Below are 72089 nucleotides of genomic sequence, written 5' to 3' on the forward strand. Positions count from 1 at the left end.
AGAACAACAATAGATGAAGAACACAAAAGATAAATCCCAAACCTAACAACCTAAGTTTAGAGAATCATAAAACCCCTTTTGAAACCCGAAACCCAACAGTAAAGCTACTCAGACATGGAAATCAAAGAACAACAAATCAATGATGAAGAAAACATAATTGAATTGCAAAGAGAAGTAAAAAGGGTTCAGAAATCTTCTCCAAAGAGATACAAAGGATTAGAGATCTTCTCCCAAGCTTACAAGTACTCAAAAGCTGCGTAGAATAAAGTTGTCTCTTTAGAGGTCGAGCCTCGGGCTTAAATAGTAAAATAAAACCATAAAAGTCGGTTTAAAACGAAAAAGGAAAAGTTGCTTCGGGTACGGGACTGGTCGATCCGAATGAGGATCAGCCGATCCAGGATGCGTTTTCTGCTATCACTCCATCTGCTTGCTAGCCGGATCAGTCTTCAACCAATTTAGCTCCAGATGCATATTTTCATCCCCAAAATGCTCAGATTCCTTCCAAAGTCACCTAGAACTTGTAAAGACTCTCACAAGACTAAAAAGACTCTAAAAGCACACTAGGACCTAACAAAAGACTCAAAACAAGTGTAATAACTATGGTTAAAATCCTATAAAATACAGACACATCATCTCCCAACTTCGTAACTTCAGCCTCAATGCTTGATTAAGCTCCAAATCTTCCTATTTAGCTCCATTAAGCTCTCATCCATGCTAAATCCTATAAAGACTCAAAAGACTCTAAAAATACCAAAAAACTCTATAAATAAGACTTATATCATGGCTAAAAATACCTAAAAACCATGATATATCAACAACATCTAGCCAATCATAGAATTATTCATCAAACAAGCTGTCCCTACACACCACAACAAAATGGTGTAGCTGAAAGGAAAAATAGACATCTCATGGAAGTTGCAAGGTCTATGATGTTTCACACCAATTTTCCAAAATGTTTTTGGGGAGATGTTGTACTGGCCGCATGCTATCTTATCAACAGAACTCCAACTAAGATTCTTCAAGACATCTCGCCATTTGAGGTATTAAACAAAGAAAAACCAAGTTTTGATCACTTATGAGTTTTTGGTTGTGTGTGCTATGTCTTGAGACCAGGTGAACAGCAAGACAAACTAGATGCAAAGAGCACCAAAAATATGTTTATCGACTACTCTACAACCCAAAAATGATACTAGTGCTGTGAACCTAAAATGAAGCGGGTTCTTGTTTCACGAGATGTTAAGTTTGTGGAATCCAAGGGATACTATGATGAGAAGAATTGGAACAACATCAAGGATCTGGCCACATCTACATCCGATCGAGCCAACAACCTCTGCATTATTCTTGAGAAGCTTGGTGTTGAGATTACTAGTGATTGACCAAGTCCACTAGAGCCGACACCACCTGAAACACCTAACCAAGACTGCGACAACACTCACCAAACACCTATAAAGGACAACAATCTACAAATCGAAAACACACACAAATACCAATCGATGACGAAGATGGTTTAAATTTGGTTCATGGTGATGAAAACTCCGATGAAGCTGAATTTGTGCCAACAGAAGATGACAATGAGGAGGGTGACGTTCAAGAAGCTATAGTCCCATTACGAAGAAGTGAACGTATCCAGAATAGGCGTAATACACGCGTTTACTACAACAATGTTGTCGTCGCTCATCCTATCCAAGCTGTTTGCACTCTTGCACACTTTCCCTTGGATCATCAGGCGTTTCTTGGTCAGGTTGATAAGCATTGGATACCACAAAGTTATGATGAAGCGAAAGATCATAAAGTATGGTGTGATGTTGTTAATGTTAAACGGTCTGCAATGGAGTCTAACCACACTTGGGATGAGGCTGATCTACCCAAGGGAAAGAAAGCCATGACATCACGCTGGATATTCACTATCAAGTACAAGAGTGATGGGGATATCGAACGCTATAAAGCGCGGCTTGTAGCGAGAGGATTTACACAAACGTACGGGAAGGACTATCTAGATACGTTTGCACCGGTTGCTAAACTCCATATTATTCGAGTGGTCCTCTCTTTGGCAACAAACCTCGATTGGGAACTTGGCAAATGGATGTCAAGAATGCATTCTTACAAGGGGAGCTAGAAAATGAAGTCTTCATGAGACCTCCACTGGGTTTAGAAGACACCATTGGCCCAGGAAAAGTATTCAAACTCAACAAGGCTATCTAAGGCTTAAAACAGTCACCGAGGGCGTGGTATCACAAACTAAGTACCACCTTGATTGAAAGAGGATTTCAGCGATCAGAAGCCGACCACACCCTCTTCACACTGCAAAGTAACAAAGGTATTGTAGTTATTCTCGTGTATGTTGATGATATCATCATATCCAGGAATGACAAGGTAGGGATCCAAGATACTAAATTCTTCCTCAAATCAGTTTTTGACATCAAATATCTTGGAGAGTTAAAACACTTTATTGGGGTAGAGGTATATAGGTCTAAGGAAGGATTGTTCTTATCACAAAGAAAATATGCACTTGATTTTTTAAGTGAAGCAGGAAAACTTGGATCAAAGGCAAGACCACTAGAAGAGGACTACAAAACAAGTCAAAAGGGGGAGCTTGATGATGTTCCATTTGAAGATATCACACGATATCTTTGTTTAGTAGGTAAACTTATATACCTCAATATTACACGGCCTGACATTTGTTTTGCAGTAAATCAGGTGAGCCAACAGATGAACAAACCAACAATGCGCCATTGGAACATGGTGAACCGGATTCTTAAATACATCAAGGGATCACCGGGACAAGGAATTTGGATGGGACGCAATGAGAGCACTGAACTTGTCAGATATTGTGATGCTGACTACGCTGAAGATCATGAAGACCGTCGCTCCACCACTGGTTATTGTACATTTCTAGGAGGAAATCTGGTCACATGGAAAAGCAAGAAACAGAAGGTGGTATCCCTATCAAGTGCTGCATCCGAGTATTGGGCCATGAGAAAACTCACTACCGAACTGATGTGGCTTAAAGCTCTTCTCAAAAACTTGGTGTTGAGTCATCAAAGCCAATAACAATGCATTTTGATAATCAAGCTGCCATTCATATTGCCTCTAACTCGGTGTTCCATGAAAGAACAAAGCACATTGAAGTCGATTGTCATAAGGTTCGAGAACAAATTCAAGTTGGCGTCAATCTCCGTTGCTACACCGAAAGCTCGGAACAGTTAGCTGATGTTCTCACCAAAGCAGCTAGTCCACAAGTTTGTGAGTATATTCACTCTAAACTTGGACTCATGGATCTCACTCGGCCATGAAATCTCTAGTCATGACACCTAAACTCTTTTTCCCTTGTGATTCCCATGTGGTTTTCTATACAAAGGTCTTAACGAGGTGGGTGTTCGTGACTCCAAGCATAATCAAAGATTCCAATCGATCAAGCTTGAGGGGGAGTATGAGAACTCACACCATCATCCGTACATCCATACAGGGAGCTAAGACAGGCCGTTCGTACAGCTCAGAGATCCAACAAGTTAAGCCCATGAAGAGAATCCTCACCAACGGTCACACACTATCTAGATCTTTCTTCTTGGAGCCGTTTCCGAGTTGATACAAGTGGGAACCAAAGTCAACTAAATATCACATGTTTATGTTAAGGAGATGTCACTTTTCCATGAGTAATTGTGCATAGAATTTTGTATAGGATATTCACTTTGTATACTGTCTATATTTAGCTTGTATCCATGAACTAAATGAAGTAAGAAAAGAGACTATCTCTTTCTCCATTACACTCAATAACTCACACACTTCTTTTACTCTGTTCTACCTGTTTTACTCTGTTCTAATCTCTGTACGTCTCTACACTACCTCACAATCTCTCCATATCCTACTAGTTACCTTTTTCTATCTTAAAACTTACAGTTTCTGATCCACATCATTGATCAATCTCAAACCGCTGATTCCACCATCTCGTCATCAACTCCTTGAGATTGAGGGGGCATATAGAAAGATCTAGAATATGTATAATATTCTTGAGTATATTTGTTAATAAATACATGGTTTATACTTATAGAAAGTAGGTTAATTAGGTTATCATTCTATTCTCTATATAAACATATGTAATTCCTATTGTATATTTCATGAGAGTCAATATACTATTTACTAAACATTAAACTGATTAAAGGTGTTCATCTCTCATCAACCTTTCTACAGTAATCACTTCACAAAAAAATTGAAAGAATGATCAACTTAAAAAAAAAACCCCTTACAAATTAGTTTTACAGCTGAACCACCAATTTTTAGGCAACTTCATCCTCTTAACCTTATCTTTTTATTACTTCTACATGTGTTATTACCTCTTCAATGCTATTCTTTATTACTTATTTTTTTGGGAGAAAAACTAGATTGACTCAAATTAAGAGGTTAATTACTAAAGTAACTCATAAAATGTGAGGGTTAGATGAGTTATTTTTTTGCCTAAAATACCATTTTTTGTTTTTTTAGGAAAAAAATAAAGTCAAATTTACCCTCCCAGAATTTTTTTAAGAAAATCAAAATATTTTCAAAAATCTGTCGAACTAGTTGTGACAGATTTATTTGTGTATGACAGATTTGTTTTTGCACAACCAATTTATTTTTGTATGACAGACTTATTTTGGACGACATATTTTTTAGCTACAGTTATAACATATTTATAATTGATGACAGATTTATTTTTTACGACATACTTATTTATATAGACACTACAAACTTTCATAATATATGACAGATTTAATATAATATCTGGCACATTTACTTTCCACAATTATTTCAGATTTATTTTCTTGATTAAAAATCTGTCGTAATATGACAGATCTTTTTACAGAGAAATAATTACTCGGTTGACCTCTAGTGACGACAGATTTTTTTTAAGTTACAACAGATTTTTAATTTAACCAAAAATAGATCGTTTGATAATATATTTATAACGTTTTTAAAAAATTACTAAAATGACCTATGTGTACACCATACGTTATGATAGTGTTTTTGTTTGCTTCCAAAAATCTGGTGTTTGATAACAGATTTATTAGATGTAAAATGTAAATATAGTGACAACATTTTTGTTTTAAGTTATATTTTTTTCAGTCATATTTTTACTAATTATATTTTTTATAAATCATATTATGAATCATATTTTTAAACTCATATATTTAAAACATATTTTATATATTTTAATTTTCCTGTATCATATTAAAAAGTTTAGTATCATATTTTAAAATCATATTTTTATATATTATATTATACTTTCATAAATCTTATTTTAATATTTTCTATATACATTATTTTTTAGTTATAATTTCATACATTATATTTTTTATAAAACTTATTTAAACTATTGTATAATCTTAAACTTCATATTTTGAAATCATATCTTTATACATAATATTTTTATAGACAATTTTTGAATATTATTTTAATACATTATATTTTAAATCATACTTTATTTTTAATTATATTAAAATAAAAATCATATATTTTTAATCATATTATATTTTTCATTAATTTGTATTTTTAAATCAAAATATTAAATACTATAATTTTTGAGATTTTTTTTGTTTTCCATTTTTTCAAAATTTTTTTTTTTATATAAAAAATTTCTGGGATTTTAGTATTTTTACATAAAATTTGTGTCATTTTAGTTATTGGATAGTATGAAGTGTTAATCTAGCAATTAATTGCCAAATTTGTGTCAAACTGGTATATTTTCACTATTTTTTTTACTGTTTTTAGTCTTAAACAAGGGAAGCTATGTATTTCGTCATACATGAGGTTATCGTTTTCCAACATGCAAATTTCAAAAAATGAAAGAAATAAACGGTTTAAGAAAAAACAGATTTCATGTAACACCCGCAACCTGGATTTCCGGTTCGTGCATCGATTGACGCCAAGAAAGGACATCGATCGATGCTAGTGGTTGGTTCACATGCGAGTTAACTCTAATTTTCCAGTTTAGCACTGTTTAACGGGATAACTCTAGGATTCATATATATGAATGAAGTCGACCCCTTAGAGCTGGGGTTAGCCGTTTTGTCGTTCTAAACACTTAAGAAGAAGAGTTTTCTCTCTAAAAGTTTCTATGTGCATTCCTCAGGAGTTCTAAGCCGTTTCTGGGTAGATATGTTCCTGGAGTGGAGATATGTGGCTAAGGACATGGTGGAAAGCTTGTTATGATGTGATTCTCGTCTTTTTGGTTCAAAATATTCATGTTTAAAAGGTGAGTGCATGACCATGGCTTATCTAAGCTATTAGATGTGTGTTTTATGTGATCTTGTTTGTTTGATTGCTTGTGTGCTTGTATGTGAGTATTTGTCGTGGTGTTCATGGCATGTGGAGGGCGGATTTGGCATCATGGACGTAATGGCGATATTGGAGCCGAGAGGAGTCGGGAGAGATCGTGATCGGCGATGCTTCACGAGACTGCATTGATCGACACAATGAGCGCATTGATCGACGTAGCTAGGGATTTGGTGGAGACGCTAGGTTGCAATGTTTGATGCAAGAAGTGCATCGGTCAACGCATCTAGAGATTTGGTGGAGGTGTGAGGTTGTATCGATCGACGCAAGGAGTGCGCCGGTCGATGCAAGGAGTGCGTTAGTCAACGCAAGGGCGCAGTGTCGACCGTGACGACGAGGACTATCGTTCGACGCATGTGTTCAGGTTTGCTTGTTTTCCTGTATTGTTTGTGTTTGTCTTTTCGATTGTGTTTATAGCCTAGTAGATGGGAGGATTGCCTCACATAGTATTGTGATAATACTCATTTATCTCAATTGTTGTTTGGGGTGCAGGTAAAATCAAAGTGTGATCGTGGAATGTAGGCGATGAAGAAATAGATGTTCTAGTGGCTCGTTTATATAAAGTCTGGTTTCTATTAGGTTGCTAGAGATGGATCATTAAGATATTGTTAGGATGTTGGTTTACTGTTCTTGACAATGCTGATGTTTGGTTATTGGTTTATTAAATATTAGATTAATTGGAGTATTACTGCTTTAATGTTGTTATTTATTTATGATGTTTATATTGATTGGGATAGCCGGGTAGGATGTTAGTGAGTATGAAATCACTAGTTTAATATTTTATTAAAAACAAAAAAATGGACCGGTTGTTTCATTTCACAACATCTTTCCAAAGAAAGAAATTAGAGATATATTGAATAAATGTTTTTTTTTGCTTTACATTCATTTTGGATACATATACATAACCTTTTGTATACAATAACCATTTAAAAATAAAAAAAAGAAGGGAAATATTTAACTTTCATATATTGTATCGTTAAATTAAGGGGTATTTTCAAAAGTAATCATTTTTCTATGTCACTTTTCAAAAATATCCTTTCATATTATCAATTTTCAAAAATACCACTTTTCTATGTATAAAATGACTTAATTCAAAGCCTTAAATTCCAAATACTAAATTCTACTTTCTTAAAATTATACCCTGAATGTAAAGTAAAGAATCCAAACCTAAAAAAAATTCTAAAAATTAAGTCAACATATTGTAATTGTGTAAAAGAGGACAAAAACGAAAATGTTATTTAAAAATTGTATTTTTGAAAAATTGTATCTCAAAAGGGGTATTTCTAAAAAATTCTCTTAAATTGAATAGGTAAAAATGTGGAGTAAAGAGTGTTTTGATTACATTGACTAGATTATATAAATAAGCATCTTTACATATTTTAATTTCTTTTTATATTTGACACTGAATTAATTTTATTACTTATTTTTAAGAGAATCCACTCTGAAAATTTTAACTTTATTTTAGATAATTCATTTAGAATTCTCAACAAACATTGCTACAATATACCCCTTTAAGCTTTTAATTGAACTCACTTTTTTTTCTTTTTATTACCCTAATACTTTTTAAACATTGCCACACTGACATCAAAAAATTATCACTAAAATCCTAGAAATGAGGTTGTCAAAGATAAAAGTCACAAATAAATTAGGAAAACATTCTTTTTTATCTATACCATGAGAAACTATATTCAACAAGTAGTACTCACCTCACAATCATTTCATGTTAGAATTAGAATTAGTGCTCTATCCACAATTAGTTAAATAATATTTCTTTTATAACATATATAATTTTTGTAATTGAATATAATTCCCTTGCCTATTAACAATGATGTACAGCTCTACTTATAGTAGAGAAGATTACAGAGATTAAGGGGATTCCCTAAATTAGTGGGATTACATACAATCGAATATTCACAATATAATCTAAATATGGTATTGAGTATATCTCATTCCTAACACCCTCGACAGTCGCAGCGTCGGATTGTCGAACGGTGAGACTGGAACGAAATTCTTGATGAAGTGTTGTTGGAAGGCCTTTTGTGAATATATCAGCATTTTGGAGTGACGTGGGAACATGAAAGACCTTGACTTCACCAATAGCAACCTTATCGCGGACGAAGTGAATGTCAAGTTCGATGTGTTTTGTGCGTTGATGCTGCACTGGATTCGTGGAGAGGTAAACAGAGCTGACGTTGTCACAGTAGACGATGGAGGCAGAGGATAGTGGTCGATGTATCTCAAGTAGCAAGTTATGTATCCAGGTGAGTTCGGCGACAGTGTTGGCAACACCTTTGTATTCAGCTTCAGTGCTTGAGCGGGATGGCGTTGGTTGTCGTTTTGCAGACCAAAAGACAAGGTTCAGACCAAGGAAGATGCAGTAACCAGAGGTGGATCTGCGTGTGTCAGGACAACCTGCCCAGTCGGCATCAGAGTAGGCAGTTAGAGTGTCAATGCGTCTGCGCGTCATTTGAAGACCATAGTGAAGAGTGCCCTGCAAGTACCGGAGAATGCGTTTGAGTGCGTGAAGATGAGGGACCCGAGGCTGGTGCATGTAGAGGCAAACTTGATGGACCGCGTAGGATATATTTGGTCGCGTGAATGTCAAGTATTGCAGAGCACCAACGAGGCTGCGATAGAAAGTAGGATTGTCAATGGGGTCAACTGCATCGATTGAGAGTTTGGACTATAGATCAACCAGTGTAGCAAGTGGCTTGCATCCTTCTATACCAGCTCGAATGATGATGTCCTGAGCATAGGTGGATTGACTGAGGAACAGACCCGTGGCATTGGAATCAGCTTTGACGCCAAGAAAATGATGTAGCTTGCCCATGTCTGTCATAGAGAACTCTGTTTGCAACTTGGCGATGATCTTCTGAATCAGGACTGTGGACGAAGCTGTTAAGAGGATATCATCAACATAAAGCAGTAAGTAAGCACAATCACAGCCACGTTTGAATATGAAAAGAGAGGAGTCAGCACGACTTTGCACAAAGCCCATGAGCTTGAGGTAGCTTGAGAAGTGAGAGTTTCAGGCACAAGGCGCCTGTTTCAGGCCATAGATGGCTTTGTTAAGTTTGCAAACATACGACAGTCGGGTCTTGTCAACAAAACCAGGTGGCTGGTGCATGTAAACTGTTTCTTGGAGGTCGCCTTGGAGGAAGGCATTTTTCACATCAAGTTGTTGTATGGGCCAATCAAGTGCAACACCAAAATTGAGGATAGTGCGTATGGTTGCAGGCTTCACCACAGGGCTAAACGTCTCATTGTAGTCAAGTCCGTCCTCTTGAGACTTCCCATTTGCGACCAAACGTGCCTTGTGTCGATTAAGGACTCCATCTGCATTGTATTTATGTTTAAAGAGCCACATGGAACGCACAATGTTAACGTTAGGTGGTCTTGGTACAAAATCCCAAGTCTTAGTCTTAGTCATAGCACCGACTTCATCTGTCATTGCTGGGTTCCAGTTGGGATCAGATAAGTCGTGTAAGTGAATTTTAGGAAGTGGTGATTTGGTGTGAGTAAGGAGAGAAAGGACCAGTTTTGGTTTGGAGATACCAGCCTTGGACCGAGTGGTCATGTGGTGGCGTGGTAGAGGAACAGGACGAGTGAACGAAGGGACATGGTTTGTAAGAGTAGGTTGTGGTGGCGAGGGAAAAGGTGTTTGAAGAATCGACTGAAGCTGAGGAGAGGTATCAACACTATCATCAAGGAATATGTATGAGATAGGAGGAGTGATAGGCTCAGCAGCAGGGTATTTTGTCTCATCAAACACAACATGACTCGAGATGATTATCTTTTTGGTTTTAAGGTCCAAGCATCTATACCCGCAATGTTGAGTTGGATAACCCAGAAAGAGACAAGGTGTTGAGCGAGGTGAGAGCTTGGTGAGGTTCAAATGATTTAGATTTGGGAAGCACAAACAGCCGAAAACTCTTAAGTGATCATATGTAGGTTGCTTTTGGAAGAGGCGAGTAAAAGGGATTTGATTGTGTATAGCTTTTGATGGGGTGATGTTGAGAACATGAACAGCAACATGTAAGGCTTCAACCCAGTAGCAAGGTGCTAAGCGAGCTTGGAACAAGAGAGTGCGAATGGCATTATTGATGGTTTGAATCATTCTTTCAGACTTCCCATTTTATTGAGAGGTATGAGGACACGAAAAACGAACATTGATGCAGTGAGTGGCAAAATAGCTTTGAAATTGATCATTATTGTACTCACCACCATTATCACACTGAAAGTTTTGAATGGTGGTGTGAAACTGATTGGCAATATAGGCAGTGAAGTGGAGGAATTTGGAGAATACTTCACTTTTGCGTCTAAGAGGATATACCCATAAATAGTGAGAGTAGTGATCAAGAAACAAAACATAATACCGAATGCCACTCATCCTTGGTAATGGTGATGTCCACAAGTCAGAGTGAATGATTTCAAAAGGTTTGTGAACTTGAGTATGGGAAGTAAAAAATGGTTGTTTTATTGATTTGCCCAAAATGCAGGGTTCACAAGAAAGAGGAGCTGGTCCTTTAGTACAAAGAGAAGGATGGGAATTAAAAATAGAAGCAAGAGAAGAATTTTGGACATGGCCGAGTCTCTTATGCCATAGCTCGGGGGTTGAAGCCAGAAGAGCTGTTGGAGACGAGGTCGATGTCTTATTGAAAGAAGCAGGTAACGAATAGAGGGCACCGGAGATTTCACAGCGGAGCAGAGGTATCCGACTTGGAAGATCCTTCACACTAAAACCAAATGGGTCAAAATCAACAGTACACCAGTTATCTTTCGTAAACTGGCGAACAGAAATGAGATTTTTGACAATGTTGGGTGCAACAAGAACATTTTTGAGGTGGAGAGGTTTGGTTTGGGTGGAAAAGGTGGTGTTGCCAGAGGAAGTGACAGGAATCAAAGAACCATTACCAACAATGACAGAATTAGTGGTGCTACTATTAAGAGTAGAGTTGACGATACCTGCGGTTGGTGTGAGATGGGCGGTGGTGCCAGTGTCCATGAACCAGTCAGATGCAGAGGGATCATTGAGAGACTCGGTTACATAGGACTGCATCAGCTGCTGAAACTCCACAAAGTTGGCCTGAGGTGGATGTGGGTGTGATGAGGACGCAGAATGAGGGAAACGACCATGAGGCTGAGTCCAGGGTGGATACTGGGGCCAGTATGGTGAAGAGATGACCAGTAGGGTTGCAAAACCCATTGAGAACCCCAAGACGGACGATTGGAGCCGGTGTTGTTACCACGACCACCTCTGCCACGGATGTTAAACCGTTTTCCTCTGTTGTTGTTGTTGAACCGCGAGCGATTTGAAACAGATTGTTGGGAAGGGGCAGTCACAGTGAGAGCCGTGGAGGAGGAGGAGTGGTCATGGTGAGCAGCAGATGAACGAGTCACCTTCTTGAGGTGATTCTCCTCGAGTTCGAGCATCGACTTGGCAACGTCGAAAGAAGGAAAAGGTTCTTTGTGTTTGATAACATTGAGAATGTTATCAAATTTTTCATTCAATCCATTGAGGAGATACATCACCAAGTTTCGGTCATTGACAGCAGCATCGACGTTGGCAAGGAGATCAGCAACAGACTTGATCTTCTGGAAATAGTCACGAATGGAGAGATCTTTGATCTCCATTGTGCGTAACTCATTGTCAAGCTGGATTGCACGAGCCTCTTTATTGTTTCGGAATTGATTCTCCACGCGAAGCCAAATGTCGCGAGCAGAGCCACCGGTTTTGAAGGAGGAGTGAAACAGAGGTAGAGCGTGGGTGCCATAGATCCAGAGTTTGACGAGACCGTCACGCTTGTACCAGACCGCATCAGCATCACTGGTGGGAAGGAGAGTGCCATCACTGTGGCCGGAGACATCAAACATCATGCAGTGAGTTTGAAACAACTCTCTCCAGGCATCATATTGTGGTATTCGAGATCGAGGATCAGTGGAATGTGATGTTTGATGTTGGTCACACCAAAACACCTTTCGATGGGATTGTTAGCAGCAGCCATTCGAGGGAAAAGAAGAGAAATAAACTAAGAAGAAAATTGAGGGAAATTGGATCCCATCTTTAGCTCTAATACCATGTAAGTGAATATGATTCCCTTGCCTATTAACAATGATGTACAGCTCTACTTATAGTAGAGGAGATTACAGAGATTAAGGGGATTCCCTAAATTAGTGGGATTACATACAATCAAATATTCACAATATAATCTAAATATGTTTTAACGAGATAAAAAGTTGCCTCTAGATATATTTCATTCCTTACAATTTTAACGAGATAAAAAGTTGCCTCTAGAATATTTTAGAAACTAATAATCTAAACTAGCATTGTAAATTATTTGAAATATAAATATAATTAACAATAATTATATTACATATGTATATTATTTGAATTTATATATATACACTACACTAACTTAATTTTACAAAACCATAAATCATAATATAATTACTAAAAGAATTATTAGAAAAACCAACGCATCGCCTCGGCGGGCAACTTACAAGTAAGATAGTATATAATTATACTTAGTGGCTCCTAGATGCCAAATGTAATCGGTAGCAAACTGCACACATCAGTGTTTATAATAGTGTTTATAATGAAGCTTTGAAATTAATTAACTTTCATATATTATATCATTAAATTTTAAAAGTAATCATTTTTCAAAAATATACTTTCATATTATCTATTTTCAAAAATATATATTTCCTATGTATCACATGACTAAATTCTAAGCCTTAAATTCCAAATACTTAACTCTACTCTTTTAAAACTATACTCTGAATGTAAAATAAAGAATCCAAACCTAAAAAAAAATTTAAAAATTAATTCAACATATTGTAATTGTATAAAAGAGGGCAAAAACGAAAATATTTTTTAAAAATTGTATTTTTGAAAAATTATATCTCAGAAGGGGTAATTCTAACAAATTCTCTTAAATTAAATAGGTAAAAATGTGGAGTAAACAGTGTTTTGATTACATTGACTAGATTATATAAATAAGCATCTTTGCATATTTTAATTTCTTTTTATATTTGACATTAAATTATAAGTACTTTTATTACTTATTTTTAAGAGAATCCACTCTGAAAATTTTAACTTTATTTTAGATAATTCATTTAGAATTCTCAACAAACATTGCTACAATATACCTCTTTAAGCTTTTAATTGAACTCACTTTTTTTTCTTTTTATTACCCTAATACTTTTTAAACATTGCTACACTGACATCAAAATTTATCACTAAAAATCCTAGAAATGAGGTTGTCAAAGATAAAAGTCACAAATCAATTAGGAAAACATTCTTTTTTAATCTATACCATGAGAAACTATATTCAACAAGTAGTACTCACCTCACAATCATTTCATTGTTAGAATTAGAATTAGTGCTCTATCAACAATTAGTTAAATAATATTTCTTTTATAACATATATAATTTTAACGAGATAAAAAGTTTCGTCTAGAATATTTTAGAAACTAATAATCTAAACTAGCATTGTAAATTATTTATAATATAAATATAATTAACAATAATTATAAATAAAAAAATATATAATTAACAATAATTATATTACATATGTACATTATTTGAATTTATATATATACAGTACATTAACTTAATTTTACAAAACCATAAATCATATTATAATTACTAAAAGAATTATTAGAAAAACCCACGCATCGCCTAGGCGGGAAACTTTCTAGTTTCTAGTAAGATAGTATATAATTATACTTAGTGGCCCCTAGATGCCAAATGTAATCGGCAGCAACCTGCACACATCAGTGTTTATAATAGTGTTTATAATGAAGCTTTGAAATTAATCTGTTTGACACATTTAGGTTACATGATTAAACCGAAACAAATCATCAATTCTGAACCAGTTGATTTAGACAATAGTTCAACTTTATACAAAAAGAGAAGATTTTGTATCAAAAAATTGGATTGTCAACTTTAATAGCAATTGCCATCAGAATCATGTAAGAAACTACATGATTAAATAGAAATTTGAGAGATGAAGAGGCAGTGATGAGAGATAAAACGTGATGGATGGGTTTGGTGATATTAGATCATGGGCATCGCTTTTTTTACTAATGCAAGTAGCACAGTTTTGAGAACAAAACTCTTCAACCAAATAGCCAAGTTTACAAGTTTTGTTCTTTGTCTCTATTTACTAAATATATTGAAAGTACTATTAGTTTTGTGGCTCGAAATTAAGGAAATGCTAATTTAGGAAAGTTAACACTGAACGTATGTTTCAGGTTTGGAATTGGATAGAGGACAACTATGAAAGCATTTCACAGAAAAAATGCCATACGGAGTCCCAACTCCCATATGAAGTTGAAGAGTTGGCTTAAGCTACACGGCACTTTGATTTTTCTATTGTCCTCACTAAACTCCAAATTTCTAATTTCTTAAAACATGATTTTTTAGGGGCCAAGAAGAACGAGTTTATGGTCTTTCAAGTCAAGTCTATTGGATTTGGAAGGACTCATATAAGATTTTTTAGCAGGGAAGTTTTTTCTTCAAAAAGACTTCAAATCATCAAGTCAATGGAGCTTCATGTGTTTGTTTTTTTTATATATATGTAAGTGACCTGCAACACTAATTTACCATCACAACTACTTCATATTACTTTTTCATTTCCACAAATATGAAAGCTTTCTTGTCTAATCAGAATATGAGCTTACTTTTTCGTTCCATATGTTTCCTTTTTCTTCTTTCAAGTTTTCTAAACACGTTTGTTTCTTCTACACAACACTTGTGTCATTACGACCAAAGGGACGCTCTTCTTGAGTTCAAGAGTGAGTTTTCGATCCAAAATCCTGATTGGCTTGATTCATATCCAAAGACAGAATCATGGGTAAATAAAAGTGATTGCTGTTCTTGGGATGGTATCACCTGTGCTGCTAAGTCGGGCAAAGTAATAGGGCTAGACCTTCGTTTCAGAAACCTCCATGGCCCGCTTAAATCCAAGAGCAGTCTATTTTGACTGCGTCATCTCCGTGATTTGAACCTTGCTTACAACAACTTCACCGGTTCGCCAATCCCAGCTGAATTTGACAAACTCATGCAGCTAAAAAGACTTAATCTCTCCCAGTCTTCACTATCAGGCCAAATTCCAATCAACCTTCTTCAGCTAACCAAGTTGGTGTCTCTCGATCTTTCTTCTCCTTATGATTTTTCAATTTTATCTATTGATGGATCCTTTCTTCATCTACTTGCTCAAAATTTGAGGAATCTTAGAGAACTGGATTTGAGCGATCTAAAAATTTCTTCAGAAATCCCCCATGAGTTTTCAAACATGCGATCTCTAAGGTTACTACATCTTAGAAACTGCAACCTGTCTGGAGAATTTCCAAGTAGTGTTCTTCTGATACCGAGCTTACAGTCCATTAGATTAAGCGACAATATAAATTTGAGAGGGAATCTTCCCATGTTTCATGAAAATAACTCTTTAGTAGAGCTGACCATTGAAAACACAACCTTTTCGGGGAAGATTCCGTTTTCACTTGGGAACCTTTCTCATCTCTCTATTCTCGATCTTGGTTGAAATAATTTTGTTGGTGAAATCCCATCTTCAATTGGCAATCTAAAACAATTGACTGTTTTTGCTGTTGAGGATAACAAGCTTGTTAGGGGTGGATTTCACCCCAACAATAGACCCAGCCCAGAAAAGGCCCAAAAGAATTAATAGGCCGAGAGGGCTATTTTGGTCTTTTCGGATGACAAACCGACACAGTAACCTATAAATAGTGATTGTACGGTGTATGGCAAAAGGACGAAAAAACAGAGAGGGAATTGATACGAGAGAATTGGTTCTCGAAGTATAGACTCGACGAGCTCGCAGTTCGCCAATTGTTTCTCTTTTGGTCATTTTATTTTATAGCTCGTCTTTATCGATTGTAGTCCGACTTTTTCTCATATAATAAAGAGAACTTCGACCCTCAAAACATAGAACTAAAATACTCTAATTGGACCGATTTGGACATCAACAATTTGGCGCGCCAGGTAGGGGGAACCAAGTCGAAATTCTCTTTGAAAGTCTGAAGAACGGACCTACACCAACTACGCGAGATGACCATAATCACCAAAGAAGGAAGCAAGGAAGCCGGCTCGTCAGGGGGAACCACAACCCCGACAGCGAATCAAGTGGAACAAGTAGTCCTCCCAACCCCGGATGCTCCAAGAAAGGTTGCCACAGTGGAGAGTCCGGAAACGTTCGTCATCGCAAGCAACCTAGCGAGCCCGACGACCACAGAGCCGACTCCAAACCCAGCGCAACTCACCCTGCTCAACAGCCAGTCCGGCTCCAGCATAGATGAGCTATTCCGCGGGATCTTAGCACGCCTCGACCAGCAGGAACGGCGAACCAATATACGACTGGATGCATTAACCGCAGCACAGGTCGGATCCCAGGAAGAAATCAACCATCTCCAGACCATCCGACAAGGTTCGACGAATCTCTTCTCAGCAGGGATAATGCCAAGGGAAAATGCGAGAACTGGTGGGCTCGACCGCGATCCCAACTCGCGCGTCGATGAGCAGAGCGACAATGCTAAGGATGCCGAGCTGAAGCAAATTCGGGAAAAGATGCAAGAAATGGAAGCGATATTACATAAGGCAACGAGTAGAGCGCCGGAAGTAGATCTCATGCTCGAAGCAACTCAGCGAACCCCATTCTCGAGAAGGCTCGCAACCACACCAGTGAAGCGAGCGGTCAAGCCAAGGCTGGGTTACTATGACGGGACGGCTGACCCACGAGACTTTCTGCTCACTTTCGGGGTAGCTCTCGGTCCCTTGCAGTTCAGCCCGGCAAAGTACGATGCTGGAGCATGCCAAGTCTTCGCCGAACACTTGACCGGTGCAGCTTTGAGTTGGTTTTCACGACTCCCATCCAGATCGATTGATAGTATCAAGGACCTGATAACCAAATTTTTAAAGCAGTTCTCCGTTATAATGGAAAACAAGAACTCCCATGCCGATCTGTATGCACTAACTCAAGGACGAAACGAATCGCTTCGGTCCTTCATCGGACGCTTTAAGAAAATCGTCGTTAACGTCTCGATTTAGGATGTTGCAGCCATCGTTGCACTCAAAAATGCGCTGTGGTACGAATCTCGGTTCAAAGAGGAGCTGTCTTTGACTCATGTGGAAACCATTGCCGACACACTACTACGAGCCGCAAAGCACATAGAGGTCGAAGAAGAAAAGGTGGTCAACGCTAAGAAGCATGCCGCAGAAATAACGTCGCAACCAAGCCACCAACAGTCGTAGCTCCAAAGATCGAAAACGTCGAGCCATGCCAGCATTTCTCCCGAAACCCAGACCGAACTCGTCGAACTTTCGCGATCGGTGAAAATAAATACATCATGAAGGAAGGAGGAGAAAATAGTGCAACTCAGTACTGCGATTTCCATCAAAGTACCACACATTCGACTGAGGAGTGTTGTTACCTCCAAACGATCCTAATGGAACGATACAAAAAGGGGGCAATAGTAGTCGAGTCCGACAGAAGCAAGACAACCCGACCCGGAAAGAGCGATACCAAACGAGCTGAGAATATTGCCCGGAAGTTAGTGAAAGACTCAAAGACACTCGCCGACCAAAGTGAGGACGAGATAGAAGTTCTCAATGACCCCGATCATGAAAAACGGCTGCGTCCAGATCATCAGCCCGACCACCGTCCCCCAGTAATAAGACGGATAAACATGATCATGGGTGGGCTAGCAGGGTGCAACGACTCTGTCAGATCAATAAGAGACTACACGAAGAGAGCCGAAATGAAAAAATCCTGGCCATCGAAGATCGGTTCCAAAAACACGTCGATAGCCTTCAACGATAGCGATCTAGAGGGTTTAGTTCTCCCACATAACGTCCCCCTGGTAGTCGAACTTCTGATTGGTGAAAGCGAGGTTACGAGAATCCTGGTTGACACCGGAAGTTCGGTCAATGTGATCTTCAGGAACGTCTTGGCGCAAATGGAGATCGGTGAAGGCGATATCAAGCCAGAATGCCACTCCTTAACCGGTTTCGACGGAGATCATATCATGTCCATCGGCACCATCGACCTGCCAATCTTCATCAGGGGAATGGCGAGATATTCCTGATTCGCCGTCATCGACAAGCCGACTATCTATAATGTCATCCTCGGAACCCGTTGGCTTCACAAGATGAGGACAGTCCCATCGACATACCATCAATGCGTCAAATTTCCAACCTCGAAGGGCGTATACACGTTGCATGGCAACCAACAGGGCGCGAGGACCTGCTTCCTGATCGAACATAAGATGCGCACAGCAAAGAAGTTATACCAATCAAAGCAGCAGGTCGGCAACGACAGTTCGTCGCCGACCGACGGAAAGCCGACCCCGATCCAACAGGGCATCGCTGCGACGGAGGAGGTGAGCCTCGACGAAACTGACAAGAAGCGGTGTGTGAACATAGGAACGAAGATAACTCCGACCATGCGCAACGAGCAGATCCTTTTTCTCAAATTAAACATCTCAACATTCGCGTGGACAGTGACCGACATGAAAGGAATCGATCCAACCGTTACAACTCACGAGCTCAACGCCGGTCCAACGCATAAACCGGTCAAACAGAAACGACGCAATCTAGGCCCCGAAAGGTCGCAAGCAATAAACGATGAAGTTGACAAACTCCTCGGCGCCGCATCCATGGCGAGTCTGCGTGGACTTTACCGACCTTAACAAAGCCTGTCCGAAGGACAACTTCCCATTACCACGGATCGACCAGCTTGTTGAAACTACTGCAGAAAACGAACTTCTGACCTTTATGGACGCCTTCTCAGGAGATAACCAAATCCTTATGCATAAGGACGATTAGGAAAAGACGTCGTTCATTAGCGATAGGGGAACGTACTGTTACAAAGTCATGCCCTTCGTCTTAAAGAATGCGGGAGCAACTTACTAGCGGTTAGTTAACAAAATGTTCGCTGAGCAGCTCGGCCGAACCATGGAGGTGTACATAGACGGCATGCTTGTCAAATCACAGCGCGCCAGCGATCATATCACCCATCTCCGGCAGTGCTTCGACACTCTGAATAAGTACAAAATGAAGTTAAACCCAGCCAAGTGCACATTCGCAGTCAAATCAGGGGAGTTCTTGGGCTACTTAGTAACTCGGCGAGGCATTGAAGCAAACCCGAGGCAAATCAAGGCGATCATCGACCTACCTTCGCCAAAGAATGCCAGAGAGGTTCAGCGACTAACCGGACGGATCGCCGCCCTGAATCACTTTATATCCAGGTTGACGGATAAATGCTTGCCGTTCTACCAACTCCTCAAAGCTAAAGGGAAATTTGAATGGAATGAGGCCTGCCACGACGCATTCGGCAAACTAAAGAATTATTTGTCAACACCCCAGGTGCTTGCAAAACCAGAGCTCGGTTTCCGCATCAGCGGTCAGTGGGGTGCTCGTGAAAGACGACCGTGGAGAGCAACGACCTATTTTCTATGTAAGCAAGTCTCTCGACGACGCCGAGACCCGTTACCCAAAGTAGAAAAGGTCGCCCTGGCAGTCGTCACCTTGGGGCGAAAGCTCCGACCCTATTTCCAGTCACACACTATCGCCGTCCTATCCAACCAACCGTTACGGTCTATATTACACAGTCCGAACCAATCCGGAGGACTAACAAAATGGGCAATCGAGCTCAGCGAGTACGATATCGAGTTTCGCACCCGCCCAGCCGCCAAGTCCCAAGTATTGGCTGACTTCTTAATCGAACTACCTTGGGAAGGTGCCGAGCCAACACCAACCGATCCAACAGATGGACTATGGACTCTGCATGTCGACGGAGCATCCTCTCACTTAAGGTCCAGTGTAGGAATTCGATTAACATCTCCAACCGGGGAAATTTTAGAGCAATCCTTTCGCCTCCGGTTCCAGGCAACTAATAATGTCGCTGAGTATGAAGCGCTCATCGCTGGTCTCAAGCTCGCCAACGGAATGCAAATCAAATGAATAAGAGCCTTCTGCGACTCTCAACTTGTCGCCAATCAATTCAGTGGTGCGTACGAAACTAAAACCGAACCAATGGCCGCCTACCTCGATGCCTTAGCAGCACTCGCTTCAACATCAGACCCAGACCTTCGACGAATCATCCCGGTAGAGAGCATTGACACGTCGAGCATAGAAAGAACTCAAGCAGATACCTGTCTTGCCCTTCATCAGCCCAACGAAATCAGAACCACCTGGAGAACGGCAACTTCGCGACAACGGTTCAACCCTCCTTCAGACAATGACAAAACGGACTGGCGGGACGAGATTCACGTATACCTCGCCGATGGTGACGTACCAACGGATAAATGGGCAAGGCGACGATTAAAAACAAAGGCTGCCCACTACACCCTAATGAAAGAACATCTGCTACGATGGACCGCATCAGGTGCCCTGCTGTTATGTCTACATGGCGACGACACGGAGCGAGTAATGATGGAAACTCATGAGGGGGCCGGCGGGAACCACTTCGGAGGACGAGCCTTAGCATTACGAATCAAGAAGCACGGTCACTACTTGCCAACGATGATGTCCGACTGCGAGAAGTTCGTTGCCAAATGTGAGAAGTGTCAACGACACGCTCCAATCATCCACCAACCAACTGAATTGCTACGAGCCGGTGTAGCCCCGTACCCCTTCATGCGTTGGGCAATGGACATTATTGGTCCGCTATCCGCATCAAGATAGAAACGCTACATCCTTGTCCTCACCGATTATTTCACAAAGTGGTTCGAAGCCGAGTCCTACGCTATGATCAAGGCCAAGGATGTGCAGATGTTCGTCTGGAAATTCATTATCTGCCGACATGGGTTGCCGTATGAGATAGTTACCGATAACGGTTCGCAGTTCATCTCCCTCCAGTTCGAAGACTTCTGCGCTAAGTGGAGAATCAAGCTAAGAAAATCAACGCCGCGATACCCCAAGGGGAACGGGCAAGCAGAAGCAACAAATAAAACAATACTCGACGGGCTAAAAAAAAGAATGGACGCCAAGAAAGGCGCTTAGGCCGACGAGCTCGACAGAGTGCTCTGGTCCTACCGGACGACCCCACGACAAGCCACGAACCAGACTCCGTTCTCCCTAGCTTACGGGATGGAAGCAATAGCACCGGCTGAGTTCGACAGTACAAGCCTTCGCTGAACAATGCTCGTCCAAGACACAGCACTCAACAGCCAGATGATCTTGGATAGACTAGACGAGCTGGAAGAAGAACGCGACAAGGCACTTCTACGGATACAAAACTACCAACTCGCCGGGGCCAAGTATTACAACAAGAAAGTCCACAATCGGCACTTCGACAAGGGAGACCTTGTCTTGCGAAAGGTCTTCGAGAACACGGCCGAACCTAATGCCGAAAAAATGGGAGCTAATTGGGAAGGAACGTATCAGGTGTCTAAAGTTGTCCACCCCGGTGTCTACGAGCTCCTAACAATGAGCGGCGAGCCAGTACCTCGCTCTTGGAATGTCATGCACCTAACGCGATACTATTACTAAAAAAAAAAAAGGGGGGAAGGGAAACATTTAATTACGCAGCCCACTTTGTACAGTTTTTATTATCCATGTAATGTGAACTACGAGCGGCTTGATCCCTCCTGATCGGGGGGTACGTAGGCAGTCTCGTTTACGAGACAGCTGCCAATAAATATATTTTTCTTACGCTTATCAGCAATCGTGCGTTGCATAAGAATAACAAAAGCATAAAATTCGAGCTGGTTCAAAAAAAAGACGGGGGTGAAGCCGACCTCCAACCCGGCAAAAGTTCAAAAGGGGGAGCCGACCCCAATACGGCACATACCAAAAAAAATGGAGGGGGGGGGAGTGAGAAGAGATCGGAGTCACTACTATTGGGCACTCCACATAGTGCCCCGCTACTCAATCCCCAGATCGGCGTTCGAAAGTTCATCAAATTCCAGACCACCGATGGTCGTCTCCCAGAAATGGCACGAATCTTTCAATTCTTTCAGCCTGTTCATTGGGACGACAGCACCCCTGGAGACCATCCTCTCGAGATAGGAGCAAGCCCACTCAACGCGACTACGCTCGCAGAAGTAGTAATCTGTACTCTCAAGCTGATTAATGTACCGTCGCAATATGTCGACCCGAGTTCGGCACGCGTCGAGCTCCACATGATCTTCGTATAGCCTTCTACCAATAGGTCCAAGGTCGTCCTCTTCAAGATCGGGAACCCCTGCTTCGGCCAGTAACGACTCGCAGCGAGTGCGCTCCTCGAGCAGTCGATCCCAACTCCATTTCGGAAGGAACAATCCGTCATTGATCAGAAGCTCGAGATGCTCCACAGTCCCATCCACACAGCAAAATTGGAAACGACGCTCGAACTGTCGACGCGTTGCCACAATATAATCTCGCAGCCGTTGAATCCGTGCATTATAGTACTCCAATTCCGAACGAATCACATCATCAGGTCGTACAACGAGCTGTTCCCGCACCTTCCTCAACCACGCCGACCTCGTTGTTATAGACATCGCAATTTGTTTTCACGAAATGAATAGAGGCAAATGCAAAAAGGATGCGCGATTTATAGATTGCAAAGCGCGTGTTCCCGAGGGGGGAAATAAATCAAGGCTCGGGAAACGCTGATATTAAAGAACCAGTGCGTTTCAAAAAAAAAAATATATATATATATATATATAAGCCGAGTCGCTACTCGCAATTTAAGGGTAAGCCGACCATCGCGTGTCGCACCTATCTACTAAAAACCGAGTCGCAACTTGTAATAAAAGAATAAGCCGACTTCCACATGTCGCACTCGAAAAAGAAAAGCCGAGTCGCTACTCGCAATTTAAGGGTAAGCCGACCATCGCGTGTCGCACCTATCTACTAAAAACCGAGTCGCTACTCGCAATAAAAGAATAAGCCGACTTTCACATGTCGCACTCGAACGAGTCCCATCTCGCAATCTAAGGGAAAGCCGACCATCGCGTGTCGCACTTGAATATTTATACATATCCGAGCCAAAAAAAAGGAGGGGGAGAAGAGGAAAGGATCCCTTCTCGCCAATACCATCTAAAACAAATTTTACAACGATCCAAATTCAATCGTAAATCCCGAGGTTGGCATCAGTTGGCTCGTCAAAATCGAGACGAGCAAATCTGCTCTCGCCAAAAGCTAGCATCCCTCCCACGAGAACACTAACGTCGACACTAGAATCTCGGACTCGAAAATTGGGGTCCGAGCTTACGACGTACCGTGACCTGCAGCAGGATATCCACGAGCTCTCCTCCAAAGATATCGACCTCGCTGTTGTAAGTAATACAACGACCTCGGTCGACCCCAAGAAGTTCGTGCGTTTAAAAGGAGAGGAATAGTGTGAAGGAGTTTTCGAAACAAAAAAAATTGACAATAAGAGCTAACGGAAGATAAGAAATCTCAAGCAAAAGTAGATCGTCAAGTAAATGTAAATAAGGTCCAACAACAAAATACAATGCCATAACGGCCCAACACCCGCTACATCACGGAGACAAGTTCAAATGGACAAGATAAAAGTATAATAAGTCGCTCGTCAAGGGGCGACAAGACCATCTGCAGGAGAATTAACACCAACCTCCGGAACGATGGGTTCAATTGATGGAGCGACAGTCGAGTCATTCAGCGCGGGAGGAGCATGATCAGCCGCCAAGACACCAGGTGTGGAAGGAACGGAACTCTCTTCCTCAGCTTCCTCGCTAGACGCACGCTCCAACCTGTTAGCTTCGCCTCCGTTGGAATCCGAATCCGAATCGTCTGCGACATCTGGTGAAGGAACCCACTCGGGGGGATCAGGGAGAGGCTCGGCGAAAACGGAGGTAATGTCAGAATCCCCGGGATGGAGATCCGGGATGTCAATCTTGAGGATTTCCTCCTTCATCCCAGACGCAACAGCAGCGATCCTCTCCTGTATCCCATCATAGAGAAGGGAGATCTGGCCATCGGCAACCAAAGCCTTGAGCATGTGCATGTTCCCCAAGGCCTGGTTATACTCGAGGAACTTCGGGCGAACCCACGAGTGACCCGCAGTTGGGAACAAGACGCTTCGGCCGCGTTGAGCTTTGATAGAAGGGCGACCTGTGCAGAATTCGCCACCTCTCGTTGATGTTCCAATTCGGAAATCCTCCCGCTCAGCGCCTTGTTCGAGCGAACCGCCTCATCGAGCTGACCCTCAAGCTTCTTGACTAGCTCGACCGAGGGACCTGAAGGTGTAGAAGCAGCGGTCTCCAGGTTGTACACATGCCTCTCATAGCCAGAAGCGAGATGATTGATGCGACCTATGAGCTGCGATGACCGCGAATCAGAAATGGGAAAAATAAAAAAAAAAGGCAAGAAAGTTTGATTGCCGAATTACGAACCTCGAAGGCGGTATTCGCCAGATCGATGATCTTATCGCCCTCCTTCATCCTCTCGATCGGCATAAGACGACCGGACCCAAAATGGATGTTGCGAAACAGCTCAGTACATGCCTCCGAGTCGTTCGGAAAAGCTCGGGTAGCTGAAGTATGAGAGAAATCCCACCGATAGTCCATGGTCTTCTGCCGCTTTGACGGGTCTGATCGTTCTAGAGATCGACCTGCCCTCTTCTGCAAAGGATCCGAGGAATGCTCCTTCTGACGGCTAGAGTCACCTGCAGGCTTTTTCCTTTGGGAATCGGCTCCAGCAAGGAGAGCTAGGAGGTTTGGTGGGGGAGGAGACGATCGTGATGCCGGTTTTTTGCCAGCGCGAATCTCAGCAGAACGAGTATCGCGAGAAGCTGGAGCGGATTTCCGAGACGAGTCAGCCCCGAAAGGGCGAGCTGAGGGTTGGACCTCAGGGCGAGAAGATGGCGAGAGTGCAGGACCAGACCCTTGACGGTAACGAGCCGACACGTTTGGAACATCCAAATTAATTCTCCCCATCATACTAGCTGCACAGAGAATCCAAGTTTTTCAACAAACGCCATAAACAAACCAAAGAATAGTTTGACTATCACCTGTCGGTCGAGAAACCTTTTTTTTTCTTGGACGACCTCCTTTCCTTTTTCTGGAGCATGGCCAAGTATACGGACCCACTGCTCGTATCGCCTCAATATCAGCTCGAAGCGCAGGAGGATAAGGAAGAAGGCACCGCGGTATGACAACTACAAGGAAGCGAACGGGGTAAGTAACGAAGAATATACGAGGGATGTGAACAGGTTACAAAGAAGGATGAACTACCAGGTGAACAGTTCCACCCAGAAAATAAAGGGATCGCAGGATCCTCGACGCCCCCCGGAACCACTTTTTAAAAAAAATAAGACCCTTCCCAATTATGGGTCTTCCCTTTTGCCCCTTCGACGAGCAGAGGAGGTCGCGAACTGACATAATAAACTTCGGGTTTCTTAGTCCTGTCAGACGTTGTTAGACGAGTAAGCTCTTCGAAATGATCGACCGAAAGTCGAATCCCCGCTCTCTTCGCCAAAATCGAGATGCCGACCGCGTTCCGAAACGTAGGCGGGGCGAATTGAGAAATCGCCATTTCACGTTTGGCAAAATACGACATCAGAAAAAAGGGAAGGGGAAAAGTAACCCCGCACTCGGAGAAAAGTTTCTCCGAGAGACAAATAAACCCTTCGGGAACATCCCAAGGACGTTGATCACGCTCGGGAATAAAATGACCGGATCGGCCGGGAATTTGCCGATCTGAACCGCCACGAGAGCCGAGTCGCGTTTAGAGGAAGACCGGGGAACGAAAGAAAAGGGATGCTCCCTGGTTCCTGAAGGGTCGGCAACCGACGGAAGGGATCTGTTCCTGATGACGTGATCCGCCGGAACGATCGTGTCATCAAAATCCTCGTCGATTAGAGAAGGGATCTGGCATGGAAGGGCTGACGAACTCGGAGCCGCCACACCAGAGAAGATGCGGTGCTGAAGCTCGGCCAAATTAGAATCGTAAGAGCTAGACGACGATCCAGAAGAAACGTCACTTCCCGTCGGAGACCTCACCACTCGACGTCCCGATCTAGTCGAATCGTTGGAGTCAGGCGAAGTGTTCTGACGATGGTGGCTTGCCGCCGAAGAATTAGACGAAGTGGACCGGAGGGAGGCCATAGGAAATCTCAAAAAAATATAGACGAGCTAGGAGACGAGGGAAGAAAGTACCTGGGACGACGAGCTGAGGAAACAATCGGTGGAGAAAAATGAAGCCAAGATGAAGAGGACGAGTATTTATAGGGTAGAAAGGAAGATTCCCGAAGGGATCATCATTACAACTCGAGCATCGAAGCGACGTTACAACTTTCGGAAGTCACGCGCATCAGAATAAACGCGTGACGATGTGACCGCGTGTTTTGGGAAAAGGGAAAACCCACTCGCGACTTTCTGATTTCCCGATATTTGTTTACAAACCCTACAAGAGCTCTTCGTTGCCCACCTCAGATCCAGCTAGTCGTTGTAAACAAAGGCTTGAAGCTTGCACCGGAGCCAGAGAATCACTAGAGGACATAGAGTTCTCCGCATAACTACGAACTAAAGATGGGGGGAATACTGTTAGGGGTGGATTTCACCCCAACAATAGGCCCAGCCCAGAAAAGGCCCAAAAGAATTAATAGGCCGAGAGGGCTATTTTGGTCTTTTTGGATGACGAACCGAAACAGTAACCTATAAATAGTGATTGTACGGCGTACGACAAAAGGACGAAAAAACGGAGAGGGAATTGATACGAGAGAATTGGTTCTCAAAGTATAGACTCGACGAGCTTGCAGTTCGCCAATTGTTTCTCTTTTGGTCATTTTCTAGCTCGTCTTTATCGATTGTAGTCCGACTTTTTCTCATATAATAAAGAGAACTTCGACCCTCAAAACACCGAACTAAAATACTCTAATTGGACCGATTTGGACATCAACAAAGCTCAATGAAAATTTGCCAGTTTCGATACTCAATTTGACCCAACTACGTAGACTCTCTCTCTCTTCAAATCAGTTCACAGGTTTCCTTCCACCAAACATCAGCCAATTCTCCAAATTAGAGTCTTTTTTTGGTGGAGATAATTCTTTTACAGGAGCCATTCTTTCATCCCTACTCAAGATTACCTCATTGACCCACATCTTTTTGAGTTATAACAAATTCAGCGATTTTACTGGGATTGGGAATATTTCTCTCTTCTTGCCTAATTTACAATATTTTTTTTATTGAAAGTCGAAATTACAACAAAGTCATCGGTCCAGGAGTTGACTTAAATGTCTTCTCGCCTCTTAAGAAGCTAGAGACATTAACTCTCTCAGGCATTCCTCTTTCAACAACAAACATCACTTCTGATTTGGATTTTCTACCAAATTTGGCATATTTGTATTTGCCAGGCTGCAACATCACTGAGTTCCCTGAGTTCATAAGAAACGGAAGAAATCTACACATACTAGATCTTTCCAACAACAAAATCAAAGGTCAAGTACCAGACTGGTTGTGGAGACTACCAAAGTTGTTCGACGTGAATCTCTCCCACAACTGTCTCAGCGGTTTCAATGGATCCTTAAAAGTTTTTCCTGAGAGTCAACTTAGTTATGTTGATCTAAGCTCAAATGCTTTCCAAGGACCACTCTTCATCCCATCCTCCAAAGATCTCAAATATTTTTCGGGTTCTAAGAATAACTTCACCGGGGAGATACCTAAATCCCGCTGAGTCTATCAAACAACAACCTCAACGGCTCAATTACTCGGTGCTTAGAGACTATGGTGATGAGTTCTCTTTCAGATCTTAATCTTCGTAACAACAAACTCAGCGGGATTCTTCCTGAAATATTTCATAACGCCAAGAGCTTAATAATACTTGATGTCAGTCACAACCGATTAGAGGGCAAAATTCCTGCTTCTCTTGTTGGTTGCTCTGCCTTGGAAGTTTTGAACGTGGGAAGCAACACATTCAACGACTTGTTTCCCTTCCACTTGAAATCTTTGCAGAAGCTTCAAGTTCTCGTCCTCCGCTCTAACAAGTTTAATGGCACATTACATAATTCTGATGGGGTTTGGTTTGGTTTGGTTTTCCTCAGTTGAAAATCATTGATGTATCATATAATGACTTCGTTGGTACTTTGCCATCTGATTACTTTTTGAACTGGACTGCGATGTCCTCTAAGAGTGATGATAATATGGAACCAGAGTACATTCGGAGTGGTTCAGGAATGTACTACTTTTCACTTGTGTTGATAAGTAAAGGAGTGTCAATGGAGATGGAACGTATCCTTACAATCTACACAGCCATCGATTTTTCAGGAAATCAACTCAATGGACCGATTCCTGATTCCATTGGTTTGCTGAAGGAGCTTCGTATTCTCAACATGTCAAGCAATGCTTTTACGGGCCACATCCCATCTACTTTGGCAAACTTAACGAATCTGGAGTCACTAGACCTATCCCAAAACAAGATTTCTGGTGAGATTCCTTCAGAACTTGGCGCACTCTCTTCTCTCGAAGTGATAAACGTTTCACATAACCAGCTTGTAGGTTCCATACCACAAGGCACACAATTTCAACGACAAAACTGCTCCTCCTATGAAGGAAACCCCGGACTTAATGGTCCTTCCCNTTTGGTTTTCCTCAGTTGAAAATCATTGATGTATCATATAATGACTTCGTTGGTACTTTGCCATCTGATTACTTTTTGAACTGGACTGCGATGTCCTCTAAGAGTGATGATAATATGGAACCAGAGTACATTCGGAGTGGTTCAGGAATGTACTACTTTTCACTTGTGTTGATAAGTAAAGGAGTGTCAATGGAGATGGAACGTATCCTTACAATCTACACAGCCATCGATTTTTCAGGAAATCAACTCAATGGACCGATTCCTGATTCCATTGGTTTGCTGAAGGAGCTTCGTATTCTCAACATGTCAAGCAATGCTTTTACGGGCCACATCCCATCTACTTTGGCAAACTTAACGAATCTGGAGTCACTAGACCTATCCCAAAACAAGATTTCTGGTGAGATTCCTTCAGAACTTGGCGCACTCTCTTCTCTCGAAGTGATAAACGTTTCACATAACCAGCTTGTAGGTTCCATACCACAAGGCACACAATTTCAACGACAAAACTGCTCCTCCTATGAAGGAAACCCCGGACTTAATGGTCCTTCCCTTAAGAATGTTTGCAGAGATATCAAAACGCCAACACCACCACAACCCGAACTGGTGGCGACAAAAGAAGAAGAAGAATCATTCAGTTGGGTAGCAGCAGGTTTAGGCTTTGCACCTGGAGTTGTATTTGGATTAGTGATGGGATACATAGCAGTTTCATACAAGCATGAGTGGTTCATGAAGAGATTTGGCCGAAACAAGCAACAAAGCATCAGAACTCGTTAAGTCACTCATCGATGCATTCTCTCTTCCTTATCGCATTGTTGTTATGTTCATTAAAACTTTGTCGTATTTCAAGTGTTAAGCGTGTGCTGAATCGAGTTTTGTATAATATGTTTTGAACTATTATTAAACCAAATTAAGACTGCCAAAAATAAAAGTTGGTGAATAATATAAATATTACAATTTCATTAGATAATTTGACTTTGATCATTTACTACCGTAAATGTAATCAATCACCCATAGCTAAAAGACGACAATACGGTTTGTTGAGTGAATGCAATGTTACTTTCTTGATTAATTCGATAACAAAACATCAATATTAAAATGGACAAGCTGTTTGATAAGCACGTCCGTTTAGTCAAAGCTCCTATAGATTTACATGGTTGTGTTTGTCTTTGTGTCTGTGATTAGATATAATTATGCACTTAAACTGATTACAGGTGGTATGGTAATCAATGAGCTTCAATTCGAATCCAAATGCAGAAAGGAAGTCAAGTTTATTTCTGTGTCAATCATATTCTAAGCAAAATATGATTGGCACAGAATAAGAGTCTGAGAAGCATTACGAAAACATTACTTGTCTGCTCTTGATCTCAGTCAGCAACCAAAGAAGTGTTTCTACTTCTAGGATAAAGTGAAAATATAATACGCATAAAACATCCAGGCTAATTAACACTAAACTGGATCATAAGACGACGTACAACAAATATTATGGGAACATCTAGGCTCTTTCACATTCTAGTATACTATAAACTTACAAGTAGCTCCACTTGATATGGCGAAATTGAGTTCATCGAGGTCGACTGAATACGTCTTTTCCACTATGAGTGTAGCAGCCACCATGAAAATGCCAAGGCAAGCTAAGTGGAGAGGTGTTTGGTTTTTGTTGTTGCGTGCAGAACACAGTTCCAGTCTTCAAATAAAAAAATTAAAAAAAAAAGTGTTGAAAGAGAGACATCTGGGGAGATTTTTAGAGACACCATCAGAACTTCTTTTTTCTAAATATTGGTTGATTTTTAAAAAATAAATAAAATTTAAATTAAATGATATTATTATATTAAAATATTATTTCAGAATAACATATTCAAACTAATACATACTATTTTAAGGCAAAATTCCACTAAAATTTACTTATATATATACAAATCAAAGTTATATTGATTTTTATTTTATATTTATTTCTTAAAATCAATATAAGTAAAATATTCTAAAAAGGCTATNCTACTTCTAGGATAAAGTGAAAATATAATACGCATAAAACATCCAGGCTAATTAACACTAAACTGGATCATAAGACGACGTACAACAAATATTATGGGAACATCTAGGCTCTTTCACATTCTAGTATACTATAAACTTACAAGTAGCTCCACTTGATATGGCGAAATTGAGTTCATCGAGGTCGACTGAATACGTCTTTTCCACTATGAGTGTAGCAGCCACCATGAAAATGCCAAGGCAAGCTAAGTGGAGAGGTGTTTGGTTTTTGTTGTTGCGTGCAGAACACAGTTCCAGTCTTCAAATAAAAAAATTAAAAAAAAAAGTGTTGAAAGAGAGACATCTGGGGAGATTTTTAGAGACACCATCAGAACTTCTTTTTTCTAAATATTGGTTGATTTTTAAAAAATAAATAAAATTTAAATTAAATGATATTATTATATTAAAATATTATTTCAGAATAACATATTCAAACTAATACATACTATTTTAAGGCAAAATTCCACTAAAATTTACTTATATATATACAAATCAAAGTTATATTGATTTTTATTTTATATTTATTTCTTAAAATCAATATAAGTAAAATATTCTAAAAAGGCTATAAAAACATATCATTAAATAAAGTTAATAAAAATAAAGAACATATAATTTATTAATAGAATCATATTAAAACAAAATGTTATTTTTTATGTTAGTATTATTACCATAATAATTTAAATAACAAGCTTTCAATAGTTATTATAATTGATTATAAAAAGAAACTAGGTATTGAGCTTATATGTAGAGAGGTGAGCGCGTGAGATCTACTCGCGACTCTCTCCTCTCTCCTCTTTTCTCTTCTTCTGATCACAAATCCGTGCACCGAGTGAAGGGTTCCTCCGGCGATTCCGGCGTCGAAGAGGAACTACTGGTCCATGGCGCTTCATCCGCAGTCGATTGTACTTACCGGCGAGGTCACCAGATCGAAATCAAGGGAGTTTCTCGTGAGGAGAAGCTTCCGCAGGATACTTCCGGTAAGAGCTCTACCGGCGGCGTGGCTATGCAGTTAGAAGAAGGAAGTTCTCGGCGAGGAATGAGAAAGATACGGCGGTTAGATCTGAACGGCTGGAGACGCAGGAGGTTTTGTCACGGCTGGTGGTTTTGACGGGGGAGGTCTACCGCCGGAAAGGCAAGGCTAAGCCACCGTCGATGGCTTTTCCGATCTACTCCCTACTGCTTTGTCTCTATCACGACTGAGCTATGGCTTCCGGATTGCTAGATTGGTTTCTTCTTCCTTCTCTTCACGACTCTACATTGGCGGGATGGTGATGGTCCTGTGTCACCTTCTCTGTTCAACTTCCGGCTTCCTGGCTCGCCGGTGGTCCTGGTCCGGCGAGTATCCGCAACTTAGTGGGAAGGCGGCTGCGACCGGGTTCTCTGGTTGCAGATTAGGGTTTATAGTTTATATCGCTTAGCTATTGGTTTAGATTGGTTATACCCAGGTCGATTTTGGACTTTGTTATCTGGTTTGGTTTGTGTAACTAGACTGGTCTAGTTATCTAGAATCTAGACTGGGCACTGGTTTGGTTTGTTATCTTCTGAAGATAATCTAATTTATTGATTTAATATTTGTGATTAGGCTATTTAAATCTTTTGAGTTAGTAGGTTTGTTAATATTTTCTATAAATAACGGATTATTACCAAAAAACTATTATGAAAAAATTAATAAAATTTGAAAATCAACGTATTCGTGTAAGAATAATTTTCACCCATAAATTATGTGAATATGGTAAAGAAAATATTTATAAAATATTACAATTTATGGAAACATATATTTTTTGTGTGCTTTAAAAATCAAATTTTTATATTTATGATTAATCCAGTAACTATAAAAAATTTCATAATCTGATAATCACTCATTTTAAATATATTATAATTTTTTTTGGGTACTACGTTTATTTATAATGATAAGGATTATTGTCTCATTCCTTTTTAATAGCACCTAGATTAATGTACATTTAAAACGTATATTCCTATTCGGTTATCAATATTTCCATTTTTGTTTTTCGGCATCAATATTTCCATTTTTTAATGAATAATCACACTAAATGTTGAGATTAATTAGTTTACATATATATATATATATATATATATATATATAATCACACATCATGATATCTAATATGTTGTTATTTTTATATTTATTTATGAAAATATATAAATCTATATTTATTGGAAATTAAGTTTCTTTTAATGAGTTAGAGATAATTCAGGGGTACTCATATACCTCGGAATCAACTTAGTCTCTGACAATGACCTGTTCGGATCCCGCAACATGGCCATCTTGAGGTACACTCTGTCTCCTACCTGAAACTCAAAATGTCTCCTCCTCCTATCGGCATAACTCCTCTCCGATCTTGAGCTTCATTCATGTTCAGCTTGAGAACCCGAATCTTCTATGAGGTCTACTGAACAAAACTAGCACCATACATGCTCCTCTCCCCCACCTGAGTCCAACATAACGGTGTACGACATGGCCTCCCATACAAAGCCTCATAAGGAGCCATCCCAATACTCGCCTGATAACTGTCGTTGTAAGCAAACTCTACCAGGTTTAGGTGATCTGCCCAATGGCCACCCCAATCCAACACGCACATCCTCAGCAAATCCTCCAACGTCTAGTTCGTCCTCTTAGACTGTCCATCTGTATAGGATGATAAGCTGTACTCATATGCACCTTAGTGCCCATCTCTGCCTGAAATGCCCTCTAGAACGCAAAAGTGAACTTAGAATCCCTATCAGACACAATACTCGCTGGCACCCCATGCAACCTGACTATCTCCCTCACATTTCTAAGCCAAGACCGCTGCTCCATCCGTCTTTTTAATGGCCAGAAAATGTGCCAACTTAGTCAACCGGTCCACAATGACCCAATTAGCATCAAAGGTCCGAGACACTGGCAATCTTACCACAAAATCCATAGTAATTATATCTCATTTCCACTCGAGAATGGGTAGACTCTTCAGCAACCCGCCTGGAACCTGATGCTCAGCCTTCACTAGCTGGCAAACATCGCACCTCGCGACCCAACTAGCTACATCCTTTTACATGCCGACCCAGTGATAGTACCTCTTGAGGTCACAGTACATATTAGTTGCTCCTAGATGAATAGAGAACTTGCTCGCATGAGCCTCTCTCAAGATCTCCTGTCTCAGCTCCTCATCCTGGGCACACAAATCCGCCCATGCACCAAAATAGTACCATTAGCCGAAACCTGATACTTAGAACCAACATCCTTTCAGGCATCCACCAGCCCCAAATCCTTCTCCAGTGCCAACAGCACTTTGCTCAGAAGATCTGTTTTATCAACTGCCTCCAAACCCAACGGCTCCTGAGACACAGCACACAAACTCAACGCACCGATCTCTCCTACCAGAGACTCCATCTCATGCTCCTGAGCCGAAGTTGCCCTCTTCCGAATCAAAGCATCTGCAACCAAGTTAGCCTTACCAGGGTGATAGGCTATCTCCAAATCATAATCCGCCACCAGCTCCATCCACCGCCTCTGCCTCAAGTTCAGCTCGGACTGAGTGAATATGTACTCCAGGCTCTTACACCTGTACCTTTGCAGCATAAAGATAAGATCTCCAAATCTTCAGGGCAAAAACTATAACAGCCATCTCCAAATCATGAGTAGGATAGTTGTCCTCATGCTTCCACAACTGCCGCGAAGCGTAGGCAATTACCTTTCCATGCTGCATCAACACACACCCCAAACCAACTCTGGATGCATCTGTATAAACCACATAGGGTTCTCCCTGCTCAGGCAAAGCCAAAACTGGCGTAGTAGTCAACATCTCCTTAAGGCTTGCAAAGCCCTCCTCACACTCCTGTGACCAAACAAAAGGAACACCTTCCCCGTCAACTTAGTCATAGGGCGTGCCTTGCTTGCAAAGCCCTTCACAAACCTCCTGTAATACCTTGCCAAACCAAGGAAACTCCTGATCTCTGTGGCATTATGCGGTCTAGGCCAATCCCTGATAGCCTGAATCTTCTCCGGATCTACATAAACCCCCTCTTCCGAAACAATGTGACCCAGAAATCCCATCTCACGCTACCAAAAACTGCACTTGCTTAACTTAGCAAACAACTTCTGCTCCCGCAGCTTCTGCAGAACTTCCCTCAAATGCACTGCATGCTCCTCAGGACTCTTAGAGAATAACAGGATATCGTCGATGAAAATGATGACAGACACGTCCAGAAACTCCTGAAACATGTTGTTCATCAATCTAATAAACGCTGCTGGCGCGTTAGTCAACCCAAACGGCATCACCACAAACTAATAATGCACATACCTCGTCCTGAACGCAGTCTTCCTCACATCTGCCTCATCTATCGGAATCTGATGATAACCCGACGCCAGATCTATCTTGGAGCACCAAGTAGCACCTCTCAACTGATCCAACAACTCAACGATCCTGGTAAGAGGGTACTTGTTCTTCACAGTGACCCGGTTCAAACCTCTGTAATCAATGCACAAGCGGAAACTCCCATCCTTCTTCTTAACAAATAACACCGGCGCTCCCCACGGTGAGACACTAGGACGGATGAATCCCTTTCTCAACAGATCCTCCAACTGCTTCTTCAGCTCTGCCATCTCTGCTAGAGCCATCCTGTAAGGAGCCTTGGATAACGGCGTTGTCCCCGGTTCCAGTTCATTCGTGAAAGGATCGGAACGAGATGGTGGTAATCCCTGAACTGACTGAAACACATCCTCAAACTCCTCAACGACCTGAATACCGCTAACCGTAGACTGTCCTACTGACTCCGACATCGATATAGTAACCAAATAAGCCTCACGACCCTTCTCGATCATCTTCCCAGCCTGCATGGCCGAGATCACGAGACTCCCTGAAGTCGGTCTAATTCCCTGAAAAACCAACTTCCCTCCTGTACGCTCAAACTCCATTCTACCCTGATGACAATTCAGATGAACCATATGTTGATGCAACCAATCTATCCCGAGATGGAAAGAGTATGCACAAATGTAAAATTAGTGAACCATTACTTGTCTTTATAGAATATTAGTATTTCCTTGTTTAATTGGTAAAATTGCATATTACCGTTCAAAACAAATTTCAAGTTTGTAAATTAGTGTGTCGTTTTATATAACATTTCTATAATGACCAAAACATATATTCCTTATGTTTCACAAATAGTGTCATTCTAGAGATTTAACTTTGTTTTACAAAATTTGTTATTTTACATTTTTAAAGTGTTTGTCTAATTGGTAAAAATGTATATTACCGAACTAATTTATCTGAAATAGTTTAGTTTACTTATATATGTTATTCTGTAAGAAATAAATCTAGTAAATTATTGGACCATTAGTATGTCGTTATGGTAGCAACAAATTATTACAATTTGCTTGTCTAATTTGTAAAAAGCTATATTATCGAAAAAAATTTAATAAATTTGTATGATATATATCTTTTATTTGCATGTCTATTTAGTAAAAAATTAAATATATATATATATTTTTTTATTCGCGTATCTATTTGGTAAAAAAATGTATTATCAAATAAAATTGTCGAATTGTAGTTTACTGTACTGTAATATAAGTTATTTTGTAAAAAATAAAATTGTCAAAAAAAATTTAGGATTTATAAGTTAGGGGGTCGTTAGTATGTAGCTACGGTGGCGACTTGACCTGCAGATTAATTGGTGGCAACTTGTCCTGTGGAAAGGTTGATAAAGGGTGAGGACCAAGGTTCGAGGAACGCCTGGCGCACCAATAACCTACTGTGGATTTGGATGAATAGTTTCATTTACCACGGTGAAGGATTAGGATCGATGCCCTGCAGGACCAGCTTTGGGCCTATGGGAACAAGCTAGCGGGGGCTAGTGGGGTCCACGGGACGGGTTGTTATACATATATTATTTTGTAAAATCTAAATCTTACTAACAAAAAGTTTGGCATTGTATAGTGGACCGTTATTATGTCGTTATGGCGGCAACAAAAAAATGTTATATGTTAGTCTAATTGGTAAAAATATATATTATCGAACAAAAATATTTAAAATTTATAAATCTAACAGGTCATTATATATGACGTTATTTTAATGACAAAAAATGACGAAAAATATATATATTTTATTTGAATGTTCGTTTGGTAAAAAAGGTATATTACTGGTTTCTTTTGTCGAATGTGTACTGACCAGCTAAAGTTAATTTTGTAGGATATTACATCAAATTGCTATTGGTCTTTAGGGGGATTATGGGTTCAATAATTTTAATGTATTTGAAAATCTAAACAAAAGTCATGTGTTATTCAATCAATAATTTTAAAAAAACTTATCAAAATTATGTGTTATTGGTTATAAGATCTATAAATACTTGTTAAAATCTCATTTTATTCATCTCTTGATTTGTTTTTGGATTTCAAAATCTACATTCTGTTTTAAATAAATTTGAATGGATTTGAAAGTGAAAAATAAAAAGATTTAAATCCAAAGTTAAAACATGTTATTTCAAAATGCATGTGTTTTGATTTTCATAATTTTACAATTCTATATGGATCTACAAATCATTTAATAAATCACTTAACATTTTCATCAAATATGGGTTGTGTTTGATTTTTATGATCGAATTACAAAATATTATATATTTTCTAAATGATTAAAAAATATTTTGCACCGTGCTACAGCTTGGGATACTACCGTTGTATACTTAAATGGTAAAACGTAAATATTATCAAACAAAATCGTTATGACAAAAAGAAGTAGCCCTGGGCGTTCAGGTACTCGAACCCGATCGGGTTCAGATCTACGGATTTTTGGATCTTTGGATCTTTAAAAATTAGAACCTGAATGGGTATTTTATAGAATCGAGTCGGGTTCGGATTATTTTGGATGCACCCGAAGTACGAAATGAATTTCGGATATCTGATATATTTCGGGTATTTTTATCCGAAATTGATAAAAAAATACCCAAAATTGGCCCAAAAACACAAACTCATAGTAAAATACCCGAATCAGCATATAACTTAAATATCGAAAACCAAAGAGAATGATTAGAAATGAAAGGAGAATAACATAAAGATTGAAGTTCAGAACTGAAACTCTTAAAGAGTTTGGGGATTCAAAGAGAATGCAAGTCTAAATTCTAAAATTTAAAAGAGAGAAACAAGTAGGGAAAGCTAGTGTCATCTTCGAATATCCAAATAAACCAAAACACATAGTCCACACTCCCGTCTTCTATCCAGTCTTCTATTCCTTTTCTTCACATTCAAACTCTGAAAATAAACAAACAAAACATTACAAACAATAAATAACTTGTAAGTAAGTAATTAACATGCCATGGCATAAAGAGATAAGAAAATCGATCTCTTTGAAGCTCATCTTCAAACTCAACTTCTGCAAGAATTTGTGCATTTGTAAGCACATTTTCTTCAAACTTAATGTCTTGTTTTAACCACTGTTAATTACACATCAGAACCTCCACCATGTAGTGTGTAAGACAACTTCTATATGGATCTATTATCCTTCCACTAGTGCTAAAAGCACTTTCAGAAGCAACAGATGATACTTGCATTGCAAATAAATCTCTAGCCATCTGAGATAAAACAAGGTACCTTTCGCTATTGACTTTCCACCAAGAGAGTACATCATACTAAACTCCCATCATCAAATCCGGATTCTCAACTTCTTCTCTCAGATATGTATCCATTTCATTAGTATCTCTAACTCCAATAGTTCTGAGCAATGTATCATATTTCTGCTCCATCGGGTTGTATCCATCAAAGTCATCATCGAGTGAGTCAAACACGTATTGATGTCTCTCTCGAGTACTCTGAGATGAGCAGTGAGATTGAGTATGTTCCGCAGATGCTCCTGCTTCCGCATATCTTTCATTGTACTCCTTATACATATTACGCATTATAGCCTTAACTGAATCTTTCATCACCGCAGCTTCTACAGTATCTACCCCATACAACTCCTCAAAACACAAGTTTGCAAACTGGATCTTCTTTTTGGGATCAAAAACACTAACAATGATCAAACATCCTGTTAATGTTCTTCAAACCATCCCAATACTTAACAAATTTCTGAAACATTTTCTCAGCATTTACCTTCACATCGTGATCCCCAGTAGCACAAAGTAACTGAAGCTTTACAGTTATGTTAACTATCTCGCCATAAAACTGATGTGCATTCATAGTAGTGGAGGTCGATATTATCAATGTAGCCTTATAGAAAACATTAAGAAATTTTACTAACCTCTCAACTTTACGCCAATCTGAGGTTTGAGGAGGTCCAATCCTTTTTACGCCGTTCTCAAACTCCAAAAAATGATCATTATAAAGTTTATCTTCAAACTCCATTTTATCAAATGCTCCTTTGAACTTAACCGCCCTTGTCAGCATCAAATCCGTAGAATTCCATCTTGTTTGCACATCTAGTGGTATACTACCCCTTGTGAACCTACCATTTTCCACTCTTTGCTGAAACGCCTTTCTTCTATTTGGTCCTGATCTGACATATGATATGCCATTACGGACTGCAGTCACACTACCATCGATTTCAGACATTCCATCCTTCAGTATCAAATTTATTATATGACCAGCACACCTCATATGCATGAAATCTCCATCCATAACCAGAGAATCCTTTGTTATCTCAGAGAAGCTATATTGAAACTGACTCAGAGCATTACTATTAGCAGTTGCATTATCAACCGTAACACTAAACACCTTCTCTATCCCCCATTCAGTAAGACATTCTAGAAGTGTGTTTGCTATTGTCGTACCTTTGTGATCTATCACGTTCTTAAACCCAATGATTAGCTTCTTCAATCGCCAGTGTTTATCAATGTAATGGGTTGTGATAACCATGTAACTTGAACCTGTAAGGATAATAATAATAATAATTATAGGTTAGTACGAATAAAAACCTAAGATCAGATCACCAGAATATGAATATTAGTTTTAAAAAAAAATACATGTTACCGAAGAAACCCAAATGTTAGTGGTGAGTGAGACTCTTTGCTTATTAGCTAGAAAGCATTGTTGAAGATTAGCCTTCCTCTCAACATACATTTTCACAATGTCTCTTGTTGATGTCCTTCTTGAATGCGGCTTATACAAGTTTACCTAATTGAATTACATATAAGAAGAAGATTGATTAAATCAAGTGTATAAGAAACATGTATTAAATCATGCACATAAGATTATAAGAAAAGGCTAACCTTGTTGCAAAAGAATTTTAATGCCACTCCTTCTACAAAAGACAATGGCACCTGTCCTATCACCAACATTTGATTAAGTGCTTCTCTGAAAACATAATCAGGGACTTTTGCATTCTGTAGATTTCCTTCCTTATTAATCACCTACTGTCCTCCTATAGCATCTTGACCTTCTTTCCATGCCTTGTATGCCTTACATATTTTGAGATGATTCCACAAGTTCTTCGTCCCTGATTTGGTTGAACATCCTAATCCCTTTCCACAATGGTTACACTTACATATGTTACGGCTGCCTGATAATCTTGTGAAATGGGTCCACACACCAAACCTTGGTGCTAGTGTCCTTGGTGTCTTGTTTTTCTCAGCAGTAGTACCACCACCGGATCCACTTCCATGAGTTTGTTTCCTTTTGCCCCTTGCTTTAGAAGTCGGTGTCAAAAGTTCTTCTTCGTCGTTTAAATCATCATCGGTATAATCTTCGTTCACTGGTGATTATGAACCCATCTGCAAATCATATTAACAGAGAAAGCAAAGTCAGAGTAACTTAAAACCATATAAGATTCAAAATAAGACATGTAGAATCAAAATAAAACAATTGAAGCTTGGTAGTCGAACAGGCTATAACCAGTTCTGAAGTCGACAAAGACAAACAAAAGAAAAGGGGATTAGGGATTAGAGGTTTAATGGGTTTCGAATTATGTTTGGGTATCTTTGGATCTGATTCGGGTATTGGGTATTACCCGAACCCGCTCGAGTATCATCTAATCCGATCGGGTATTTTACACTATCCGAACCCGAACCCGAACCAAACTGCTTACTTTGGGTCGGGTTTGGGTTCGGGTTTCATATTCGGTTAATATGCGCAGGGCTAAAAACAAGGATGCACAGCTACGATTTGCGTGCATGTTTGGTAAAAATGAATCTTTGAACATGCATATAAGCTAGATCTTTGTAGTTTAGCAAACTGTTGTATATGTCACTTATTTGTTGTGTTGAATTTAGTCGAATTTTGAATTTAAGTAAACTAATAATATCGGGACTGTGAAATTTTATTAAATTATAGAGTTTTTAATTTATCGATAAGTTAATAATAATTAATTAATAGAGAGATTTGTATATTTTTGAAAATTTTTTTGTTATAATATTTTTCAGAATCTTCGTTATTTGTACACTTTCTATGTTTATAATTTACATATTTTTTATGAATTTTGCCAACTCTAAATTGTCTTACTATTCCATTTTTTTATTTCTTAATTATTTTGTGTTTGTTATCTTAAAAACATGATTTGCGCCTTATTTAGTTTAGTTTTTTATGACCAACATGAAAGGGTATTTTAAAAAAGTGACATAGAAAAAGGGGTATTTTTGAAAATTCCCCTATTAACATTGTTAATTTTCTTAATTACATATATATTAGTTTTATGATTATTAATTTATGAGAGTAATAAGACTATATATTTATATAGGATTTAAAAAAAATACTTTATCATTTTTATGGAATTATTGATTTTTATACGTCCAACTCATGACTATAAAAATTTATTAATTTATAGATTAGTGGCTAGTAAATCAATCTTCATTGTGGTAAGTTTCTAAGAATGTTTTCGTATTATTTTAAAATATTAAGTTATATATATAACTCATCATTTTATCCCTAAATGATGCATGCTGCATGGCGTCAAATTGGTTGTCCGTGACCAACAATATTCAATCACTTCCTCAAATCCTTAATTTCTACACCCATGTTTTATCAAATCAGGATAAATGATGTGCATGAGTATCCTTTGAAGATATTATACAAATTCGGCATGTGATTCCATCTAATTATCTTAAGATATTATACATTAGTGTGGAAAAATAGAGAGTGTCAATCCATATTTCCAAATGTTCGATCTTCTAACCTTAAATCAAACCATATTTTTTTATTTCTTTAAGGCATCTAATTTCCTGCACGTAAATTCCATATTAAGTTTACTACCATGTTTTTCGGTTCATACATTTCGGAAAACCCCTTTGAGTTATGCCTTCAGTCTATTGTGTAGTAAACTTAATATTAACGCAGATATTAGCATTAGAACGGCGCATCTGAGAGAAGTTTCGGAAATGGCACAATCACGAGAACGCGCGGCTCAGGAAGAATAAAGTGTACACGTACGTTTTACAAACATATATAAACACGTAAATGTACATGTGGAATATGGTATAGTGTGAACTACAAGTATTTTTGGCCACAAAGAAACTGAGATTTAGACCATCTTTATCCCAAATATTTTCATAGGTGTCTTAAATATAATTTAATATCAAATTTTTAAAACATCTACTCTTTGGAAATAAAAAAGATGTCTACGTAGAAACACCTCAAAATGAGTTTAAAGGTACTTTCATATTATTTTTTTCTTTTTTTGACACCCTCCCTGAATAACCAATATAGATGCCCTTACAATTAATAGTTCCCCAAAATATCTATGATAAAATGATTTTATTAAAATCCCTAGTGAAACACTCGTGATAGAAAACCAAAACAGTGGATACTCAAGCCTGCTCAACTAATCCGACATTTGGCTCTCGAAGTAGCCGATTTTCTATGTATTTCAATATTTAACGAGACTACTCGTTTCATCATCCTTGAGCTCTTAAAATCAATGAGTTGGGTTTCACTGTATTTGAGTTCATGAGCAAAGATGAAAAAGATGAATCTGTGAAATGTTTTCTGTATTTCTCAATCGTAACAAACTTTACATGTATGTATTATATATCCTAAACCGATTCCTAATAAACCGGAATTTAATCTAATAATCTTAACCAATATATACAATCTAATACCCCCCTCAATATGGAGACGAGTAGATATTGATGACTCCCATCTTGCCAATATTAGCACTGAAGAGAACCGGATGTAAAGCTTTGGTTAAGATGTCAGCAAGCTGATTGTAGGTGCGAACAAACATGGTCTTGAGAATACCATCGTCAATCGCCTCTCTAACCTTGTGACAATCAAATTCGATATGTTTCGTACGTTCATGATAAACAGAGTTACTCGCAATGTGGAGAGCAGCCTCGTTATCACAATACAAATAAGCTGGAAGAGAGAAAGGTACCCGGAGCGCTTTCAAGATATATGTGAACCACAACAACTCCTTGGTAATCACACTCATGGCTCGATACTCAGATTCTGTAGAGCTCATTGAAACCATATCTTGTTTCTTGGATCTCCAAGATACCAATGACTGACCAATGAAAATAGCATAGACAGTAACAGAGCGCCTACTATCAGGGCAAGCTCCCCAATCTGCATCAGAGAATCCTCGAAGCGAGAAGTCATCATCCTTTCCATAGAATAATCCCTGTCCAATGGTACCCTTCAAGTAACGAAGTACCTTATGTGCAGCTTGAAGATGAAACTTTCGCGGAGCAGATGAGTATTGAGCAAGCTTAGAAACTGCAAAAGTAATGTCTGGACGAGTGATAGTCAGATACTGAAGCTTTCCAATCAATCTGCGATACTGCTTCATATCTGTTAAAAGTGCAAGGGTAGAATCAGAAGGATGAGCAGGTTCAACTTCATATTCTTCATCGATACTGTAGGAACCTTCTTCTTCTTTCGTCGAGAGAAACTAGTCAAAGACATTTGCTGGTCTGGCTTCATGGGAACATTAGATGGCTTGAAATCCGAAAAACCAGTAGTCTCCAACAAGTTAAGAACATATTTCCTTTGAGTGAGACAGATCCCTTCCTCATTTCTTGCAATCTCAATGCCAAGAAAATATTTAGGTGTACCAAGATCTCGAAGCTGGAAAACAGAACTTAGTTGATCTCGTAGAGTATAAGACATGGTAGCATCCGTAGTTGCAATGAGAATGTCATCTACGTATACCAAGACTACTAAGAACTGACCGTTTGCTTCTTTCACGAAAAGAGTATGATCACCATGACACGTGTTGAAGCCAAATCCCACAAGAGTAGTCTTGAACTTCAAAAACCACTGTCTCGACGCCTGTTTGAGGCCATAGATCGATTTATGTAACCTACAAACAACATTAGGAGAGAAAACTTCTCCCTGTAACTCAGCATAGCCTGGTGGTAACTTCATGTAGATTTCCTCATCGAGGTCACCATTCAAGAATGCATTAGAGATGTCTAACTGATGTAAAAACCATTGCATCTTGGGTGCGAGAGAAAAGATCATCTTTACCATTGCCATCTTTGCAACCGGAGAAAATGTGTCAGTGAAATCGATTCCCTCTCGTTGAGTGTATCCCTTCGCCACCAGTCTAGCCTTATATCTCTCAATACTCCCATCAACATGGTACTTGATCGTAAATACCCATTTGCAACCTACAGCCACTTTACCATTAGGTAAATCACAAACACTCCAAGTTTTGGTCCTTATAAAAGCACCAATCTCTTTTCCTGCAGCATCAACCCATACCTTGTCCAACCTAGCTTTTGAAATTTTTTTAGGGATTTTCGACTTTATTTTCGACTTTGCAATAGCATTAATAAAAGCATAGAAAGGCTGAGATACGTATGAGTAAGAAATATAGTTTGTAAGTGGATATGGAGAAGTATTAGTATTAGTAAGAGTATTATTATTATAACAATGAAAGTTCTGCAAATGGGAAGACAGTTTTCTCTGCCTAGTTGGTTTAAGGTCAGAAGGAACAGAAACCAGAGAAGATGTCTCATTATGATTGTGAGGAGCATCGGAAGATGATTGCACTAAAGGCAAATGTTCATCTGTGATTTTAGCAGGGAGAGTAATATGAGGAAAGAAAGTCTTTGCATCATCCGAGATAGTGGATGATGCAAAAGGAAAGATATCCTCATAAAAAATGACATGTCGTGAAATTGAAACTGAGTATGTCTATATGTCTAATAGCTTGTAGCCTTTGTAACCTGAGGGATATCCTAGAAATATGCAAGCCTTAGCTCTAGGGTCAAACTTAGTCCTAGACTTAGGTGAAGTAGAAACATAACAAAGACAACCAAAGGCTTTTAAACTATGATAATCTGGGATCTTAGAAGTTAATCTTTCGTAGGGTGTTTTATTGTCTATAACCGGAGAAGGTAGCCTATTAATAAGGAAGACCGCAGTAAGAAAACAATCACCCCAATACTCCAATGGAACCCCAGATTGAAACATAAGAGCCCTAGCGATATTTAACAAATGTTGATGTTTTCTTTCTACAACCGAGTTCTGTTCAGGAGTTTCAGGACATGAATGATATGCTTTTATGCCATGCTTCAAATATAAATCAGCAAATTTCAATTCATGAGCATTATCAGACCGCACAGAACAAACTTAAATTTATATTGAGTTTCTACTAACTTTAAGAAACCAGGAAAAACATTACTAATATCAGATTTTTGTTTGAGCATGTATAACCAAGTAGCACGACTAAAATCATCAACAATTTTCAAGAAATACCTATAACCATCGACTGTTGGAACAGAAAAGGGATCCCAAGTATCAATATGAACTAATTCAAAGGGTTTTTCTCTTATATGATTCAACGATTTAAAAGGTAAATGCTTTTGTTTTGATAATGACAAACATGACAATGAGTTTTATCTTTATTTATTTTTGACTTGGATAGTAACAATACATCAGAAATAGATTCTATCTTAGCAATAGATGGATGTCCTAACCTTTTATGCCATATATATGTATTAACTGAAGAGACAGAACAGACAGACTTACCAGGAAAAGAAGAACTAGAGACATTAACAAGGGTTTTATCCAAATGCAGAATGTATAAATTCGAAACTTGACTACCTTTGCCAATCATTAGGTCCTGAGTAAGAGCCTGTATCACACAATCATCAGAAGTAAAACTAACTTTAGACCTTAAAGATTTTCTGATAACACTAACACTCAACAAGTTAAATTTAAATTCATGTATATGCAACACATTATGTAAGGACAATGCATCACTAAGCTGTATATAACCGGTTCCTTCTATTTTGATAGTCTGACCATTGGGAAGATGAACAAAGGTTCTATCTAGAGACCTATAATCGACATAAAGATTTCTCTCATGTGTAACATGATGACTAGCTCCTGAATCTATGACCCAAGCTCTAAAAGACAACTCAGTTTCATGAGGTATAGAAGAAGTCAACATGTCATAGAAACTGAAATCGTATAAAGACAGAAATGTACCAGATATCTGTGAGATAGTTGGTACGGAATTTGAAGTCGAAGCTATGGCCTTATCAGGGCATGAAGTGACACTCGAAGACTGAAGCTTGGTGCTTAGATAAGAGATCATCTGTTGGAGTTGGTCATTCGACATATCTTCATTGAGACTCTCCTTAGGTGTATCTTTAATATCCTCGACATGACCAGTACTAGCCAAGTTAGCACTCCCAACGTATTTATTCTTCTTTGCCCTTGGATGTCCTGGAGGATAGCCATGAAGTTTGTAGCATTTATCCGCAGTATGTCCAACACGTGAGCAATGAGAAAACTTAGGTTTCTGGAAGTTTCCTTGTGCCATCAGGATTGAATTCTGATCCGGAATTATAGCTTGAGATTGGAAAGCAGTAGGATTAGAGATTGGTCGAGAAGACACTCCTACAACTCTCTGACTCTCATCTTGATCCAAAATGTTGTAGCTCTCATTCAAGCTTAGTCTTGGCTTCATATTCAGTATCTGGCTCCTGATGTTTCCAAAATCATCGTTTAATCCCATAAGAAACTGAATAACTCTACTCGTATCAGTCTCATCAAGCAGCTCCTTAACTTGATCACAATCACATCTCTTCACTGTTCTAGACTTCGTATTGGCTAATTATTCCCATAGAGTCTTCTTCTTCGTGAAGTAACTGGATAAGTCAAGTGATCCTTGTCTCAGAGTCATCACGGCTTGCTCTAGCTGATACCTCCTTGGAAGGTTATTCACCTTAAATCTTGTGAACAAATCATTCCACATTTCAACCGCATCTTGATAGTAGAGAATACTATCATAGATCTCCTTACTCACAACATTCAAAATCCATGACTTCACCATGCTATTACATCTACTCCAGATCTTGAACTCATAATCACTTTCGCATGGCCTAGGGATAGATCCATCGATAAAACTAAGCTTGTTCTTAGCTTCTAGACTAATCCTCATAGCAATTGATCAGCTGTTGTAATTAGTACCATCAAGAGTGTGAGCGACGATCATCAAACCTGGATGATCAGAGGATTGGAGATTAAACGGATTATCGGATTCTGTTGAGAGTCGCGATAAAGATCCTTGAGTTCCATATCCTTTCGATCGGAGAGCACGACGTTGTTTCGCCAAATCATCTTCGGGATCTTCAACAACAGTGGAACCGCGAACGATCCTAGATGCGGATGTTTCTCCTTCAGGTGTTTCACTTCGATTTCTCAATTTTCCCCCTTTCCGCACCATTTTCGCAATCAAAAGAGTCGCCGGTGATGTTTTGACGATGGTAGAAGCGAATCGACGGTGAGATTTTGAAGAATTTGAAGAAGAAGAAGATGAAATCACAGATTTACGCGGAAGAAAAGCTCTGATACCATATTTGAGTTCATGAGCAAAGATGAAAAAGATGAATCTGTGAAATGTTTTCTGTATTTCTCAATCGTAAAAAACTTTACATGTATGTATTATATACACAAAACCATCCTAAACCGATTCCTAATAAACCGGAATTTAATCTAATAATCTTAACCAATATATACAATCTAATACATTGTATATGAAGTGTACATTATTCCTTATATATAATATAACAACCAAAATTATTCAGATATATAAGATTACGTCGTCACAAGAATAAGATATAACAGTTATTACAATGAACAACATGTATGCACGTATTTACTACAAGAAGCCACGTGCATACCTGACTGGAACTCAGATATTTGGAAAAATAAAAATAAAAATTGGAAGTTCTGTATGCTGAACTATCTACTATCTAAGATCATTCATATTGGTCATATCGATGGGATGTCTGTGAATTTTTTAACAATAAAAAAAAAATGTTTTAAGAGCAATTACATCGGTTATACTTGTATCTCAGTGTCAAAAGAATTAAATAATAATACTTTTATTTTAATTTAATTATTTATTTTATTATTATTTATTTAACCAATCAATTCATGCCAATTGTAAAGCTCAGTATCTACATAATTCTGAGCTGGGTCGACGATTCGTCCGCGGCTAAAGCCGACAAAGATCTCCCCGATCAACCGCTCGGAGATTCCACCGCTGCCAATAGCAATTGCTCCACCACCACGGTGGTAAGATCGCAGTGCAAGACGGAGGAGGTTGAACCTGGGAAGTTTGTTAGGAAATGCGATAAAACCAAAGAGGTTCTTCGCCACTGCCTTGGCAAGTGAGTATTTCTCATCTTTTCTCGGTCTCTGGAGAATTGAACTTCTTTAGGGATTAGAGTGAAAGAGAGTCATAAGCTATGATGTTTGATTTATATTGGATTTGGAACATAAATTTATTAATCGTAGGTTGAAATGTAAAGATCAAATTAGATGTAAGTTTATTCAGGATGAGTGTGTTAGTCTTTTTTGGGGCTCTGAGTTCAGATCAATGTTCACACTTATAGGTACTAAGGTTGGGATTGGGATTGCAAGCATATGTATATGGATATAGTTTACATGTTGTGTTATGGTACATGTCAAATGACCTTCTATCGCTGAAACATTATGGTACATATGTAATATGTTTCCATAGTCAGAAGCAGCAATATCAAAAAGAAAATGTCATGATTTTCTCATCTCTGATGCTGTAATTTGCATGTTTTGTGGGTAAGTAAGTGGACTAAACTGCAGGTTAGTCTTGTCTCTCTCGAGAAATCTATGTGGTCTATAGTTTAGTTAGAAGAAAATTCATGGAGTATTATCACATCACAGTTCTGTATATGTGCAGCCACCTTCTTGTTTGTTTTTTGCGTTCTACCTCTGATTGGAGCTATTTTATGGTGCTATCCTTCCTTTGGTGAACAACTATTTTGAGTTAATATCATTAGATCTCTTGTTTTATTTCTCTCTTTTTAGGTTTGATATTGTGCAGTTCAAGCCTTGTCTTGTCTGTACCTTTCTCATGAATTATGATCATTTAATTGATTTTTCCATGGTTTTTGTATCTGGTTTAGGCCTTCTGAATTCGTTCAATCCAACACAGAGCACACAGAAGAGGATGTGACAGACCAAATGGTGGGGAGATCAGCTCTTCCGAATCTGTTTTGAGGGAAAAAATCCACTTAACTTCCCTGGACTCCGCAGCGATGTAGAGGCCATTGTGGTCTAATGTTTAACAAAATTTGTTTAAGACACCCATACTAAAGGATGACTAATGGAAGGAGTAAAAATAAATACAAAAGATTAAGGATCTTAACTTATTTTAGTATTATTTTTAATCTTATTAAAAGTTAAAGACCCTAAAGTGAGTATTAGGGATGGAGATGCCCTAAGGGCGAACTGGACTCAAACTTAACAAGACGAAATAAGGCTGAAACTGAGATAAATCCAGTTGAGCATCAGTGTTGGCATTCTACTTGTTATTTAAAATGTTATGACTGACTAAATTAACTAAAGAAAAATTTCTCAAAATACCACATTTAAAGTATTTTTTCAAAGATATTACATTTTAGTTTTTTCTTTAAATAACACGAAAGTTTTATTTTTCAAAAATACCACAAACACACACACACACAAAAAAAAAAAAAAAAAAAAAAAAAAAAAAAAATTGATTTTTAAAAGAAAAATTTTCTTTTTAAAGGTTTGAGTTGACAATTACAGATTTAGGATATAGTTTTTAGAAGGTAGAATTTAGTGTTTAGGATTTATGGTTTATTTTTTAATATTAGAACTTTAGTTTAATTTTGTGGTATTTTTTTAAAATACATTTTGGTGATATTTTTGAAAAGAAAAAAAAATTAAAAGTAGTATTTTTTGAAGAAAAAAAAACTTATTTTAGTGGTATATACGAGAATTACCCTTAATTGATGTGTTTGTTTATTATTCATTACCTTCTATTATTATAAAGATCATTAAAAGCAAGCAAAAAGATTAACACTAGTCATTTAAAACATCGTTTATATATGACAATATTCTTTGGACTTTCACACAAACTCTTGTTGCCACAAAGTTTCGAGGTCATGCTGCATCATGGTGGAGTCAGACGAAGTCAACTCGTGTGCGAACAGGACGGGATCCAATTCGTTCATGGGAAAAGCTTAAGAAGAAGCTCAAAGACACCTTCCTGCCACATAATTATGATCGCACAATGTATACCAAATTGCAAAACTTGAGACAAGGATCACGTTCAGTTGATGAGTATGCTGAAGAATTTTACTTAATCTTGACACGTAATGATATTGCCGATAGTCAGATACAGCTTGTTTCACGTTTTATTGGAGGATTGCGTTCCCAGTTGCAAAACTCGCTTGCTCAGTTTGATCCAACCACTGTGGCCGAAGCTCACCGACGCGCAGCCTCTTTTGAACAACAGTCACGACAAGTTGCATGGAGTGGCTCCAACTCTCGCGGGTGTGTGAATGAGCAACAAACATCACCGATCACCAACACTTCTCGCGACGGGGCTGAACCTAGTAAGCAAGAGTTGCGCGGTCCAAACGAAGACCAAGCATTGAGACGATCGGCAACGCGTTGCGTTGCTTCTCATGTGGAGAACCTGGACATAGACAAACGACCTGCCCGAATCAAACTAGGCGAGGTCTCTTAGCTGATGAACATCACACGGCACTTCCCAGCGAACACGACGACACAGATGACGACGATGTTGACCAACTCGACGAACATGTCCATCTCACACAAGGAGATGTGGGGCGTTCCTTGGTATCTCATAATGTCTGCTTGACCCCTCAACAACGTGAAGAGCATTGGTTACAGACAAATATTTTCCGTTCTACTTGCACAATCCGTGGACGTATTTGCACCTTCACCATTGATTCTAGTAGCTGCCGCAATGTCATTGCTGAAAGTGCGGTGCAAAATCTTGGACTGTCTTTGGAGGATCATCCCACTCCTTACTCGATGACATGTTCCAAGACGGTGTCGGTGTTTGCATCTCTCAGCGGTCGTTTGTTCCCTTCTCCATTGGCGAGTTCTACAAACACCGTATGTACTTTGATGTCGCCTCCATGGACATTTGTCATCTTATTTTAGGCAGACCTTGGAATATGATCGTAAGATTATCCATGATGGGGTGAAGAACACTTACCAATTTATTTGGGAAACTCATAACATTGTCCTTTTGCCGTCCCAAGAGCTGCGTCTATCCACTCCCAGTGCTCCACCGCCACTTCTCCGTGATTGGTTACACCCACCACTGCTGCAGGTTCCGACTCCTGTCCACAAGTCTGGTCCTGCGCTGCTGTGTTCTCACACAGATTTTCAGAAGGAATTTCGCCTTGAAGGCTTTGCTTTGGCCTTGCTTGCCACACACGTTACTGTCCCTTGCTTGACCACCTATGTATCTCCCTCGTTTGACATGGTGCTTCGTGACTTCAGTGAAGTATTCCCTGACGAACTCCCCTCGGCTTGCCTCCTCTCCGTGGTATTCAACATCAAATCGACCTAGCTCCGGGTTCCACACTCCCAACAGACCTCATTACCGCATGAGTCCTCAGGAACATGAATAACTTCGTCGCCAAGTTGAAGACCTACTCCGTAAGGGTCATATTAGTGAGAGTCTCAGTCCGTGTGCAGTTCCAGCATTACTAATACCCAAGAAAGATGGATCATGGCGTATGTGTGTATACAGTCGTGCCATTAACAAAATTACGGTATGCTATCGTTTTCCTATTCCCCGCTTGGATGACCTTCTCGACCAGATTGGTAAAGCCTCCTTGTTTTCCAAAATCGATTTGAAAAGTGGTTATCATCAAATCCGCATCCGCCCTGGCGATGAGTGGAAAACAGCTTTCAAAACACGTGAAGGGTTATTCGAGTGGCTAGTTATGCCGTTTGGCTTGTCCAACTCTCCTAGCACCTTCATGCGGGTAATGAACCAGGCTCTGCGCCCTTTTATAGGCAAGTTTGTGGTTGTTTATTTTGATGACATTCTCATTTTTAGCTCACCTACGCGAGGTTCTCGATGTCTTACGGCGGGAAAAGTTATTTGCTGCATGGCAAAAGTGTGAGTTTGGTCCTACTACCATTAAATTTTTGGGGTATGTCATCTCCGACAAGGGCCTATCAGTTGACTTGGCCAAAGTGGAGACCATTCGGTCATGGCTGCTACCGCGGTCACGGACGTACGCAATTTTCACGGCCTTGCTTCCTTTTACCATCGGTTTGTTCCTCATTTTAGCTCCATTGTCGCCCCTATCACGGACTGTATGAAAGAGGGCCGGTTTAATTGGACAAGCTAAGTGAGGCTACAACTGCGTTTGAGTTGATCAAGATGAAGCTTACGACCGCACCAATCCTTGTACTACCTGATTTTGAGCTAACGTTTGAACTTCATTGTGACGCATCCAAGTTGGGCATTGGAGCTGTTCTAAGCCAACAAGGACGTCCTATAGCTTTCTTTAGTGAAAAGCTCTTGGGTGCTCGCACACGGTATAGTACTTATGACGTTGAATTCTATGCGATTGTACAAGCTATAAAACATTGGCGACATTATTTGGTGCACCGAGACTTTGTTCTTTTTACCGACCATGATGCATTGCGCCATCTCGATAGCCAAGCCAAGGTCTCCGCTCGTCATGCCTCCTGGATTGCCTTCTTGGAGCAGTTTACTTTTTCGATACGGCACCAGTCGGGTAAAACAATCCGCGTTGCTGATGCCTTAAGTCGTTGTCACACGTTACTCACATCCGTACACACCTCAGGTCCTGGTTTTGCTGCCTTTGCGGATTTATATAAGACTGAACCTTTTTTTGCATGTGTTTATGACAACGTGGAGAATGGGTTGACAGATGAGTATTTTCTTCATGATGGCTTTCTTTTCAAGGGTCTCCGCATTTGTGTTCCCGAATGCAGTTTGCGACTTCAGAACATACGTGAGCTCCATTCTGAGGGTCATGTCGGCCGAGACCGGACCCTTCAGCTCGTCTCTTCGTCTTACTTTTGGCCGTGTCTTCGGCGTGATGTCGAACGATATGTTAAGCGATGTAGGATTTGTCAGCAGGCCAAAGGTAGAGCTTCGAATGCCGGATTGTATCTTCCTTTACCCGTGCCTACCCAACCATGGACTGATGTTAGCATGGATTTTGTCCTAGGTCTTCCTTGTACTCAACGCGGTAATGATACTATCTTTGTGGTTGTTGATCGTTTTTCTAAAATGGCTCACTTTGTTCCTTGCAAAAAGACGACCGATGCGCTTAATGTGGCGACCTTATTCTTTCGCGAGATTTATCGTCTTCATGGCTTGCCTCAATCCATGGTGTGATTGTGACACACGGTTTTTGAGCCATTTTTGGCGTTCTTTGTGGAAGCTCTTGTGTACGAGTTTGGACATGAGTACGGCTTATCATCCGCAGACGGATGGTCAAACGGAGGTTACTAACCGTGCTCTCAGTAATCTCTTACGCTGTCTTGTTGGCGATAATATCAAGAGTTGGGATGCTAAGCTTTGTCAGACCGAATTTGCTCATAATCATGCGTTCAACAGCAGTCTTGGGTTTAGTCCCTTTCAAGTGGTCTATGTTGTTGTTCCCCGTGGTCCTTTGGACCTTACTACGTTGTCGGACCAGTCTCGTTTTCATGGTCAGGCCATCGACTTCATTGAAGAAATTCAAGACGTGCACAAAAAAGCAAAGTTGTGCTTAGAGGAGTCATCGAGCAATGACACTAAGTGACCATTTAGGACATTTTTCATATATGTAATGATAAACTATATCAAATGTAGTAATCACTTCACAAAAATATTCAAAGAAAGATCAACTTAAAAAAAAAAACCCCTTACAAATTAGTTTTACAAGTGAACCACAAATTTTTAGGCTACTCCACCCTCTTAACTTTATTTTTTTATTACTTCTAAATGTGTTATCTCCTCTTCAATGCTATTCTTTATTACTTATTTTTTTTTTACTGTTTGTAATCTTTAACAGGGATCATATGTATTTGGTCGTACATGAGGTTATCGTTTTCTAACATTATAATTCCAAAAAATGAAAGAATTATACATTTGAGTAGAGTTTTATCAAAAAATATATCCTTGTATCCACAATGTCATATTTGGTTTAACTTAAAGTGATTAGCAAGAATTTGTTAAGTTTATTTAGAGTTTGACATGTTTTTTTATAACATCCGTTTTTAGATGAAAATACTATACGAAGTGGCTAAGATTTCGTCAAATAAATGAAATTTTAGATTTTTTGAATTCATATATATTTTTTAGATATATTAAATTTTGATGTATAATCTTTTGTATAATTTTATGCTTAATGTAACACCCGCAAACCGAATTTTCGGTTTGTGTATCGATCGACGCTAAGAGAGAGCATCGATCGATGCTAGTGGTTGGTTCACATGCGGGTTAATTCTAATTTCTCCGGTTTAGCACAGTTTAATAGAACAACTATAGGCGTTCATATATAAGGTTGAAGTCGACCCCTTAGAGTTGGGGTTAGCCGTTCTGTCGTTCTAAACACTTAAGAAGAAGAGTCTTCTCTCTGAAAGTTCTTGTGAGCATTCATGAGGAGTTCTAAGTCGTTTCTGGGTAGATTTGTTCCTCGAGTGGAAACATATGGCTAAGGACGTGGTGGAAATCTTGTTGTGGTGTGATTCTCATCGTTTTGGTTCAGAATCTTCTTATTTAAGAGGTGAGTGCAGGACCATGGCTTATCTAAGCGATTACATGCGTGTTTTGTGTAATTTTGTGTATTCGATTGCTTGGGTGCTTGCTTGTGAGTGTTTTTCGTGGTATTTGTGGCATGTGGAGGACTGATTTGGCATCACGGACGTAGTGGCGATAGTTGGAGCCGAGAGGAGTCGGGAGAAATCGTGTTCGGTGATGCTTCGCGCGACTGCATCGATTCAATGCAAGGAGCACATCGATAGACGCAGCTAGGGATTTGGTGGAGACGCGAGGTTGCAATGATTGATGCAAGGAGTTGCATCGATCGACGCAAGGAGTAAATCAGTCTATGCAAAGGTATTGTGTCAGTCGATGTAAGGAGTGTGTTGGTCGACGAAAGGGCGCAATGTCGACCGTGACGACGAGGAGTGTCGTTCGACGCATGTGTTCAGATTTGTCTAGTCTGCTTATTTTCATGTATTTGTGTTTGTCTTTTCGCTTGTGTCTATAGCCCAGTAGATGGGAGGATCGCTTCACAGAGTATTTGTGATACTCACGCATCTCAATTGTTGTTTGTGATGGAGGTAAAAAAAAAGTGTACTCGTGGAATCTAGGTGATGAAGAGGAGTATGTTCCAATGGCTCGTTTGTTTGGAGTCTGGTTTCTGTTAGGTTGCTAGATATGGGGTCATTAAGATATTATTAGGATGCTGGTTTATTGCTCTTGACAGTTTGTTATTGGTTTATTGGTTTATTAATTATTAGATTAATTGAAGTATTGCTGGTTTATTGTTGTTATTTATTTCTGTTGTTGGTATTGATTGCTGTTCAAATAGGTCGGATTGTTTTATTTCACAACATATATTGTAATTGTGTAAAAGAGAGCAAAAACGAAAATGTTAAAAAAAAATGGTATTTTTGAAAAGGAGTATCTTTTGGTATTTTGATATATCATGGTTTTTGTGGTTTTTAACCATGATATAAGGAGTCTTTTTGAGTATTTTGATTTGTTTTCTAGGATGTTTTTGAGTCTTTGCAGGTTTTCTAGGACTTTGGCACATAAAGAGCAAAGTGGAGCAATTTGGATCATTTTGGAGCATAAATCTCGAAGAATCAATTTGGACTCGGATCAAAACAAGGGCATCGATCGACACCACACAAGAGCATCGGTCGACACCCTCTTCAGCCGATGAAGAATCACAAATTTGGAAGTTTTACAAAGTTGCCCGAAGTTTTCCATATTTGCAACACAAGTCCCTAACGTGTTTTAGAACATCTATATAGTGTTTTTGGGTTTTAGAAAACCCTTAAGTTTTATTCTAGCAAGTTTTATTTTTCTACAACCCTGTGAGATTTTGAGAGCTTTTGGGAGAGAGATCTGAACTACTTTGAGAGAAAAATTCTTGAACTTCCTCTTAACTCTTTTAATTTCAATTGCTTATTATTCAGAATTATGTTTTGTGCTTCATTGAACATGTCTGAGTAGTTTGCTTGTTAGGTTCAGGGTTTTTCACAGGGATTTTATGAATTATTAGATTTGTTTATTTAGGATTCTTTATCTTTCTAGATCTTCATCATAGGTTGTTCTTAATGCTAGATATTTGATTAGCCATCTGGATTTAGATCTTAGGATTATTGATTGATATGAGAATATAATTGATTTTCCTGATAAAACCTTTTGATGAACAAAATTACTTTCTGCAAAGAGATTTGATTTAGTGATTTTGTGAATAATCTAAACCTGTTTTTAAAGCTAATTTTTAACCTAGAATTTTACAAAGAGATTTAGATTTTCTGGTTTTAAATTTAGATAATATTTGCAGTGAGAACTGATTTATTTTACAAAAGAGTTTAGAGTTCTAGATCTGATTTTTAATTGCTTGAATCCTAATTCATTTATTGATTTAATATTTTGTAATTTCCTGAGAAATTCTTTGGACCTAGCTTTTTGATCTTCTGAATTTACAACAGTTTAATTTAATATTTTGCATTGCTTTTCTTTATTTAAATCAATTTATTTAGCGTAATCATAAAATTCTATAATTTATTGTGTAGTCTTGAGTACTTGTGGAATTCGACCCCTAAGTATTACATTGACCTCTTAATTTGATAAAGTAGCTCTAGGGTTTAATTTGAGCATATCAAATTTTGGCGCCGTTGCCGGGGATCAAATGATCTACCATTAGATTTGAGTTTTTAATTTCGTCTAAATTTTTATTTTTATTTTCTACTTACATGTTTTGGTTTTTCTTCTCTTTGGTGTTTCAGGTGCATGCCTCCTAGACCTCACACAAGGAGCAACAAGAGTGATCCTACTGTGAATCTTTCAAACCAAGAGTTGGGAAAACTTGAGCGTGAGAACAGAAAAGCAGCCAAATCTTTGAAGATGGTTACCACAATCGTTCTGGTTCGTGATGAGGATGATGCTTTGAGAGATCAAGAGGGCCACTTGCGCAATGAGCAGGGCCGAAAGCTTGATGTAGAGGGCAATGTGATTGCTGAACCAGTTGTCAACCAGCAAGCTGTTGCCGATGAGGAGGTTAACCTTGGTATCGATCGACGCCAACCAGAGGGCATCGATCGACACCCCCTTCCAGCAGACGGACGTGGAGCTGCCAACCACGTTAATAACCCAGTTCGAAGACAGGATCAAAACCGGGATCTGATCAAGACTATTGCAGACTTCAACAGAGCTGATTTGATGTATGAAAACCGCTCTGCAATTGTTCCACCTCCATTCTCAAGGAATGACTTTGAGCTGAAGCCTGCCTACTTCCAGCTAGTTGGACAAAGACCCTTCTCTAACCTGCCAAATGAGAAGGCTTTGGACCATATTGAGCATTTTGAAAATTTGGTGACCAGTATCAAGGCCAATGAAGTAACTGAAGACTACATCTACTGCAAGCTCTTCCCATACTCACTTGCAGGAGAAGCATCCCAATGGTTGAAACAGTTGTCAGTCAGATCCTTGACCTCTTGGCAACAAGTAAAGGTGGCTTTCCTCAATTACTTTTATGATGATGCAATGTCAGATGAGCTGAGAGTCAAGCTGTCCTCCTTCAAGCAAAGACCAGATGAAGCTTTCAAGGCAGCTTGGGTAAGATTCAAGGCATATCAAAGGGACTGTCTACACCATGGCTTTTCAAGAGTGCAGCTGTTGAGTATCTTTTTCAGAGGGATTGACTGGGAATATCAGCTAGCTTTGGATGCTGCAAATCATGAGAACTTCAAGACAAGAATTCCAGAAGATGCTGAAGCTTTGATTGAGAATTTGGCTTCCAGCAGTAGCACTAAGAGAGCAGATACTGAAAGGAAGAGATTGCATGGAGGANTCAGTCAGATCCTTGACCTCTTGGCAACAAGTAAAGGTGGCTTTCCTCAATTACTTTTATGATGATGCAATGTCAGATGAGCTGAGAGTCAAGCTGTCCTCCTTCAAGCAAAGACCAGATGAAGCTTTCAAGGCAGCTTGGGTAAGATTCAAGGCATATCAAAGGGACTGTCTACACCATGGCTTTTCAAGAGTGCAGCTGTTGAGTATCTTTTTCAGAGGGATTGACTGGGAATATCAGCTAGCTTTGGATGCTGCAAATCATGAGAACTTCAAGACAAGAATTCCAGAAGATGCTGAAGCTTTGATTGAGAATTTGGCTTCCAGCAGTAGCACTAAGAGAGCAGATACTGAAAGGAAGAGATTGCATGGAGGATTTGATTCAAAACATCTAGCTTATGTTAATGCCAAGCTGGATTCAGTTCACAATCTTCTAGTGGGTAAGAAGTCAGTTCAATTTGCGGCTGAGGTTGAGACATTTGAGTCAGAACCAGAGAATACAGAGGAGAATGTCAACTATATGTATGGAGCTGGGTATCAAGGACAAAGATTCGGTAATCAGCAAAGCAACAAGCCTTACAGTGGGAACTCTTTGGGCTACACTCCTAAGCCTGATTTTCAGAAGCAGCAACAAGGGAACAACTTCACAAGGACTTATGGAAACTCTTCCTATCAATCTCCACATCCACAAACTCCTTCTGAGAGTAGAATGGAGGCCATGCTTGAGCAGCTTCTTCAAGGACAAGAGAATATGACAGTGACATTCAATGGGAAGATTGATAATGTCTACACAGAGCTTACTGGAAGGATTGATGCACTGAATGTACATGTTAAGCAATTGGAGAGTCAAGTGGCACAGACTGCTGGATCTGTTAAAAGGCAAGAGGGTTTTCTTCTTGGAAGAGCTGAGTCAAACCCCAAGCATGCTTGCAATGCCATATCAGTGNGGCTGAGGTTGAGACATTTGAGTCAGAACCAGAGAATACAGAGGAGAATGTCAACTATATGTATGGAGCTGGGTATCAAGGACAAAGATTCGGTAATCAGCAAAGCAACAAGCCTTACAGTGGGAACTCTTTGGGCTACACTCCTAAGCCTGATTTTCAGAAGCAGCAACAAGGGAACAACTTCACAAGGACTTATGGAAACTCTTCCTATCAATCTCCACATCCACAAACTCCTTCTGAGAGTAGAATGGAGGCCATGCTTGAGCAGCTTCTTCAAGGACAAGAGAATATGACAGTGACATTCAATGGGAAGATTGATAATGTCTACACAGAGCTTACTGGAAGGATTGATGCACTGAATGTACATGTTAAGCAATTGGAGAGTCAAGTGGCACAGACTGCTGGATCTGTTAAAAGGCAAGAGGGTTTTCTTCTTGGAAGAGCTGAGTCAAACCCCAAGCATGCTTGCAATGCCATATCAGTGAGAGATGAAGATGCTGGTGCAATTGTTTCTGCAGAACAGGAAGAAAACTCGACCAAATTCTCGGGTTCAGATGATGGTGTCAATCGACACCACCTGGGTGTCGGTCGACACCCCTCTCAGACAGAACCCGAAGTTGCAAAATCTCAGGTTCAAGCAGTTGAGAGGGTGTATAAGCCTAAAGTCCCTTTTCCAAAGCCACGAATGTCCAAGCAGAAGATGGAGGAAGCTAAATGCAAGGCAATGATGGACAAGGTGATGATTGAGATGCCTTTGATTGATGCAGTAAAGCTTTCACCACCACTTAAGCGGTATGTGAAGAGAATGGTATCAAATGGTTTGAGCCCTGAGGAAGGAGCACTGCTTACCAAGGATGTCAGTGCAGTTCTTTTGAACCAGCCTCCACAGAGGAAGAAGGAGAGAAAGCATGATGTGGTTGTCTCTAAGGAAGTGAGTGCAATAATTCAGTGTAGAGTTGCAGAGAAATTACCAGATCCTGGAAGCTTTTTACTTGATTGCTCTATCTCTGCAGAACGGTTTGCTCACTCACTTTGTGATCTAGGCTCTAGTATTAACTTGATGCCACATTTTGTTGCTGTGAAACTAGGGATGACAGAGTTCAAGCCAACTCAGATTGCTCTTATCTTAGCTGATAGATCCAAAAGAATTCCTGAAGGTGTCTTAGAGGATATTCCAATTAAGGTTGGAAACTTCATGATTCCCACTGACTTTGTGGTGCTGAAGTATGATAAAGAGCCTAAGGACCCTCTCATCTTAAGAAGATCTTTCTTGGCTACAGCAGGTGCCATCATAGATGTACATAAGGGCCACATAGCATTGAATGTGGGAGGTTTTAGTATGAACTTTGAGATGGATAAGCTGAGGAGGGCTCCTGCTATTGATGGACAGACTTTTTCTGTTGAGAAAGTTTCTGCTACTCGAGTTGCAGGCTTAGCATCGATCGATGCTACATTAGCACCGGTCGACACCCCTCCACATCCGAGACCGAACTTGTCCAAAACAGTTGCTCCTAGTCAGAAACCTGTTTCCAAACAGAAACCTCCCCATTCCACACTCCATAGTCCTCAGGTAAGGCAAAGGTATGCATCTTCTTCACCCAAACCCCCTCCTATCATCAACAAGGCTTTCAAAGGTACAAAAACTGTTTTGCAGTTAACCAAGCCACGAGATTATCGTAGAGCGCTTGTTTCTTCTGTTGATGATTTTGCAGGACATAAAAGAAGCAAACCCATCCCAAAATCCCACCCTGGTCCTGTTCCTCATATCCTTGCTAGACCTCACTCTTCTACTGCTTATACACCACCTTGGATGAAGAGGTCATGCTATGAGAGGCATTCACTGCCACGTTCTGATCCACCCGATGCCTGAGCTTCAACGCAGTCAAGCTAATGACTGAAAACAAGCGCTTAGTGGGAGGCAACCCACTTTTAGGTTTTTCTTTTCCTTTTGAGTCATTTTTCTTTTTGTATTGAGTCAGTTTTTGTTTGAAATTTGTTTGAAATCATGAACTTTCTATCTATCATGTTGCTTTTAACTTGTGTTTGAGTGTTTCTTAACAGAATCATCATCTAAGGATTGATCCATCAACACAACTAACTGCAACTAACAAGGAGTTTCGGCCAACAAAACACCATTCGTGATGAGTGTCGATCGACACTGAAATGGTGTCGGTCGACACCAGCTGGTAACCCGAAAATAGTTCATCTTTTCATTACAATTTTCAATACGTTTTTATTTCGTTTTTGCTTTCCTCTTACTTGAAAACACTGGGGACAGTGTCGTTTAAGTCTAGGGGAGGTTAGTACTAACTACTAACACAGTTTTTACTTTTTAGTGTGTCAAAACCGATTTTTGTTTTTATTGAGTCAAATTTTCCAAAATTTTTGTTGGGAACTATAATTTTTCTTTTTAGTGTACTGCCTTGGTTGATTAATGCTGCAGATTGAATCCACTAATCCGACTAATGGAAAATCCAATGGCTGACCAGTAAACCAGAGACATCTAAATTTCCAACTGAATCCATTAAAGCCTGAAGTAATTTCTACACTTTTCTTTTATCTCATCAAGGAGATTGATGTTCATAGAGCTTGACTCCTTGTTCATACCTGACAAGTAAGATTTTCAATAAAAATGGTACTCCTCTCCCTTATTTAAGTTGAAGAGATTTTTCCTCAGAGCATTGTTTAGAAAAGAAAAAACAAAAAAAAAAAAAGAATAAAAGATGAGATGATTTTGATCAGTTTAGAGAGGTAGGTAATTACCAGTGATCTCATTATTCTACTCTTGAGTCAAATGATCACACAAAGCTTGGAAGCGAGGGGTAGGTAAATTACCAATGACCCCATTATTCGCCAACTTTGAGAAAAAAAATAAAAAAACAACAACAGCAAAGCTCAAAGGAGGATAATAATAGAATAAGTCTGGGGGAGAGGAAGAATACCACATGTTGTAAAAAGATATATCTTGCTTGTTATGGTATAGTACGGGAATGAGTCTAGAAGGTTCTTGACATTGATCAAATTGATGAGACCCACCGATGAAGGTTTAATGGAGGAAGTAGTGAAATTTGGTTTGAATTTGGGATGCTATGAATGTCAACGGAGAAGTACATGGTGGTTCGATTTGGATTTGTCTGCTAAGTATATGGATTATGGTTTGGATGATCATGGCATTACCTTAGAGAGAAAATGAGTTTCTGTGTTTTCAAACCTCTTTCACAGGTCTAAGTTTCTGTTTTGCTTGAGGGCAAGCAAAGGCTAAGTCTGGGAGAGTTGATATATCATGGTTTTTGTGGTTTTTAACCATGATATAAGGAGTCTTTTTGAGTCTTTTGATTTGTTTTCTAGGATGTTTTTGAGTCTTTGCAGGTTTTCTAGGACTTTGGCACATAAAGAGCAAAGTGGAGCAATTTGGATCATTTTGGAGCATAAATCTCGAAGAATCAATTTGGACTCGGATCAAAACAAGGGCATCGATCGACACCACACAAGAGCATCGGTCGACACCCTCTTCAGCCGATGAAGAATCACAAATTTGGAAGTTTTACAAAGTTGCCCGAAGTTTTCCATATTTGCAACACAAGTCCCTAACGTGTTTTAGAACATATATATAGTGTTTTTGGGTTTTAGAAAACCCTTAAGTTTTATTCTAGCAAGTTTTATTTTTCTACAACCCTGTGAGATTTTGAGAGCTTTTGGGAGAGAGATCTGAACTACTTTGAGAGAAAAATTCTTGAACTCCCTCTTAACTCTTTTAATTTCAATTGCTTATTATTCAGAATTATGTTTTGTGCTTCATTGAACATGTCTGAGTAGTTTGCTTGTTAGGTTCAGGGTTTTTCACAGGGATTTTATGAATTATTAGATTTGTTTATTTAGGATTCTTTATCTTTCTAGATCTTCATCATAGGTTGTTCTTAATGCTAGATCTTTGATTAGCCATCTGGATTTAGATCTTAGGATTATTGATTGATATGAGAATATAATTGATTTTCCTGATAAAACATTTTGATGAGCAAAATTACTTTCTGCAAAGAGATTTGATTTAGTGATTTTGTGAGCAATCTAAACCTGTTTTTAAAGCTGATTTTTAACCTAGAATTTTACAAAGAGATTTGGATTTTCTGGTTTTAAATTTAGATAATATTTGCAGTGAGAACTGATTTATTTTACAAAAAAGTTTAGAGTTCTAGATCTGATTTATTGATTTAATATTTTGTAATTTCCTGAGAAATTCCCTGGACCTAGCTTTTTGATCTTCTGAATTTACAACAGTTTAATTTAATATTTTGCATTGCTTTTCTTTATTTAAATCAACTTGTTTATCGTAATCATAAAACTCTATAATTTATTGTGTAGTTTTGAGTCCTTGTGGAATTCAACCCCTAAGTATTACAGTGACCTCTTAATTTGAGAGAGTAGCTCTAGGGTTTAATTTGAGCATATCTTATTTCTAACAAATTCTTTTAAATTAAATAGATAAAAATGTGGAGTAAACAGTGTTTTAATACATTGACTAGATTATATAAATAAGCATCTTTGCATATTTTATAATCTTTTTATCTTTGACATTAAATTATAAGTAATTTTATTTCTTATTTTTAAGAGAATCCACTCAGAAAAATTAAATTTAACTTTATTTTAGATAATTCATTTAGAATTCTCAACAAACATTGCTACAATATACCCCTTTAAGCTTTTAAATGAACTCACTTTTTTTCTTTTTATTACCCTAATACTTTTTAAACAATAGTTCAACTTTATACAAAAAGAGAAGATTTTGTTTCAAAAAAATTTGATTGTCAACTTTAATAGCAATTGCCATCAGAATCATGTAAGAAACTACATGAGTATTAGTAAACAGAAATTTGAGAGATGAAGAGGCAGTGATGAGAGATAAAACGTGACGTAAGGGTTTGGTGATATTAGACAATGGGCATCGCTTTTTTACTAATGCAAGTAGCACAGTTTTGAGAACAAAACTCTTCAACCAAATAGCCAAGTCTACATGTTTTGTTCGTTGTCTTTATTTATTAAATAATATTGAAAGTAATATTAGTTTTGTGGCTCAAAATTAAGGAAACGCAAATTTTGGAAAGTTAATACTGACGTAAGTTTCAGGTTTGGAATTGGATAGAGGACAACTATGAAAGCATTTCACAGAAAAAATGCCATACGGAGTCCCAACTCCCATATAAAGTTGAAGAGTTGGTTTAAGCTACACGGCACTTTGATTTTTCTATTGTTGTCCTCACTAAACTCCAAATTTCTAATTTCTTAAAACATGATTTTTTATAATCAAGCTTTGAAATTAATCTGTTTGACACTTTTAGGTTACATGATTAAACAGAAACAAATCATCAATTCTGAACCAGTTGATTTATACAATAGTTCATATTTATACAAAAAGAGAAGATTTTGTATCAAAAAATTTGACTGCCAACTTTAATTGCAATTGCCATGAGATTCATGTAAGAAACTTCATATTACTTTTTCATTTCCACAAATATGAAAGCTTTCTTGTCTAATCAGAAAATGAGCTTCCTTTTTCGTTCCATCTCTTTCCTTTTTCTTCTTTCAAGTTTTCTAAACACGTTTGTTTCTTCTACACAACGCTTGTGTCATTCTGACCAAAGGGATGCTCTTCTTGAGTTCAAGAGTGAGTTTTCGATCCAGAAGCCTGTTGGGTATTTGGTTGTTTCATATGGGTCCTCTTATCCAAAGACAGAATCATGGGTGAACAGAAGTGACTGTTGTTCTTGGGATGGTATCACCTGTGCTGCTAAGTCGGGCAAAGTGATCGGGCTAGACCTTAGTTCCAGCAACCTCCATGGCCCGCTTAAATCCAAGAGCAGTCTTTTCAGAATGCGTCATCTCCGTGATTTGAACCTTGCTTACAACAACTTCACCGGTTCGCCAATCCCAGCTGAATTTGACAAACTCATGGAGCTAAAAAGACTTAATCTCTCCTGGTCTTCACTATCAGGCAAAATTCCAATCAACCTTCTTCAGCTAACCAAGTTGGTGTCTCTCGATCTTTCTTCTTCTCTTGATTATGATGGTTCTTCGTTTTTATCCATTGATGGATCCTTTCTTCATCTACTTGCTCAAAATTTGAGGAATCTTAGAAAACTGGATATGAGCAATGTAAACATTTCTATCCCCCATGAGTTTTCAAACATGCGATCTCTAAGGTCACTACATCTTACCAACTGCAACCTGTCTGGAGAGTTTCCAAGTAGTGTTCTTCTGATACCGAGCTTACAGTCCATTAGATTAAGCTTAAATCCAAATCTAAGAGGCAATCTTCCCATGTTTCGTGAAAATAACTCTTTAGTAGAGATGTCCACTAAAGGCACAGCCTTTTCAGGTCTCATACCCGACTCCATTAGCAGGCTCAAACATTTGACTTCTTTGACCCTTTCCGTCTCTAAGTTCTCAGGAAAGATTCCGATTTCACTTGGGAACCTTTCTCATCTCTCTATTCTCGATCTTGGTGGGAATAATTTTGTTGGTGAAATCCCATCTTCAATTGGCAATCTAAAACAATTGACTGTTTTTGATGTTAGCTCTAACAAGCTCAATGGAAATTTGCCAATTTCGATACTCAATTTTACCCAACTACGTAGACTCTGGCTCTCTCCAAATCAGTTCACAGGTTTCCTTCCACCAAACATCAGCCAATTCTCCAAATTAGAGTCTTTTTTGGGTGGAGATGATTCTTTTACAGGAGCCATTCTTTCATCCCTACTCAAGATTCCCTCATTGACCCGAATCTATTTGAGTTATAACAAATTCAGCGATTTGACTGGGATTGGGAATATCTCTCTGTTACCTAATTTACTACGATTGGGAATATCTTCTATTGAAAGTAAAAATTACAAAGTCATTGGTCCAGGAGTTGACTTAAATGTCTTCTCGCCTCTTAAGAAGCTTCACTCGTTATCTCTCTCACGCATTCCTCTTTCAACAACAAACATCACTTCTGATTCGGATTTTCTACCAAATTTGGCATATTTGGACTTGCGAGGCTGCAACATCATTGAGTTCCCTGAGTTCATAAGAAATGGAAGAAAACTACAAACACTAGATCTTTCCAACAACAAAATCAAAGGTCAAGTACCAGACTGGTTGTGGAGACTGCCAAAGTTGTTCCAGTTGAATCTCTCTAACAACTCTCTCAGTGGTTTCAATGGATCCTCACAAGTTTCTCTTGAGAGTCAAATCAGTACTGTTTATCTAAGCTCAAATGCTTTCCAAGGACCACTGTTCATCCCATCCTCCCAGCGTCTCTATTATTTTTCGGGTTCTAAGAATAACTTCACTGGAGAGATCCCTCGATCAGTATGTGGACTAAGCACTCTAGCAGTTCTAGATCTATCAAACAACAACCTCAACGGCTCAATTCCTAGATGTTTAGAGACTATGGTGATCAATCATCTTTCAGATCTAGATCTCCGTAACAACAGTCTCAGCGGCATTCTTCCCGAAATATTTCAGAATGCCAAGAGCTTAATAACACTTGACGTCAGTCAAAACCGATTAGAGGGCAAAATGCCAGCTTCTCTTGGTGGTTGCTCTGCCTTGCAAGTTTTGAACGTGGGAAGCAACACATTCAATGACATTTTTCCCTTCCACTTGAAATCTTTGCAAAAGCTTCAAGTTTTCATCCTCCGCTCTAACAAGTTTAATGGCACATTACATAATTCTGATGGGGTTTGGTTTGGATTTCCTCAGTTGAAAATCATTGATGTATCATATAATGACTTCTTTGGTACATTGCCATCTGATTACTTTTTGAACTGGACTGCGATGTCCTCTAAGAGAGATGATAATATAGAATTAGAGTACATTAATTCAGGAAACTCCTACTATTCACTTGTGTTGATGAGTAAAGGAGTAGCAATGGAGATGGAATGTATCCTTACAATCTACACATCCATCGATTTTTCAGGAAATCAACTCCATGGACCTATTCCTGATTCCGTTGGTCTACTGACGGAGCTACTTATTCTCAACTTGTCAAGCAATGCTTTCACCGGCCACATCCCATCTACTTTGGTAAACTTGACGAATCTTGAGTCACTCGACCTATCTCAAAACAAGATTTCTGGTGAAATTCCTCCTGAGCTTGGGGCACTCTCTTCTCTCGAAGTGATAAACGTGTCACATAACCAGCTTGTAGGTTCCATTCCACAAGGCACACAATTTCAACGACAAAATTGCTCCTCCTATGAAGGAAACCCCGGACTTAATGGTCCTTCCCTTAAGGATGTTTGCAGAGATATCAAAGCGCTAGCACCACCACAATCCGAACTGATGGAGTCAAAAGAAGAAGAAGAAGAAGAATCATTCAGTTGGAACGCAGCAGGTTTAGGCTTTGCACCTGGAGTTGTATTTGGGCTGGCGATGGGATACATAGCAGTTTCATACAAGCATGAGTGGTTCATGAAGAGATTTGGCCGAAACAAGCGACAAAGCATCAGAACTCGTTAAGTCACTCATCGATGCATTCTCTCTTCCTCATCGCATTGTTGTTATGTTCATTAAAATTTTGTTGTATTTCAAGTTTTAAGCGTGTGCTGAATCAAGTTTTTGTATAATATGTTTTGAACTATTATTAAACCAAATTAAGACTGGCAAAAATAAAAGCTGGTGAATAATATAAATACTACAATTTCATTAGATAATTTGACTTGGGTTATTTACTACCGTAATCACCCATATAGCTAAAAGACAACAATACGGTTTGTTGAGTGAATGCAATGTTACATTCTTGATTAATTCAATAACAAAACATCAATATTAAAATGCACAAGCCGTTTGATAAGCACGTCCGTTTACTCAAAGCTGATGTACATGGTTGTGTTTGTCTTTGTGTCTGTGAGTAGATATAATTATGCACTTAAACTGATTACAGGTGGTATGGTGAGCAATGAGTTTCAATTCGAATCAAAAGAAGGAAGTCAAGTTCAGCCCCGGCGATATACATGTGTAACAAGTGCATTTCTACATGGACCATTAAATTAAGACCAAATTTTTGTGATCTTTTCATTATAATAAGATTTAAGGGTGATATTAATCTGTAGCATTCAATAACAGATTAATTAAATCTGCACCCTTGATAATTTAAAATTTAAGTATTTAGGAAAGAGAAAAAAAACTCAAACCAAAAATCTTCTTCTTCATTCAATTAATAACAGAAATACCATTAACCAATTTTTTTTTTTTACTTCAGTATGTCGATGACATTCTTTATTTCAACAATAGAAACACTGTTCATTCGAGATCAACAACACTGTTCACCGAATAATATAGTAAATTATTTTCTTATTCTAGTGTATAATCATTTGTTTAGCATTGATATATCATGACTTTTAGGTATTTTTAGCTATTATATAAGTTTTATTTATAGAGTCTTTTTGGTATTTTTAGAGTCTTTTGAGTCTTTATAAGATTTAGCATGGATGAGAGCATAATGGAGCTAAATAGGAGGATTTGTAATACATTCAAGCATTGAGGCTGAAGCTGCAAAGTTGGGAGACGAATTCAGAGAAGGCATCGACCGATGCAATTGATAGTGCCGATCGATGCATAGCCAAAGAAGAAATCGGAAGTTTTCCCACAAGTTTTGAAGATTTACAAAGCTGCCCCAAAGTTTTCCATATTTGCATCATTAGTCCCTGGACGTGTTTTAGGAATATAAATAGGATTTCTAGGTCATTGTTTAGACATAAGCTTTATTTTCCTGCAACTTTTGAGAGAGAAAACCCTGAGAGATTTTTAGAGAGCTTTTAGAGAGAAGAATCAAGACTCCTTCAGAGAAGATTCAGAACTCCTTTTCTTCTTCTTTAATCTCTTAATGTTATCTATTTTATTCATAATTTGTGTTCTTACAATTATGTCTGAGTAGATCTGCTTATTAGGTTTAGGGTTTCTCATTAGGGATTTCATGGATTGTTAGATTGATTAATTGTTTGGATTCATTATCTTTCTTGTTCTTCACCATAGGTTGTTCTTAATACTAGATCTTTGATTAGTCATCTGGATTTAGATCTTAGGATTATTGATTGATATGAGAATATAATTGATTTTCCTGACAAAAACCTTTGGTGAGCAAAATTACTTTTTGCAAAGAGATTTGAATTAGTGATTTTGTGAACGTATCTAAACTTGATTTTATTGCTGATTTTTAACCTAGAATTTTACAAAGAGATTTGGATTTTCTGGTTTTAAATTTAGATAATATTTGCAGTGCGAACTGATTTATTTTACAATTGTGTTTAGAGTTCAAGAACGGTGCTTAATTATTGAATCTTACTTGCTTAATTAATTGATCGATTTTCCATGATTTCCTGAGAATTTCCCTAGGCCTAGCGTTTAATCCTTCTGAATTTTACAACTCTTTTATTTTCTGTTTTATATTGCAATTTAATTACAATATTTCTGTTTAGCATAATTAAAAGATTATTAAATCTATTGTGTGAATTTGGAGTCTCTGTGGATTCGATCCCTAAGTACTACAATTGTTCTCTTAATTTGAGAGAGTAGCTCTAGGATAAATTTGAGCATATCAAATTTTTTGGCGTTGTTGCCGGGGATTCTTTTGATTCACCATTAGATTAAAGTCTTTGATTTTGTCTAAATTTTTATTTTTCTATTTTACTCAAACGCTTTTGTTTCTTTTCTCTTGTGTGTTTCAGGTACATGCCTCCTAAGCCTAACACCAGGAAGAAACCTATTGGTCCAGTTGTGAAGCTTAGGAACCAAGAGTTAGGACAGCTAGAGCGTGACAACAAGAAAACAGCCAAATCAGCAAAGATGGTCAACCCAATCATATTGAGACCAGATGAGGCTGGAGTTTTGAGGAACAAGAAGGTCATGTGTGTAATTAGCAAGGCCAGAAACTTGATGCTGAAGGACGAGTTATTCAGGAAGAACTCGTCGTGGTTGAGGAAGATGCACGTGGCGTCGAGCGACCCAATGACGACATCGATCGACACAACCAAGAACGCATCAACCAATGCAACATTGGCGTCGATTGACGCAATGCCAGAGCCGGTGCGAATTTGGATGGTAACGACCAGCATAACCTTCAGGCTAGATGGGACAACAATGGAGAGCTTGTCAAGACTCTTGCAGACTTCAACAGACCAGACTTATTCTATGAGAACCGCTCTGCAATTTTCCCTCATCCATTCCCAAGGAATGATTTTGAGTTCAAACCTGCCTACTTTGCTCTTGTTGGACAAAGGCCATTCCAGAACTTGCCACATGAGAAGCCTCTAGACCACATTGAACACTTTGAGGATATAGTCACAAGCATCAAGGCCAATGGAGTCACAGAGGACTATCTCTACTGCAAGCTTTTCCCCTACTCTGTTCCTGGGGAAGCTTCTCATTGGCTAAGGCAGTTGAAACCAGGATCTCTGAAGACCTGACATGACATCAAGGTGGCTTTCCTCAACTACTTATATGATGATGCGATGTCCGATGAGCTGCGGATTAAGCTTTCCACCTTTAGGCAAGGACCAGCTGAATCTTACAACGCTGCTTGGGTAAGGTTCAAAGCATACTAGAGAGATTGTCCGCATCATGGGTTCTCAGAGGTGCAGTTGATTAGTATATTTTTTTAGTGGTATTGACTGGAGATATCAGATGGCTTTGGATGCTGCTAGTGATGGGAACTTCAAGACAAGGTATCCGGATGAAGCTGAACAGCTGATAGAAAGGCTAGCCTCAAGCAACAACACTAAGAATGCAGACTTAGAGCGGAAAAGAGCACATGAAGGCCATGCTTCAAATCAGTTTGTCACGGTGAATGCTAAGTTGGATACAGTGCACAATCTTCTTGTGGGAAAGAAGTCTGTCCATTTTTCTGAAGATGTTGAGACTTTTGAGCCAAAGCCAGAGATTACAGAAGAAGATGTCAACTATGTGTATGGAGCTGGGTATCAGGCACAAAAATTTGGCAACCAACAGGGTAACAGGCCTTACAATGGAAACTCTTCAGGCTACACTCCTAAGCAGGATTACCAAAAGCAACAACAAAACAGCGGCTATACAAGGACCTATGGTAATTCTTCTTATCAGTCTCCTCCTCCCAAGACTTCTTCTGAGAGTCGAAGGAAGGCCATGCTTGAGCAGATTCTTCAAGGTCAAGAGCAGTTGACAGTGGACTTCCATGGAAATATTGATTTTGTATACACTGAGTTGAATAGAAAGTTTGAAGCATTAAACACTCATGTCAAGAAGTTGGAGAATCAAGTGATTCAGACTGCTGGATCTGTCAAAAGACAAGAGGAACTTATTTCTAGAAGAACAGAGTCGAACCCCAAGCATGCTTGTAATGTGATTTTGGTGAAGGAAGGAGACGAAGATACGTTTGTTGAGCCAGCATCGATCGACACTACACAAGAGCATCGATCGATGCAAACTCAATCAAGCGTCGATCGACACAACATCAGCATCGATCGACACACCCCACGAACAGCTTTGGTTTCTCTTCGAGTTCCACCATCTGATTCAGAGCAAGCTTATAAGCCTAAGGTTCCTTTTCCTAAGCGTAGGAGGTCTAAGCAGGAGCTTGAGGAAGCTAGATGCAAGGCTATGATGGAAAAGGTAATGATTGAGATGCCTTTGATTGATGCTGTCAAGTTTTCTCCTGGGATTAAGCGATATGTGAAAAGGATGATCACTAATGGTTTGAGTCCTGAGGAAGGAGCTTTGCTAACCAAGGATGTCAGCTCAATTCTGTTGAATCAACCTCCACAGAGAAAGAAAGAGAGGAAGCAGGAAGTGGTTGTCTCTAAGAAAGTGAGTGCAATGATTCAGAGTAGGATTGCAGAGAAATTAATCAGATCCTAGAAGCTTTGTACTTGATTGTTCTATCTCTGCAGAACGATTTGCTCACTCTCTTTGCGATCTTGGTTCTAGTATCAATTTGATGCCATATTCTGTTGTTGTAAGACTTGGGATGACAGATTTCAAGCCAACTAAGAT

General features: G+C 39.1%; 3 protein-coding genes and 1 pseudogene across 3 annotated transcripts; 3 read left to right on the forward strand and 1 right to left on the reverse strand.

Annotated features, from left to right (window-relative positions):
- LOC104744124 lies at positions 11004–12183 on the reverse strand. The gene is made up of 3 exons (XM_010465141.1): positions 11512–12183; positions 11105–11449; positions 11004–11045 (listed from the first exon to the last, which is right to left on the reverse strand). Exons 1-3 carry the CDS (start codon positions 12181–12183, stop codon positions 11004–11006), a joined length of 1059 nt encoding a protein of 352 aa, XP_010463443.1.
- On the forward strand, positions 28000–29626 carry LOC104744126 (receptor-like protein 12). Its single transcript, XM_010465144.1, has 3 exons — positions 28000–28236; positions 28317–28766; positions 28868–29626. The coding sequence occupies exons 1-3, from the start codon at positions 28000–28002 to the stop codon at positions 29624–29626; spliced, it is 1446 nt and encodes a 481-aa protein (XP_010463446.1).
- On the forward strand, positions 48186–49424 carry LOC104744127 (annotated as a pseudogene).
- On the forward strand, positions 57196–67583 carry LOC104742830 (receptor-like protein 12). The gene is made up of 4 exons (XM_010463884.2): positions 57196–57348; positions 58763–59011; positions 59248–59504; positions 64724–67583. The coding sequence occupies exons 1-4, from the start codon at positions 57196–57198 to the stop codon at positions 67581–67583; spliced, it is 3519 nt and encodes a 1172-aa protein (XP_010462186.2).

This window comes from Camelina sativa, chromosome 14 (genome assembly GCF_000633955.1).
Source record: "Camelina sativa cultivar DH55 chromosome 14, Cs, whole genome shotgun sequence".
In the NCBI taxonomy this organism is placed as follows: Eukaryota; Viridiplantae; Streptophyta; class Magnoliopsida; order Brassicales; family Brassicaceae; genus Camelina; species Camelina sativa.

Bases quoted from the DNA above. Each gene is read 5' to 3' on its own strand.
- LOC104742830 (XM_010463884.2), top strand. From the start codon at position 57,196: ATGGTTACCACAATCGTTCTGGTTCGTGATGAGGATGATGCTTTGAGA. The intron at 59,012-59,247 runs GTTAAAAGGCAA...CCTGATTTTCAG, and splicing joins TGGCACAGACTGCTGGATCT to AAGCAGCAACAAGGGAACAA. The intron at 59,505-64,723 runs GCAAGAGGGTTT...TTCTGACCAAAG, and splicing joins ACTGCTGGATCTGTTAAAAG to GGATGCTCTTCTTGAGTTCA.
- LOC104744126 (XM_010465144.1), top strand. From the start codon at position 28,000: ATGGTGATGAGTTCTCTTTCAGATCTTAATCTTCGTAACAACAAACTC. The intron at 28,237-28,316 runs GTTCTCGTCCTC...GGTTTTCCTCAG, and splicing joins AATCTTTGCAGAAGCTTCAA to TTGAAAATCATTGATGTATC. The intron at 28,767-28,867 runs GTAGGTTCCATA...GGTTTTCCTCAG, and splicing joins ACGTTTCACATAACCAGCTT to TTGAAAATCATTGATGTATC.
- LOC104744124 (XM_010465141.1), bottom strand. From the start codon at position 12,183: ATGTTTGATGTCTCCGGCCACAGTGATGGCACTCTCCTTCCCACCAGT. The intron at 11,450-11,511 runs GTTTTGCAACCC...CCCTGGACTCAG, and splicing joins CGTCTTGGGGTTCTCAATGG to CCTCATGGTCGTTTCCCTCA. The intron at 11,046-11,104 runs GTTCGCCAGTTT...ATTTGGTTTTAG, and splicing joins TTGTCAAAAATCTCATTTCT to TGTGAAGGATCTTCCAAGTC.